Source organism: Marmota monax, unplaced genomic scaffold, assembly GCF_021218885.2.
Source record: "Marmota monax isolate L192 unplaced genomic scaffold, Marmota_monax_Labrador192_F-V1.1 WCK01_AAM20220418_F8-fsc00132, whole genome shotgun sequence".
Classification (NCBI taxonomy): domain Eukaryota; kingdom Metazoa; phylum Chordata; class Mammalia; order Rodentia; family Sciuridae; genus Marmota; species Marmota monax.
The window spans coordinates 5435570-5507658 of record NW_026695199.1 but is presented as its reverse complement, the minus strand read 5'-3'; the positions used below and the strand labels follow the sequence as shown (position 1 = coordinate 5507658).

At 36.3% G+C, this 72089-nt stretch overlaps 1 protein-coding gene across 1 annotated transcript; it reads right to left on the bottom strand.

The window, feature by feature from the left end:
- Window positions 1–15540: 15540 nt before the first annotated feature.
- On the bottom strand, window positions 15541–47473 carry LOC124082291 (UDP-glucuronosyltransferase 2B15). Its single transcript, XM_058574053.1, has 6 exons — window positions 46706–47473; window positions 45254–45402; window positions 25778–25909; window positions 23814–23900; window positions 22521–22741; window positions 15541–16108 (listed from the first exon to the last, which is right to left on the bottom strand). The coding sequence occupies exons 1-6, from the start codon at window positions 47427–47429 to the stop codon at window positions 15829–15831; spliced, it is 1593 nt and encodes a 530-aa protein (XP_058430036.1). The 5' UTR covers window positions 47430–47473; the 3' UTR covers window positions 15541–15828.
- Between the last annotated feature and the right edge of the window lie 24616 nt (window positions 47474–72089).

Sequence of the window (72089 nt, the reverse complement as noted above, 5' to 3'; positions counted from 1 at the left end):
ATGTTTAATTAGTGACATTGCCAGAGTTATCAGGAACATAAACACACACTAAGTTTTATAAGGTCACAGATGCCTCCATAAGATATAAAGATATCTAAAATCATCTGATTTTTGTAAACTGGCATAAATACCTCTGTGTTTATTACAGAGATCTTTATTTCTGTCACTTAGGGCTAGATAATTGTACTAGCAAACAGATCAAGTCTGTCCATGTAGGAGTTTAGGAAGATTTTAGGTCTTAATTTAAAAAAAAAAAAGCTTTTGACTCTGATAGTCTCTTTTAGTAGTTTTAGGCACTCCTAAGAATCTTTCTTTCATAGGCTTCAGCTTTACATACTCTTGGTGGGGTTTTAACAAGTTTATGTCATAAGTCACATTAAAAGAACTATTATTTTCCCTTTTAAATGTCCTGGTATGGCTGTACTGTATTTATAACTTTCTTCGCTAGGTGTTAAAGACCAAGCTGGTCAAATTGACCTTGTTCCTATCTATTACTAAGAGTCAACTGAGTTTCCACAGGGGGGTCACTCCTGGGAAGTTTTGAAAACTGTCTTAGCTTCTTTATTGCATTATGCCAGGATGGGTCAGAGTCTTGTTGACCATGTGTGGCTTCCCTTGGAAGTATTAGGACATTTCCCTCTCCAGTGACCCTCGTCTTTGTAGCATTTGCACCTTTTGGCTTTCTGGTCTCCATGTTCTCATTGATCCTATGATCAAGAGGTCATGTGGCCCAGAGTTGCAAAGCCCTTGGGGAAGTTTCCCTATGCCCTGGGTTGAAGCTGACCTCAGAGGGCAACAGAATATTACTGGATATTTTCTTTTTGGCCCTTTTGTTTCCTTAACTTTAGGCTCTAAGTTTTGGTCTTAAACATCTAGCAAGTCATTTTCACCAGTCTTGATATAGGAATACTGAATTTTATCTTTAATGTTTATTATTTTATAGTAATTTATTTTTTCATTTAATTGAGGTCAGTATTAGTATTAGAAGTTAGCCTTACATCCTGTATGTGATATGGATGATGGCCTGTTATCTCAATTTAACTTTGGTTATTGTATTAGAAGTTGTATTTTTGTAAGGCACTAACATAGGATAGTTATGAAGTTTACAAGAATGAAATTAACAAGAATAATTAGGTAACCTTTATAATGGAAAGCTATCTTTTGAACTTAACTTTAAATGAACTTAAGTAGTTATCTTAACACAGACTAAGTTGAGAGGAAGAGTCCTAGCTCAGGTGAGGTGGTCTCTTTGTACAGTGTTTTATTTTTAAAGCTGATTTTTGTCACTTTTAGAATATCATTTTATAAAGCCCTTATGTATTATTGCCTGGATTTATGAGAACATCAGTTAACATAATACACTATTGCATCAAAAAACAAAATCAAACAAGCTAAGAAAGCTTTTGTAAGGTCAGGCAGTGGTGACAAAAAGGAGGCAGATTTAAGTAGGCTGCTGAATGAGGCTTTATTGAGATTTTATTGCTGGGTGGGACTCTCAGACCAACAGGGTAAGAAGAAAGTCTGAGGAGAAATGCATGGGACTCAACCAGAGTGGAAATTTACTGGGCTTAGGGCAGGAAGGGAGGGCTTGGGACAGAAAAGGGGGTTTTTAGAGTTTCTTGTCCTACTGGGCTTGGTCAGGGGAGCTGGCTAAGATTCAGAGTTGGTCAGGAGACCCCACTGATTGGCGTTCCATCAGTGCTTAATTGTTTTTTTTTGCACATGCAGGTTGCTTGGTGCTTTGTTCCTTAGCCACCTCAATCCCCCTGATATCCTAGTCTTTTTCATTAATTTCATTTGGTTACTTTCTGCTGGTTAGGGGTTTTGGGGGGAAAGGGGTGGATTGGGTGTCGGTTCAGTGGGGAGGTGACTGTAGGGGTATAGGAGCATCTGGTTGTAGGTCACGCTGGCAATTACACCTACATGCTTTCAGGAATCAAGATTCCTCAGTTTGGTCTGATATGAAGCATAGCATTACTGAACATAGGCAGGAGTACATGGCCTGGTTGAATCCAGTAATGTTAAGGGTGACCATCCCATTGCAGCCAGTGGAAAGGCAATTGCCTTGTTCCATAAACCGAGAGCAGGTTGTGCCATCCTGCTTCCATGTTGCTTGGATGTAGAAGCATCATCTGTGGGTTGGGATAGAAGCATGATAGAGATTAATTATCAGTAAAAGAAGAGGATTGATAAAAATCTTGAGTTTGGTGGGCCCCAGCATGGTGGAAGTCCAGGACTGGACATTTGAACATGCAGATTTTTAAGGTGAGAGACATGGTACCAGAGGTAGTGGCCCAAAGCTTGGTCGCTCTTGGGGTCCCATCCAGTGAGTTTCCAATGATTGAGAATGTAGCATTTTAAGTAAGACTGCATTACCTAGTTGAAGAGGGCTCGATTCAGTTCGTAGTTTGCTAAGATTAAGGCAATGAATGGTGGAGGAAGGCATTGGTCTGCATATTCCCTTAGAAGTTTGTGTAGAAGTGTGAGATAGGAAAGGTAGGACATGAGGGGAGGAAGAGTAACTAGAAAGTTTTGGTTGATTAAGAAAGGGTGCCCATAGAGTAGCTCAAATGGGCTAAGGCCTGATCTAGAGGCTGTCTGAATTTGGGTGATGGCCAAGGGCAGGAGATTGGGCCAGGACAGCCTGAGTTCTATAGCAAGTTTAGTAAGATGATCCTTGAGAATGCTGTTAGCCCTGTCAAACTTACTCAAGGATTGGGGCTGGTAGGAAATGTGGAGCCTCCAAGTGATGTTAAGGTCTTTGGAGACTAGTTGAACAACCTCAGAAGTGAAGGCTAGACCATTATCTGGTTGGATGGAAGTGAGAAGGCCAAACCTGGAAATGATCTGCTCAATGAGAATTTAGACAACAGTGTCAGCAGTTTCCCTGGAGGTAAGGAAGGTTTCTATCCAACTGTAGGAGAGTGCTATTCCCCAAGTCACAAGCAGTTAGATCCTGTGCCAAGACTTGCCCAAGGAGGTGGGAACTATCCCTGAAACCTTGGGGTAGGACTGTCCATATCAGCTGTTGAGACCTAAAGGATGGAGGGTCTTCCCAAGTGAAGGCAAAGAGGTAATGAGAGTCAGGATGGAGAGGCACTGTAAAGAAGGCATCTTTAAGATCCAGGAAAGCTAAGTGAGTGGTCAAAGGGGGATATGAGAAAGAAGAAAGTAAGGGTTGGAAACCACCAGGAGGATGGTAATGATGGGAATAACCACTTTATTAATTAAGTGGAAGTCCTGGACCAAGTGATAGACTCCTGAGGGTTTGCATACCAGCAATATGGGAGTATTGCATGGGGAGTCAGGAAGGATGAGTAGTCGCTGGGCAAGTAAACAGTCAATGATGGGATTAAGTCCCTCCCCATGGGATTTAGAGATGGGAAATTGGGGATGAGAAGGAAATTTAGTTTGGGGTTTTAGCCTGATATGGACTGGCTTGTGGTGGGAGACTATGTTGGATTTGGGGGTATCCCAGACCTGGGGATCAACTAGGTCAAGTGGCAATGGCACAGTAGTTACTGTCAGGTTGTTAGAGTAAGAATTAGAGGCAGAAGAGGATATGTAGTAGTAGGAGTGGCCTAGTAATTGGAGAACATCTCTGCCTAAGAGAGGAACTGGACAGGATGAGATGTTGAGAAAAGAGTGTGTGAAAGGGTGTTCCTCCAGGGCATAGGCCACCTTAGCAGTTCAGTTTGGGGAGGAGGGTTGCCATCAATCTACATAACCACTGAGGTCTGGGAAGGAAACAGAGGCCCAGAGTTGGTAGGCAAGACAGAATAGGTAGCCCTCTGTTGACAATGAAGATTATAGACTTATCCACTCCCTGGAGCATTACCCTGAGCTCATGGAGTGTGGTGGGCATCCTTGAGTCTGGGCTTCTTCAGTCTTCTATCAAGACAAGGGACTGCCTGGCTGGTCATACCCCCACATGGAGGCACTGAGGAAGGGCCAGCCATGGGGCAGTTGCTCTTCCTATGTCCTGTGTGCTTACAGATGGGACATGGTCTGGGGTGGCGCCATAGGTTTGGGCATTGGTGAGCCAGTGACCTTCACATCCATATTTGAAGCAAGCCCCTGGTGGAGAGGGATGCTGGTTTCCATGTGAAGATTTTGCTGGAGCAGTAGGCCTCAGGGCTGCTGCCAAGCCTTAGGTTTGGAGTGCTACCTTTTTCTTCAATTGAGCCTGCTTTAAAGGCCATTTCCACCAGATCTTGGATAGGGGTCTGAGGGTTCTCCTCACCTTGTTTGAGCTTTGAGTTAGCAGTAAGAAGGCCTGGTGGGACTGGGTGTGGGCACTGATAGGAGAAGAGATGAGTGAGTAGGTGGAGAAATCCATTGCAGGAGGAGAGGGAAGGACTTATCAGTAGAAGAAGTAGGGGGAGGAATCATGGCTGCAGAAGAGGAGAATGGAGGTTTCTAAGAGGGTCCTGGATTGGGGGAGGATGTGCTGTGACCTCCTTATGTAAGGGAATTCTGCCCACTTCCCTGTCTGGCAACAGAAATTGCCCAATTCAATGAAAGTTTAAAGTCAAAATTTCCTCATGTGGGCCATTGTGACCCATTGTCTAAGTCACACTAGGGCCAGGCCACAGTGGAGTAAAAGACCAGGCAGTTATGACATTGGTCTGAGTCCAAATTTGGCAAATATTGAACATAGACATTCAAAAGACTTTTGGTGTCTAAGGAGGATTTGATGTTTCCAATGACCTTCTGGCACCCTCAGGTGTAGGGGGTATCAGAAAAAGGCATCCCAAATTCTGATCGCACTCACCTGAGGAATGGATAAGAGCCAGGCGGGGGTTGAGGTATCCCTGCAACCCACTGGGGGCCCAAATGGATTGGAGTGGCTAGCCGGAGTACTGGGACATTTCCAAATTTCCTAGGGCCTTAAACAGAATGGGTGAGGTTCTATGGCACATGCATGACTTATGGATAGACCCCCTGTGGGCCGAGAGGGGCTGGAAAGTCAGGGGAAACCAGGGAAATTACCCCACTCCTGGCAGCCCAGATGAAGGGAGAGGGAAAGAAGGAGCAGCTTAGGAATTTCCTGGTTTGTTTGAAGGGGGAGAGGGTGGACCTCATTCCCCAGATGTAAGGTATGGAAGAGGCCTGAAAAGCTCTCCTGGGTTTCAGCACCAGATGTAAGGTCAGGCAGCAGCCACCTAAAGGAGGCAGATTTAAAAGGGCTGCTGAATGAAGCTTTATTGAGATTTTTCTCCTGGGCAAGACCCTCAGACCGATAGGGTAAGAAGAGGATCTAAGGAGAAACGCATGGGGCTCAACTGGACTGGAATTTTCATTGAGTTTAGGGCAGGAAGAGAGGGCTTGGGAGAGGAAAAGGGGTTTTTTAGAGTCCCTTGTCCTACTGGGGTTGGTTGGGGAAGCTGGGTAAGATTCAGGATTGGCCAGGAGACCCCTCTGATTGACAGTTGTTTCCATCAGTGCCTGATTGGTGGATTTCCCGCCACACACACACACACACACACACACACACAGCTTGCTTGGTGCTTTGTTCCTGAGCCACCTCAGTTGATCTGACAGATTTTAGGTCCCTTTGGTGAGAAAGTGACAAAATGTTTTTGTTCCACATGTTTAACTTGTAAATAAACCATGCCTTCCTATTGACTTATAAAATACATTTAAATTGCTAGTCCACTGTAAAGAGTCACATGAAATGTTACACATAACTTATTGATAGCAGGTTATTTTTTTCTAATTACAAATTAAATAATATAAATAAGCCTCCAGCTAAATTTGTTATATTATTATTATTATTATTATTATTATTATTATTATTATTATTATTATTTTGTGGGTGGTGCTGAGAATTGAACCCAGGTCTTGTTCATTAAAGGCAAGCACTCAACCAACTGAGCTATATCCCCATCCCACAATCCATTATTTTTATATAAGTCTGAAAGTGACTATTGTTATAGAAAAATTTAGTTTGAAGAATATGAACTCAGTAAATTGTTTTTCTGTACTTTATATTTTAAAGATTTTTATACTTGGAAGATATGAATACATCAAGTATACAAAAAAGCAAGTAACATGCCACAATTACACTGATGTTCTTATATTAACAAAGTTTATCTTTTAAAGGTAAATTCAGAATTTGTTGTATAGTGTATTACTCTAAAATAACAGCTGTTGTTTACCCAGAGTTGTACAAACCCTAATTCCTTTAAGACTAGTTTCTCTAAACAATAATATTAACTAGACATGAGATTTTATCTTGTTGGATAAGAGCAATTTAATGTTTTAAGAAATCCTTTTTACTTTAATACATAGAGGATTAAACTTTGGTTTACATAAGTGCATTAATATTTAGCCTTAGGAAAAAAACCTTGAATAACTTTAACTAATAGTGTTAAGTAGCTAACTTAGTTATACAAATACTTTTTGAATTTCACCCTCCATAAACCTTATGTAATTTACTTAGACATTCTACAACTTTTTATATTGTCACACAATTCTTTCTCATCCAGAAACATTTCTTTTTCCTTCTACTTTTTATATTAAAAGGCACTTCCTTACTTACAACTTTCTTATATCTCTTTTGTTGTTGTTCACCCCTTTTTAAAAAATTACATTCTGGGGCCTCGGGTTGTGGCTCAGTGGTAGAGTGCTTGGCTCACCTGTGTGAGGTACTGGGTTTGATTCTCAGCACCACATATAAATAAATGAATAAAATAAAGGTCCATCAACAACTAAAAAATAAAATTAAAAAATTTACATTCTGAAACATCCTTAAGAAATTTCTGAATTTAAACAAATTACTCCACTTTATTAAGATGAAATACTTCATATATTATAGTCCTTTAATTTAAACCCAATTGAAAACTTTTGTACTCTTTTTACATAAAATTATACCTGATAGAATATTAACTCTTAGTAAACTTTTTTTTTATAAAGACACAGAGACAAAGAAATCTTAAACTTTTTTATTTGCCAATTTATGAAAACACACTTTATGTTTGAATATATTACATTATGGAATCTAAGAAGTCAAGAGTTCTTGATTTTTATATTAGCGGGTAATGTTTTAGCATTTTAACTTTGCAAATTAATCAGGTGTCTCCTCTGGCAAGCACATTTATGATTAATCCCATTGAGGTTAAATCTAATTTATTTTTTTAACTGTAAAATCTAAGATCTCAGACAATTGTTGTTAATAGTAATAGTTATTACTTTGTCATTGAAGAAAAATCCTAGAAACAATGGATATTACATTTTAGATATTTTATAGAAACCAACACTCTATCTGACCACCTAGAAAAACTTGTGAGTTAGTAATTTTAAAGACATCTTTATTCTCATCTGTTTAACTAATTCAAAATGAAACTTTTTCAAAAGTCATGTGAACTAAATGCTATTTGGCATCCATTTCTCATTTAAATTTTTATTTATGAGTGCTCATTTATCTATGCCAATTTTGATACCATGTACATAATACATGTAATGCATATGTAGACATAATAGTACAATACACAGGTGTGCACATATACATAGAACAGATAGGAAAGAAAGATCTTGCAGCTATTTGTAGGTAGATCTCCACAGTTATGAGACAACACTACAGAAGTTTTTTGTTTGTTTGTTTGTTTGTTTGGTTTTTTTTAAGAGAGAGAGAGAGAGAGAGAGAGAGAGAGAGAGAGAGAGAGAATTTTTTTTAATATATATATATATTTTTTTTAGTTTTCGGTGGACACAACATCTTTGTTTATATGTAGTGCTAAGGATGGAGCCACATCCCCAGCCCTACAAAAGTTTTTTAAAACCTCTAATTAATTTAATCTGATAAAAATTAAAATAGAGCCTATCACAACTTTACATTATGACATAAATATAGGCAGGCCTATGTATTTGGTATGTTAGGTGTGAAGTCTGATCGCCATTCTGGATACTGAAATCAAAGGTCCAGCTGGCCCGTTTCCTTGAAGACTATGAGATTTATTCCCTAGATCACCATGTCTATATCTTCCTTAGGACTCTCTAAAAGAGGATTTTTTCCAATGTACTTGAGAGCTAATCTTTAAAAAATTGGTCTTTGAATAAAGATAGTATAAAAACCTGTACTTAGATAAAATGAGGTAGTTCAGAAATATATTTATTTAGATATGCAGGATCCATGAGTTCAAGAATATAGAAAGTTTTAATTAAATAGAAGTTCAAAAAAGAATGACATGGCCATAATTACTCTAGTACAGGAAAAAGCAGAACTTTTATCAGGTCAGATTGAACTTCTGGATTAAATTAGAGTCAGATTTTCAAGAATGTGAGAGTCCTGAAATCCTTGGGTAAAATTTTAAGGTAAAGAAGTCTTATATATATGAGATTATTTCATTTTCCTTCCCTGTGCTGTAGCATTTAGGAAGGAACTTGTTAAGAAAGTAGGTGGTAGTATGTAGATAAACCAGCTGGCCATTTAGGCCCCACAGGGGCTTGAATTTAAAAGTTTTATATACCCTTTTTTCTTTTGTCTCAGATCAGTTTTGGATAATCATTTCTGCAAACCTTCTAAGTCTTGCAAGTTCTGAAAGCTCTGTAAACTTCTGAAATTTACATTTCAAATTCAGGCCTTGGAGAGAGAGATCTGGCAGAATTTTTGTAAGGGAAGATGCTATTTTGAGTTTAAGAGGCAAAAACTCATTTATAGGGCATTTTAACCACTTTTTTTTTCTTTTGTAAAATCAGCTCTTAAGGTGCAGTGCTATAGTTTGATGAGCATTTTTATTCCCCCCAGTTGGTACTCAGGATAGTTTTGGATGCAGAATACTATAAAACATTTTGTTTCTTTGTGCTGTGCCTAAGTCAATTCCCAGGCCTGGTTAAAAGAGGAAAATGAGTATCTGTAGGTCAAACTTATTCCAATATTTAAGGATACAGGCTAGGGGTAAACCTGGCATAACTTTTGAGAAAGAAGCTCCCATTTGAGTACAAGAAAACAGAACTCAGGTGCCCTTGCCTGAGAAAAATCTATTTTTTTCTTTTTAAATGAACATGTTCCTATGAGCTTCTGATGTCCAGAAAACCCATTTTTCATCATGATTCTGCCAAATTAATTTCTGGTGTCATTGGCCAAATAAACAAGGTCTCTGTTTAAAGCTTGACCATGACACTAAAGATTTAGTCTCAGGGGCATAACTGAGCTCTATAAACTTTCAAATGTGATGACCCAGAAAAAAACAAACAAAAAAACCTAAGGTGAAGTATATCCCTCTGCTCTGTGGCTAAAGGAATCTCCAGAGTGTAAGGAGGACATCTAGTGGTTGTTAAGATACTTAACACCCTTGTTTTCAAAGATTATGGAAGGGGTGATTGAAAATGTCTCCCATTTGCAGCCAAAGAGACTCACAGACCACAGAAAAAAACAACAGGAAAAAAACCTGGAGGCTTATAGCAGCTTAATGTGTGAACAAAGGGAATCCAGGCATTTCCTTATGAATCACTCTCAATGGCTAGAGACTTATTGGTGAAAGGAGGGGAGTGCTCTGGAGGAGTGAGCACAGGAAAGTGTCCTATGGGCTCATCTGGAGGTGTGTGTCATTGGGGCCTTCATTCAGTGCCTTGTGATCCACCAGTTGCCACAGGATACCCCTTAAAGGCAGTTGGGAGAGGAGTTCATGGGGAGAACTTTTGAGATTCACTAGGAGGTGGCCCCAGATAGAATCTTGCAGTTGTTACAACTCTTTATCAATCTTCCAGCATTCAAAGGCAAACTGGATTAGGAACACTGTTTCCTAATGCCAAATACCCTCTGAGCTTGGGTAGGATAGTGAAAAATGGCTTTGGCAGAACCCAACATGGCTGACCCATAGGACAGGTGATTAGGAGCCACCTAGGCTGTGAGTAAATCCTGTCACCTGAGGATTGTAAAATGGCAGTTTGTACTAACTGCATTTAATTAGGCAACAGGTTACCATTATGTGCTCTGGAAAGAAGAAAGAGGCAGAAAGATATACTTCAGAAAGATGTTGGGTGCACAGCAGCTTACACCAGTGAGGATCCCCAATGAGCCCATATCTGAAACCAGTCTTGAAAATCAGGTTTGGATTCTTGTTCTCCTGGTGTTGAAGATTATATACCCAATAAACACTGAGGCAAAAAAAAAAAAAAAACAAGTTTTATTTAAAGGATAGAACAGAGAGAAAGAAAAAGAGAGTCCTCTGGAGAGAAGTCCTGACCTGATGCCACAGGGAATGGTGGTGTTCTTCTCATGCTTTTCCCTCCTCTTATCTTACCTAAGTGGTGACCAAAATGTGGGAATGAGCAGAGGCAGGAAAAAAGCCACCCAGGGGGTACTCAAAAAAACCCCTTGCTGGGAAAATTCATTCTATGGAGACTAGGTACCCTTGATAACAAGTAGTGAGGAGGGGGAAGTTCTCTGGAGATATTGGCATTTTATATCCTTTTGAATTAGCCCCCATTCTCCTGACCCAAACATTCATTATCTATACTATCTGTCCTTTGCTTCATCTCACTTTTGTCTACTTTCTATTTCTAAAGCCTCTAATACCATAAGAAATAAAGTGAATTCACTCTGTCTGCATTAATTATAACATACCCTTTAGAATTTTAATAGATGTCTTTTATCAGCTTGAGAAAACACTCTATTTGTTGTTTTTTGAGTATTTTTGAACTGCTGCTTGTAGAATTTTTAAAAATATTTTTGTCTACAATTATTGAGAGGATAACTCAGCATTTGTCCTTGAATCTGTTGATAATTTATTATAACTATTTTTTAGATGGAAAATCGTAATGCATTCCTGGGATGTTTCCTATGTTCTCTGCATGTAAAATATTTTATATACTTTTGGATTTAGTTCTCTACTCTTTCCTTGAAATTCACATGCATATATTAATCAAGCATTTTGGTCTTGATATTTCTGTGTTGCAATGTCTTTGAGAGGTTTAAATAACAGCATCTTACTGCATGTGATGGTGTTTCTCCCTCCTCCCCCCCCCCCTTGTCTGTTTTTAGGAGGATATTTTTGAAATACATGTTAATCCTTCTTTAAAGGAATCAATAAGTCTCTCTACTCCAAGAACTTTCTTTCTATGTCATTATTTATTACAAATCTAGCCTCTTTTTGTATAGGTTTGTTTGTTCTTAGTATATATCACAGAATGGTTTTTTTAGAGATTTTCAAATTTAATCTTATCTTCAATCTTGATGGCATAAAACATTCATAGTATTTTCTTCTAATTAATTTTAATTTCTGTATGTCTGGCAGTTATATCTCCACACTCAAATGTGTCTTTATGAATGTGAATCTTTCTTTTGGGGTCATTCCCTCTAAAGATCTTTTAATTTTGATTTTATTTGAAAGAATTCTTTTTTCTTTTCACAAGGAGTTTAATGATTTAAATTAGGATTTGTCTCCTTTTAAATTATAAAGTTATTAATGAATGCATTCTGGGCTGCTTCATCCTTCCCTCCCTCCCTCAGCCCACCTGTTTTCCACCTTTTGGCCCTCCAACCTAGCTTTTCCTGGGCCTACTCACAGACATACCCAGGAAGGAGAAAGATAAGGGGAAGAGAGCAGGAGAACAAAGGAAGCCTAAACATTTCCTTCCTGCTAGATTTGAATTTATTATTAAATATATGAATATACCTTTTTGAAGGTATATTCATGTATTCAATAATATATATTAAATTTGAATATACCTTTCAAATCTTTCTTCATTACTTCAATTTTTCTACTTGGAAATGATATAACCCTTCTTTAGTTTTTCCCTTTTTGTTTTTGTTGTGGTTGCTAATTATGTGATGTACCATTCTTTTATATTAGGCATTTTGGGGAAATTCAAAAGCACAGGAAGGATTTTCCCAAAACACTAACAAACATTGGAAAGAAAAAGAAAAGCTGTAAAAGGAAAACACAACTTTAAATTTGATGTAAATAGGTAGTTTGAATTTGTTGTACCCATAACAAAATTTGGAGTGATTGATAGGAATGAGGTCAGTGGGAAGATCATGGTGCACAGGGTTAAAACTTTAGCATCTCCAGGCCTTTATTGAACAAGTACTACATAAGACCACAAGACTTGGGGCTGTGCATTGGGATGAAACCTGGATTAGCTTTCAGTGAAGCAACCTAAATTGTGGCAAGAAGGGACTTAAGTAACACATATCTAGCCTTTTAAAAATAGATCTGATGTCCAAGGCCACAAAATGGAGAGACTTGTCCAATTCCAAAGAAGGAGAATTTGACTTTTCTTCCTTTAAATGTATGAATTTTAAGGTATAAGTTTCCCTTGAGGAAGAGGAATACCTTTTAATATAGTCATTTAAAGGTATAGACTTCCTTCCAAATAATAAAACCAGAATTGGTCAGGCAGTCAGTATAGATAGGTAAATTGAGTCAGGTCAAATCAGGAGGCCAATTTTGAGTGTGTCTGGGAAGTTGGAGACGACCCCCTGAGTGCTTGAAAGTTAATTCCTTCAGAAACCTTCCTCCATTCCTATTAAGAACCTGATCCTGTTCCAACATGTTGCTAAGGTAACCTGTCCTATGAATTGCCCCTCCCTACAGGGAGTTATAAAGTTGTTAAATTAATGTGTTCTGGGCTGCTCCATCCTGCCCTTCCTCCCTCAGCCCACCTGTTTCCCACCTTTTGGCCATCCCACCTAGCCTTTCCTGGGCCTAGTCACAGACATACCCAGGAAGGAGAAAGATAAGGGGAAGAGAGCAGGAGAAAAAGGAAGCCTAAGACATACAAAAAAATATTTCAGCATGTGAGAAAGCAGAACTTGTCACTGGTATCCAGCAGTATCGTAAAAAACCCAGCCTATCTTAAGATTGGGAGCCATCTCATCAGAAAGTCATGAAAGGTAATTTCTGTTTTACTATAAATTACTGTGATTTCTAAACTTGCTTGAAATGCCTGCCTGTGTCTTGAACTCACCCATGCCTGGCTTTCCTTGACCAGATAACAACCCTTTCTGAAACTTAGTGGTACCTCATAAATTCTGGTTTTCCCTGACCAGATAACAACCCTCTTTGAAACCTTAGGGGTGCCTCATAAATTCTGGTGTTGGGATCTAAATTTGCTCCCTAACTTGAAATGTTGAGCTATTTAGATCATTATCCTACTATCTGCCTTTGTATTATGCTTGTCAAAATCCTGTTATCTGTAAGTTCTCAAGACACCCCCCCTTTTGCAACTTTTGTGTTATAAAACCATGCTCCTAGAGAGCTGGTGTACTGTCCTCTAACCCACGGATTTCAGGAGAGACAGTCCCGGCCAGTCGGAATTACAAGCTTGCTTTAATTTGATTTAAAATTGGAGTCAGTGGCCTTTTCCTTGCATTGTGGTTTAACAATCAATACTGTTTTCTATTAGTTGAAGTATGATCTAAAACTATCCAATTATTTTAATAATTTTAAATTATTTTTTAATCATCCTTTTGACTAATTTTTTACCCATTTGCCACTCAGAGGTGTTTTTGTGGACTTTTTGATTTTGAATTTTTCAAATTTCTTTTCACATTCATTGTCAATTTTATTTTATGCTTTGTATAATTTCAGTTCACTTACTTTAATAGATACTTTAATGATACTTCTTGGGAGAGGTTACTATGCACTGAAAAATATCATAGATTTTTTTTTTTTTGTATATAACATCATGGAAATACCTCTTAGATATCAACTGGGGTGATGTTCTAGTCTTCTTTTTCCTTGTAATATTCTTCTGAGAATCCTTTCATTTGAAACTGCACTAATGATGTTTCAAACTGCTATCATTATTATCTTGTTGCTTCAAAACTTTCTGTTTTATCTTTCAGCCTCTGATGTGGCTGTGTTTGGATCCTCCTTGGATTTGAGGGATTTCTGAGTTTTTCCCAGAGACTATAATTTGTCATTCCTTATCTTATAAACATAACCCCTCATATTTAAAATATAATGTATTTTTATCATCAATATTTCAACCATGTTCCATTTAGAATGTATTTTGTAGTTACACGAAGGTTAAAATAATGATGGAAATTTTCTAGTCACTTAATGATGCAAGTTAATTTTGTTGTGCACAACAATTATTTTTAGGAGTATAGCAAGTTAATAAACAGATTCTTCACAATTCCATGACATAGGTTATACCATAATATTGACATCTATTTCACTGGTGAGGAAACTGAGTCACAGATAATTTAAACAACCAGCTCAACCCCACATACCTTTGTAGTACTTGTAGGGACTAGTGTCAATGCTATCTGGAATCAGAGTATAAACTCTTTACCAAATGCTATACTGATTGTCCTTCCTGGGTAATAGCTGTTTTCAAAATTTTATATTAAGTCTCTCATTTATGTACATATATCTATATGTTAATATAAATAGAATCATATAGTGTATGAAAAAATAAATGACATTATATATTTATCTATCACTACACAAAAACTAACCCTCAAATATAGGGGCTTAGAATATCCATGTTTTTTTTTAATATTATCTTTTACTGTTCTGGGTGTTGGCTCACTTGAACATGGTGGTTCTTGAATGGAATTTTTCCAGTACTTACAGATCTGTGATAGTTGATGTTGAATAAGTTGAAGGTTATTTCCTCACATGTCTGGTGATTGGGAGTCCATCTACTTGATGCCTGAAATAATGGGGACTTCTTGTGCTTATCTTTGTATCCTCCACAAAATGCTCATTTATCATGAAGACTACAATTCTGACTCAGGGCTCCAACATGAGTAGAGGAAGAAAGAGAAAAAGTCACAAAGAAAATCAAGGGGGAGGGAGAATTCAGTGCCTTGATTAACTAAGTCATGGAAGAAAACTGCATGACTTCCAGTGCAATCTCCATGATGAGACTGTCAAAGTGCAATGAGAGGGGCCATGGCTCAATGGGACCATTGTTCAAGTGTTTGTAGTCTTTTCTCAAATTGCTGCAGATGTAGACTTTTGAAGTAGCTATCAGAAAGTTCTGTGCTACTATGAAATGTATTAAAATGTTGGTATTAAATCCAAATTTATATCATAAAAAATTGTGTGAATCTAGAATGCTCAGTGATGGAAATTTAATAACTTAAGTCATATATTTTATCATAGATATTGAATTTTGCAGTATAATATTTATGTTTCAGAAAAGGGAAACAAAGCAGATAACATATAATTGTGATGAATATCACAGTTGCCACACAGGCAAGCAGGAACCCAACCACATCCAAAAACATGTACAGGAACCAGAAGAGGTTCTGGATGGGATGGGGGAGAGTGAAAATTGAAAAACTGAGACTATGTATATGTATAATCAAAGCAGGAATGAAACTGAGACCATCTAGGTGAAACTTTTTAAAGGATTAAGAGCAAAAGTGAGTGATCTCTTAAAACCAAAGTTTTCCAATTTGATAATAGAAAGCAGGTAGGCATCATTACATTTCTAAAGCCACTGAGAAATGACTTTCCCTTCATACATCTTTTAGGAAAGAAGGGACGCTGAGGCTGGATGTACAGTGAAGGACAAACAACATTACCAGTCTCAAAAAAAAAAAAAAATGGAAGAGCAAATCTCGTCACAACACTCTAATTAGTGAAGGCTTTATTCAGAGAAGTTAAAGCTACAAAACTAGAATCATAAATAGCAACATAAACTTTTGGTTTAATTTTATTTCCTCTAATAGTTGTTCCTTGAACTGAAATACTTCTGTATTTTACACAGGGAGTGAATTTTATGGAGACAAAATTTGACTTGACAAAGTGATATGTGAAAAGTTGTTAGCAAAAGTAAGAAACCTAGCGATACAGCCTCCTCTTGTGGAAGTTAACAGGAGGAGCCATTTATCAGGATTCCCAGCTTCAGGCCTAGGTACAATTACTTCCTTTTTTTCTTCTTTCCCGATTTAAAAAACATCTGGAAACAAAACAGACAGCATTTACTGATGATGAATATCCCAGTTTCCACACAGGCCAGAAGGAACCCAATCACATCCAAAGAGTAGTACTGGAACCAGGAGAGGTCATGGACAGCAACCCGGAGGTGTTTAGCTCCTTTGTGGCACATGACATACTCAATCCAGAAGACAGCTGGATCCAGAGGCTTCACTGGCTGATCATGTTGAATTCTTGATAACTTCATAGCATTCTCTTTATATCTAAAGGTGAAACATAAAAGGATCAACATTGAAAGTAAGTTAATCTGTCTAAGCACATGAAGCCAATGAAAGTTTTTCATAGGAAAGTGCTATATGGATGATTTAAAATAAATATTATAGACTTGCCCTGTATATGGTATATTTTTGCTTTTATTACCATATTATGTTTGGTTTAAATTGGAATGTTCTGATGTATAAATATCTCAAAAGTTCCTATGGAATTTCAGAGAGGTGAGTAAAATTCTTTCCATCAGAGGAAATAATTATGAGTAATTCTGAGTCTAATAAGTGAGAGAGAAGGCATACACTTTGTGAAAGATTACCTTGAAGCTTTTAAAGAGGAATCATATCATGTTGCTCCAATGCTTCCTAACCATTCTCTGTTTCTCCTCTTCATTTCTACCTTCTATTGTCTCTTTTCCAACTGGTAGCTAGAATGATATTTTTTAAAATATACACATCTAATTATGAAGTTGTATGCTCAAAATTTTCATTTGATTTCTCTTCACAAGTGGAATAAAATCCAAATCTGTTCTTGTACTAGTATATTCAAATGGGTTAGACACTGGCCATGTTTTCTGATATCATTTCCCCTTGCTTATTCTGTCTAGGCATATGTATCTGCATAGTATTCTGTCTAGGCATATTACTTCTGCATAGTAAATAAAATAATCATCACAATGAAGAGGCACACTACAGAATAGGATAAACATTTGCCCTCTCCTCTTTGGATAGGACTAATATTCAAAATGTATAAGGAAATCAAAAGGCAGGAACTCAAAAGGCTTAATACCATAATATTCTCCAAGTAAACCAATCAATAAATAGGCAAATGAGCTGAACAGACATGTTACGGTTTGAATATAGATAACCCCCCCCCCCCATAGCTCATGTGACATCACAGGAATGTTCAAAGTGAGATAATTAGATGATGAGAGGTATAGTCTCATCAGTGGACTAATGCATTTGAATGGAAGTGAATGCATTACTTAGTGATAACTGTAGCCAGGATGTAGCTGGAAGAAGTAGATCACTGGGAGTGTAAACTTGGGGAATATATTTTGTCCCTGAATCCCTGTCACTCCCTCTCTCTGATTTCTGATTGCCATGAGCTGAGCAGCTTTCCTCTGCCATGCTGTTCTGCTGTGATTTTCAACCTCATCTCAGGCCTACAGTAATGAAGTTGGCTGATGGTGGACTGAACCTCTAAAACCATGATTAATAATAAAGTTTTCCTTGTCTAAGTTAAGTTCTTCCTGTCAGGTATTTTTGTCACAACAACAAAATCTGACTAATACAATATATTTAAAAAAATGTTAAACATCTTTAACCAATGCAAAATAATACTACACTAAGATTCCATCTCAGCCCAGTCAGAATGACTATCATCAGGAATCCAAGTAACAATAATAGCTGGCAAAGGATGCAGGGAAAAAGGAACATTTATACACTATTGGTGCAAATGGAAAGCAATGTATTCAATGAGGGTGGAATTTCCTCAAAAAACTAAACATAGAACTACCATACAAGGAAGGTATACTATGTTGGGTATATGCTGAAAAGAATCAAAATTATCATACTAGAGTGATGCCTGCATACTTACACTCTTCATGGCACAATTCACAGTGGCCAAATTATAGAATCAGCCCAGGTTTCCATCAACAAATGAGTGGAAAAAGAAAATGTGTTATATATCACAGACACATACACACACACACACACACAGACACAGTATTATTGAGCCATAAAGAATGAAATTAGATCATTTGTAGGAAAATAGATAAAAATAGAAATTCTAATATTAAATGAAATAAATTTAAAAAATCAGAAAAATATTGCATATTTTCCCTGATATGTGGAATCTGACAGGGAGATGTAATATAAAAGTAACAGGAAGACTATTATATAAGAGGAAGAGGATCAGGAGAGGAGGAGAAGAGATTGTTAAGGTACTGTAAAGTTTTCTAGGACATAATGTATTAACTTCATATTAAATTAAATTCATAATAAATTAATTAAGTTCATATTTAATTCTGCCTTTTTAATCTGTATTTTCTTTTCTATGTGCACATTCTGTTTTACTTCTCTTTTTATTCTTTCTTAACTACATTCAGAGCATTTTTATTATTCATTGTCGTACTATTTTCTTTTTGGAAATGTAATTTTGAACTTGTTCTTTAAGTGATACCTTCCTAAACAATTATACTTGTTCTTTAAGTGATACCTTCCTAAACAATTATACTATGAAAAATGAGAGCTGAATTGAAGATAGTCATTCTACAGAGAAACAACTTCACATGATTTCACCTTGCAGTATGGAAAAGGTTGATTATTGAAGTTCAGTTTGATCAAATGTAGAAAATTTTATTGTGCTTCAAAAGTTACCACAGATTAAAAAAATCAACCACATGGAATGTTATAAAAATATCTGCAACTCATATATCTGATGAGATTTATATCCATAAAATATGGTGAAATATTATCATCAATAATTAAAATATAAATAAACTGATTAAAAATGAACAAAGGATTGGAACCGACAGTTCTCTCAAAAAGATAAGTGAATGACCAATAAGCACATAAAGTAATGTTCTTTAGCTATAATGGGAATGCAAGTCATGACCATAGTGAGCTACAATCCTATTCACTAGGATGGCTATAATAAAAGAAACAGGTGATAACAAATTCTGGTAATGATATTGAGAGACTGGATCTCTTATGTTGCTTGGATGCTGCAAAAAATTTTGCAACTAGTTTGTAAAACAGTTTGGAAGATCTTAATACATATAAAATTACCATATGACCCAGTAGTTCTAGTATGAATTACCAGAAGAAATGAATACTTATTTTCATATAAAATTGTACACATTTTTCATAATAATCAAAATTGAAAGCAACAAAAATGTCCATAAACCGATTAATTGATAAATTACTGTGAATATGACATACTTATATCTGAAGTTGTATACAACTCGGAAATAGTACTGATTAAACTGGTTAGAAATACATAAGATTTAACGTGGATTAAATCTTTTAAATTCTTTCAAAAATACTGTCCTCAAAACGGGATAAAACTTATACTCATTTGTCGCGACCCCTTGCCCGCAAGGAAGACGCAACTCGGGAATCTTCTTTCAACAGTTTATTCAGGCCCTTGATATTTCTTCTTCTCTCTCTCTGATGCCCCTCCCAGCCTTAATAAAGCATCCCAAGCCCCAATGCAAAGCTGCCGCGTGGAGCTTTCTCACAGGGTGGTGAAAAATCATGTGCCAACTCTCCCAGATAAGGAGTTGTTTGTCACAGACCACAGCGGAGCCAGCGTCATCTTGTAATGGCGACCATAATCTGCAGAAACGGCAGAAGCGGCTCACCACAGTTCCCCCTTTTCTGTTTTCTTAAAACAATACAGGCGAGAGTAGAGGTCCTATCCCACTGTGCAGAAGTGGCTGCATAGTATGACTCAGTCCTAAGGAGGCGCCTTCCCCAGATCTGAAGCCATATCAGCCGACGCCTTTTTTCGTGGGGCGGGGCGTGAACGCGTCTAACCCGCATGCAATAGGACATGCTCTCCTTGAGGTCCACGTCAAGGATCACTCAAGTGCAGTGCCTTGCCTCGCATCCTGTATCGTGACGATGGTGGACGAAGGGGGATAGCTGAGGCTGAACTGTGGCTGTTTATAATGACAAACAAGTTGACAGCACCCTGAAAGAAAGGCACGAACTTCAAGGCGATAGAAAAGTACTAGTGTGGAAACCCATCTGCGTGCAATGGCAGTAAGACCGGCAGAGTGCAAGGGCTTTCCAACACTAAGAGAATAACAAGGAAAGTCATGTCGATCCCAGTGCAATGTTATAATAACTTGGGGTGTAACGACCATGACAAAGGTTTACTGCTTAAGATGTGCAAGCCAGACTTGAGGCGAGTTGCCATTTTCTAAAGCTGCAAGAGCTTGTATGATCATAGCCTTTTCTTGTGCATGGCGAGTTTTAAGGCGACAGAGAAGCCACAAACAGAGTACAACACTGAAGCAACACATTGCACCAAAAATGCCCACTCCCACCCATTCCTTAAAAAAGGAAAAGGCAGAGGATAGCCAACTGGTGAATTGACCCAAAGTCACTGGTTCGACACGGGTGCTATTCAAAACAGCAATCTGAGTTAGTTGAGACTGGATCAAGTTTTCTGCTTCCATGGACCAGGTTCCGGATAAATATTCCCCGATGATGCGGGAGGCATTTCTGGAATCATAAAATCTGACAGAGGTTATACATAAATGTGCACGTTGATCAATACAACCCAAATGTACTAGGTCAGACAATTCCTCAACTTGAGCTTGAAGCAGAGCTATCCTTTGATTAGCAGCTAGAATCCCAGATAAATTGTGTTGATTAATTTTACTTTGAGACTCAAGTATGGTGGATGTTTGTTGAATAACCTGATTAATAGTGGCAGCAGTTTGTACCTGGCTGGCCATGGCTACTCCAGCTATAACTGCTGCAGCAGCAGATACCACCACAGCTGTCACTATGGCTGCCGTAATTCCAAAATCTCTACGGGCTCTAATCAGTTCAACAATAGGAAATGACTCTGGATCTGCAGTAACCGGGATCGGGACAAAAGTTGGAATTTTCATAACCATTGCCGTAGTCCAGGAGCCATTCCAACACTCAGACAAATAACAGGTAATATTAGAACAATTAAGCATCCCCTGTGATGTAACATTAGCCAAAAGAAACAGGAACGGAGATTGGAGGCAGACTGCTGCGGAGGGTAATGTAGCATTAGATAATTGTGAATTATTTGCAGAAATTTTAAGTCTCCTACCTCGCTCCGAGTCTTGGGTACTTCCAGAAACATTAAACAGCCAACTTTGGACTCCTAATATTTCCCTGGGGAAACACAAGCGCGGACTAGACTAGCCCAATCTGAGGGAGTCATGCAAAATCTAGTAAGTCCCTCCACCTGAGTGAGAGTGAAAGCGGCATCTATGCCATAAGTGCGGACAGATTCTGCCAAGGTTTTAATTATCTTAAAGTCTAAAGGCTCATGATATCTTCCCCTGTTATTGTCCTGAAATACAGGGTATGCAAGTCCCATATCTGTATTAACTGTCCTCCAAACTTGTGCATGAAAAGATCTCCCGGAACCTTGGCTCCCGCCCACATACGGAGGTGGGGCAATCGGCACCATATCTTCTTCTAGATATTCTACCTCCTCCTCCTCAGAGTTTTGTTGACCAATGTTAACTCCCTTCCCCTTCTTACAGTAGGCCTGCGTGCCCTGTGTCTCCTTTTTCTTCTTTTTCATTTTTATCTTATGTAGTTGTTGTAACAATATATCAAGGTCCTCAGAACTCTCTGAGTTGCTTGTGTTCTCAGGCGTTTTTAATTCGGTCAAATCTGGGTAGAGCCTTCTCCTATTTTTATCTTCAGGCTCTTTTGCCTTCTCACTACTGTTACTTTTAATACTCTCTGCCACTTCACTACATGATCCTTCAGATTTTTCCTCATGCAGTTGCTCAAGAATAGCTTGACCCTCACTCACAGCTTCCTGGCATTTACCATCTGTAAGGCAACCACGGACCATTTTCCAAAGGGGTATCACCCCACCCTCTAATATGCCCTGCTCAGAAGCAAAGTCAAGATCTTTGCCTAATTTATCCCAACTAGGCACAGTAAGGCTGCCCGAAAATGCAAACCACGGTGCAGCGATATCTATCTTCTGTAAAAATCTCTGTAAAGTACTATGTTTCACTTCCAGTCCCTTGGAACGCAACAGGCCATCTAGGGCCAGGAGAAGCGGACTTGAAGATGTGGCACCCATGACACAACAACAAAGGAAGCACAAAAAAAAGAAAGCGAAAGTAGGAGCGAAAGTACACAGTGCAGCTGCAATAAAATGTAAGGCTCTCTCTTTCATTACAGAGGAGCTGTCCCGCTTTGGTCGCGGATCCCACTTACTAGGGACTAACCCCGCTTTGATCGCGGATCCCACTTACCTGGGACTAACCGGTGCACCACCCCTGACTGCTGAAAGTTCTGGTTCCCGGGTTTCGGCACCACTTGTCGCGACCCCTTGCCCGCAAGGAAGACGCAACTCGGGAATCTTCTTTCAACAGTTTATTCAGGCCCTTGATATTTCTTCTTCTCTCTCTCTGATGCCCCTCCCAGCCTTAATAAAGCATCCCAAGCCCCAATGCAAAGCTGCCGCGTGGAGCTTTCTCACAGGGTGGTGAAAAATCATGTGCCAACTCTCCCAGATAAGGAGTTGTTTGTCACAGACCACAGCGGAGCCAGCGTCATCTTGTAATGGCGACCATAATCTGCAGAAACGGCAGAAGCGGCTCACCACACTCATTGATGAGAAGACAATCCTTCCATGAATACTACCCAATGTCAAAGTTGTACTTACAAAGGGTCATTAATAACCATCCTCAAGGCCTTGAGAAGATCTGCACTTGTCAGTGTTCTGTAGTCCAATCTAATAGCTGCTCCCTTGGCCTTCACATGAGCAATGTTATCAGGTTGATCTGCAAACAAAGGAATGCCCACCATAGGGATCCCATGGTAGATTGCCTCATAGATGCCATTGGTTCCACCATGAGTTATAAAAGCTTTTGTTTTTGGATGACCTAGGATTGAGTCAATGTCAGCAAAATTATTAATTAAAAATATTAGAAATGAAATGAGAAATGTGTATTATAAGACATTAGAGGGAGCAGTGTATTTTAGATAACAGATTATTGTAACCATGAATTATTAACCTGCACTGAATTATTTTTTTCATGTCTTGGAGGAACAAGCACCTATGTCCACTGGAGTACTAAGTGAAAACTACAGGAAAGAGGGAGTATATGACTTGAGACTTGATAACTGAACACAAGATTGATAGGTGGTAAAAAAAATAGAACATTTTTTTGAGTAAAGGAATCAACATGTACTAATGAAAAATACAGTCATGAAGGACATGTTAGCACATTTTCTCATTAAGAAAAAAAACAAAAACTGAAGTCACTAAGTTTGCCATGTAGCATGTCCAAAGCAGCAGGAAGTAGAATGGTGATGGTACTGAAATCAGAGAACAGAGAGACCACACTTCATTATCAAATGTGTCATTACTTCATAATGAAGATTGTGCTTTCATTTCTATAGAAAATAAAAGAATAGCTGTTAATTAAAACAACAACAACAAAAACAACCTGGTGGTTACATTCAAGTAGTATTTGAGATATTCCTGCACAAAGGGAAAGAATGAGTGAAAGATGTAAAATAAGGGACTGGGGTTGTGACTCAGTTGTAGAGTGCTCACCTTGTAAATGTGAACCACTGGGTTCAATCCTCAGCATAAAAAAATAAGTAAATGTATTGTGTCCATCTACAACTAAAAAAATTATTTTAAAAATAGATGTAAAACAAGACAGAGAGACAATCCAGAAACTGACTGAAAAATTCTTGCAAAGGTAATTGCACCAGAAATAATAAGATAACTTGGATTTTGTATATAATGACTGTGAATAATAAAACTGCAGCTTTTTATTTTGCATTTCCAAACCATCCATGGGTCTGGAAAATAATTTTAAAACAATTTGAACATTGTGTTCAATTTTTTTTACAGTAACAAGTATTCAATAAATGTTTTCTGTTGAACTGTAATCATCCAGATTGACTGTACTCATGTTTTTAGGAGTTATCCCAGAGTCTTAAGAAGAAGGTCATTCTGGGGGATCCATTCGTATATCTGAGTGTTGGGTCCTAATTTATCTGGCTTCTTGCCATTAAATCTCCATATGACCTGTTTGGTAAAGAAAATACCTTATTCTATGATTTAAAGATTAGAGTATGTTTGAATTATAAAAATTTAAGAGATCATCTGGTTCAATATTTTACACATAATAAAATGAATACAAACAATTTTAAACAATGAGAATTCTTAAAATCTAAACTTAAATTCCATATTTATTTTGTTTAATATATTTTACCCTAGCTTTCATTTTTGAAAATTAATATCATCATGTTTACTTCTTTTAATTGACATAGATTGGATATTACATATATTCATTAGTTCTTTAAGGTACTTATTTCAGTTTAGCATTTTTTTATACACAAAAGCAAAACAATACAGTCAGCTACTTGTGAGAAATAAATGAATTCTAACTAGGGATTACAGGTAACTTGTTTTAGATGGCATTTTACTAAGCACTAACTACAAGAATCATTTCACTGGCACGTGTGAACTGTCACCCACACTTTATCAATTTAACCCACACTTTTATTAATGTTGGTGGATTTGGAAATTCTTTTAAGTTTTAAAAGGAAGAGCTTATTAGCAACTTGTAAATAATTGCATGGATTTTGAAATAAAGGGCAAAATTTTGAGGTTGCTAGATTTTTAAAAAGGTTTTGTGGTTATTTAATGATGCACTACAAAGTCTTATTGGTAGTTTCATATAGATTCAAGATATTTTTATGCCTAGAATCAAAACAAGGAGCTGACTTTGGAAATTGAAAGCAGACTTCATGAACTGGAGTATAATTTCTAAGTGCTTAGCTTCTATATGTAATGTGAATAGCAAAGTAACTTTAGTTCTGCAGAAAAGAAAAACACTTGAGTGATTAGGAGAAGACTATATCAGATAGAAAACTACAAAGTATATGGCAAGCACACAAAGATCACAAGAGTATTCTGTATGTAGAAAACGTGGTATTAAAGCATTTCATGGAGCTGCATCTCCTGAATTTCAGCCCATGCTAGGCTTGCTTCTGTTTGACTCTTCCTGATATTGTTAACTCTGAATGTGTTAATCTGATATTTTAGAAGCAATGTCCTTTGGGGCACATTTCATAATAGACAGGGTCCACTTTGAGGGAAGGACTAATCTCTACACATTCTTTAATATTTTCCTTCTTCAGAAATTATCAGGATCCTGTCCATTAGTGCAAGCTGTTTATTTTTTTCTTTTTCTACAAATACATGTGACTTAGTATGAATTTGGAGTCAGGGTTTCAGGCTTGTTCAACTCTGGGTAGCATTTCTCCTCAAAACTCCAGGAACAATTCATTAAAAAAACTTATGCTTTTTTATGGGGGTATTTTGAACTCATAGTTTCAGAGGTTCAGCACATGTTTGGCAGACTCCAATGCTCTGAGCCAGAGATGAGGTAGAATAGGATTTCAAGAAGCTTCTTCTTAAATAAGGGTAAGCAAGGAACAAGGTACTGCATAGGATATCTAAAATCATGATAAAATTTAGCCTTTTTCAATACCTGCTTACTATTATTGTGGTGGTCCAGTTATGAGTTAACTTTTTGTAGCTTTCTGATAACATTTGCTTTGTATATGGTACCCTCAGGAATCCTGCAGGGAAAAGGAAGAAGTGGCAGGGAAGAATGTGGTATCTGTGTAAATGGTGTGATAACCTTAGAGTTAAATTTTCACAATAGACCTGTAAAATATATTCTTTATAATCATAATGTTAATGTTAACATGAATTAAACACTCTCTACTGTTTAGAAATACCACACATATTTTTGTTTAAAGCATGATTTCTGAGATGATTTATATGTATCATGATAGGTTTATGTTTCACAAAGGATGCTTCATTAATCAAACCCTTTATAAAGTTTAACAGACTTTTACATACTTGTTCACTAAACGGTCACTTTTTCTTACCTTTTGTGGAATCTGTGCAAGGGCAAATGCAATTATATTGGCTTTCTCTTCTGGCGTGTTAGGGACCATTGACCCCAGAGAAAACACCACAATACCATTTTCTCCAGAACTCTGTACAAATTCTTCCATTTCCTGTGAAGAAAACATTTGCTCCATCAAAAAAGTTCAACAGGGAGGGGATTCAAGATGTCAGATTAGAGGAAGGCTGCCTTCTTAATTCCTCCAAGGTTCAAAATACAAGCAGTGAGAATACTGCTTCTTAGTGAGGTAGGTGAAAGAATGATTTCACTAAAATTTAAGATTGTACAATCAGAGTATCTCAGAGACTCAGAAGTTTGTATTCATTAAACAAAGAATACTACATTGGAACCAAAGTATTTGTGGAAGTGGCTGTAGTAGTAGTAATGGTGCTGTCTACCACAAAGAAAGAAAATTACAGAGAGAAATACAGTGGACATGTTTGATATAAAAAAAACCTGAGGTCAGAAAAGCAGCCTGAAATTAGCTGATCCAGAGGCTGCACTGTGCACTGATAATTGAAAAAATGATGTTTCTTTACTTGTTGGGGAGAGATGTGGTGCAGTGATCTTGAAGTGGCCGTACTTCAGCTGCTGCTAGAACTGGGAGATCAGAGTGAACACTGCTGCAATGCCTACTGTGTGGCCTAGTGTATACCTAGCTAAATGGGAGTAAAAAGGCACAGAGAAGATTTTACTCCAGGGGAATCAAGTCAAAAAAGCAAAGTGGGAACACAACTTCCTTCTCCTTTGAGACTGGTGGTTCATATGACCAGGTACAGTGGGTAGAGAATCTGACAATATAGGCGTGGAAACACTCAGGGACTATGCCTGGGAAAACTGTGCCGGGGGGCCTCAGAATGTGTGGAGGATCACCTCCCCTTCTGTTATGGGCTAATTTGAAAATTAAGTCAGGCTGAGTATATTTTGCTCAGACAAATCATCCTGTGCAGACTTGGTCCCCCTTTCTGCATGAGCCCACTCACACAGAGCTGAAATCTCTACCCTCACCCACTTGCACACCGACCACAATGTATTTAAACTTTGGAACTAATGCAAGCTTGCTTCCTGATTATGTATAAAAAGGTGCCAATTCTGAGAACTTGGTGCTTTCCACTTTATGAATTGTGTCCTATGATTGTACTTGCCTCTCCCACCCCCATTCTTTGTGGTTTTTCTGTTTTTAAGATGCCTCCCCACCAGTGTTCAGTGTCTTGGGCTGTAGGACTGTCTGCTTTCTTCTCCCTTGGCCCTGACCAGAATAAATCCTGTGTCTTTTCTTCAAAAACACACAGAATTTTATTTGGGATTTTGAAATAGCACCTTAATATGGCCAAATGAATAGAATTCTTGGGAGGCTACTGAGATTTAGACTTCTTACAGAGATCAGCAACTGCCAGGCCCTAGGTGTGTGTCCATCTACTCTCTTCAGAGCAGACACCCAACAAAGGTGATTAGACCTAAGCCTCATCCATCAGAATCCCCCTCATAGAACACTGAAGCAACCCATCCTGGTGTGCATAGATCTGTCTGTGCAGGCAAAGCTCCAATTGATAGTTCTTCCTATTTCATCCTATGTCATACCAGTAAGAAGGGAAGCTGAGACTTATGTAAAACAGCTTTAGTCTTAGGCCACTCCAACTGCTCAGAAAGAAACACAAGGATAAAGGGGATAACAAAACCCATTCTTTGCTCTGGCTCTCCATACATAGCTTAAGAAGAAATGGAAAGAAAGACAGTTGGGTGATCAGCCATTGTGTTGGTGATCATTCATTTTGCTGACTGTTTTGAACACTTCAGTGAAAATGATTCTTTCTTTCTTTTTTTTCACTTTTTATATTTACTTTATTTATTTTTATGTGGTGCTGAGGATCAAACCCAGTTCCTCTCATGTGAGGGGACAAGCGCTCTATCACTGAGCCATAACCCCAGCTCCTCATTCTTTTTTAAAAAATATTTTTTTAGTTGTAGATGGACACAATATCTTTATTTTATTTATTTATTTTTATGTGGTGCTGAGGATCAAACCAGTGCTTCACGTATGTGAGGCCAGTGTTCTACCACTGAGCCACAACCCCAGCCCTAGTAATTTTATTCTTACTGCTTTTGTGACAAATATTGGTGGGGCTTCTCCTAAACCAAACTCCCAGATGGAAGTGAATGTGCAACCCCTAGGGGTCAGTGACTGACAACTGCCTTTTTTAATCTCCCTGTAGCCAGTTGTGCCTAAGGGAATGGTCAGAATAGGAGGTGTCAAGTGCTGCTATTACTCTTGAGGACTGGAAACAGCATACAGGGTAGAGTAGAAAATACAAGAGAGAATGAGCTACATCTAAGAGAAGAAGGAATATTTAGGTTAGGATTCTTAACCAGGGCTTCATATTGGAATCTTTCATTTATCATTAATAATATTTTTACTTTTTCTTATTCTGTGTGTGTGTGTGTGTGTGTGTGTGTTCTTTCAGGGCTCTTTGGTTCATGGACATATATCCACATTTTTTTTTCTTAGCATTTTTTTAAATGTAGTTATTTTCCTTGTCTTGTCTTTTGAGGGTTAGGATTTTTGATCTGTATATTTTTGTTCATTTTGTATTGTTTTCATTTGTTTATTTCTCTTTCTCTCTTTTACTGCTGATAGCCAAAATCTATTTTTTCTTTCTCTCCTCCTTTACTTTTTTCCTCCTATTTTCTCCTCTAACCTCATAACTGTCACCTGCAACATTTCTATGGCATTCTCTGTGTTCACTTTTGAAAATTGCAAACCCTTTTCTACCTTCCTATCACACTTCATTCCTCTTAGTTTACTGTATTTTTACCATCTTTTGGAACTAACTGGTTTATATATCTCCTGCTCCTACCATTAACACTTTTGCAATTATTACTTATGTGGATGACATCCTTGACACCTGTTTCTTGATTTAATGCCAGATCTACACCTTGTTGTTGTTATTAAAAATTGCTGACCCCACCATTTCTTTTTTTTTTCTCTCTTTCTTTTTTTTTTTTTAGTAATTGACGTTGTAGAAGCCATAATAGAATCCAAGTATTTATTTATTTTAATGCTGTATATTGCTTGTTTTGTTTTTATCATTTGTTTCCCCCTATTCTGTGACTAAGTGGAAATCTATAGTGTCACTACAAGTTCACAGGGTAGAGAAGTCTCCAGCTAAAATAAATTCAAACAAAATACAGTTCACCTTGCTCCACATAAAAATTAATGACACTCAATCTCTGCTTATACTTTAATACAAAGATTAAAAAACACACTATTGATAAGACCTTAATTAGAAACAGCTGGGGGTGAGCTTGTAGCTTCTACTTATGGAAATCCCTTGCCAGAGCCAAAACAGAGAGAATTAATGCAAAGCTGTGAATACCACACCTACAAGGGTGTCGAAATCAAGATCATTCTAGGACACTTTGGACAGTAAAGACAATGCTCTATATAGAGTGGAAGAGATATTCACCCCTAATAGATGTGTAAAATCCAACACAGGTCTACAAGAAATATGTAAAAACAAGATAATATTAAACCACATAGAGTTCATAATTCACCAACAAATGACCCCAAAGAAATTGTACTATATAAAATATCAGATAAAGAATTCAAAAACTCATTATAAAAATGATCAATGAATTCCTAGAGAACATAGAAAAACAATTGAATGAACTAAGGAAGTTACTATAGAATACAAATTAAAAATGAAATGAGGTAGAAATATTGAAAGAGAACCAAACATGAATCTTGGAAATGAAAGACAAAATAAATCAAAGAAAATGTCCAGTTGAAAGTCTCTATAAAACAGTAGATAATTCTGAGAACAAAATCTCAGATATAAAAGAAAAAGTGGTCATCCTTGAACATTCAGACAGTTTTAAAGTAAAGAAAATAAGTAACCATGATCAGAATATAGATGTTAGGACAACATTAAGAGATTAAATGTAAGAACCATTGGAATTGAGGAGGGTTGTGAGAGGCAGGCTAAGAGAAATTATTTCCTTTTAAGGGAAATAATAATAAAAAAATTTCCAAACCTTGAGAATGAGACAGCTATCCAGATTCAGAGGGATATATCCAGATATGGGACCCCAAATACACAGGATCAAAAAAGAACCTTTCTAGAGTACATTAAAATTAAAATGCCTAACATACAGAACTAAAATAGAATTTTAAAATCCTTAAGAGAAAATTGTCAGGTCAGGTTTAGAGGCAAGACAATCAGAATCACTTCTCATATCTTAGCACAAACTCTAAAAACCAGGAGATCTTGGAACAATAAGTTCAAAGTCCTAAAAGAAAATAACTGTCAACCAAGACTGCTATATACAGCAAAGCTATTCTTCAAAATCAAGTTGAAATAAAAACTTCCCTAGATAAGCAAAAAGTAAAAGAATTCATAACAACTAAACCAGCAAAACAGAACTTATTTAAAAAAATGATTCCTATGGAAGAAATAAAAAACAAGCCCCAGAGTTCAAAAATGAACAAATCTGATTTGAAGAGTAACTAAACAAATGAGAACTGGAACAAATAAACATAAATAAATCAAAATGACAGAAATTAATAAATATCCCTTTGTTATTATATTGAATATAAATGGTCTCAATTCTCCAATTTAAACATATAGTCTGTCAGAATGGATTATAAAAAAAAGAGCCAATGATATGTTGTTTGCAAAATATGCACCTTACAGATAAAAGCAGCCACAGTCTGAAGCAAAAGGATAAAAATGATACATAATGCAAAGAGAAACACAAAATAAGCAGGATTAACTAATATCATATCTGACAAAGCAGACTTCAAATCAAAATTAATCAGAAGAGATGAATATAGTCACTTCCTACTGGTAAATTCAATAATTTAACAAGAAGATATAACAATTATAAATATTTAAGTCACAAACATGGGTCTAACTAATGAAATAAAGGAGACACTACTCAAATTGAAGCCTCAGATAGACATAAGTACAATAATACTGGGTGATTTTCAATAGTTTGTTTATCAAGGTCATTGAAACATAAAGTCAGTAAAGACTCTTTGAACCTGAAAAATATTATGAGTCCAATGGACTTAAAGATGTTTATAGAATATTTCATTCAACATAATATTAATACAATTTCTTCTTAGCTTCTCATGGAACCATCTCCAAAACAGGCCATATTTAAGATGACAAAGCAACTCTCCTCAAATGCAGAACAATTGATATAATTTATTATGTCCTATCAGAACATAATGGAATGAAATGGGAAATCAACATGACAAAACCATACTAAACCTATGTAAATATATGGATATTGAAATGACTGTCTTGAATGAAACAAATAAACAACCAAAACAATTGAATTATAGAAGAAATCAGGAGAGAAATTTAAATATTCTTAGACTCAAATGAGAATAGTAATACAAGATATAAGAACCTCTGGATTAGTATGAAGGGAGTTTAAAGAGGAAAGTTATAGCTGAGTGCCTGTATAAAAAAATCATAATGATTCCACATAAAAAAGGTATTCATTTCAAGGTTCTTTAAAAAGAAGAACAAACCAATTCCAAAACCAGTAGAAGAGAAATTAGGAAAGAGAAAGAGATATGAGAGAGAAAAGTAGGAAAGAAATAAGTGAATTAATAAATATCTCTTTGTAATTATATTGAATAGTTACATTAATATAACTATAATTAAATTGAATAGTTTGTAATTGATATAATTCTATACATAGAAGATCCAAAGGACTTCAACAAAAGACTGCTAGAACTAATAAACAAATTTGACAAAATAGCTGATTACAAATAAACATACAAAAATCAATAGCTTTCCTATAAACCAACAATGAATCTTCAGAGAAAAAAATCAGAAGAATAATTCCATTTACAATATCCTCAAAACAAAACAAACACACTAAAAATCCCTGGGAATAAATCTAACAAAAAAGTTGAAAGACATCTACAATTAAAGAAAGAAATTTAAGAAGACACACAAGAATATGAAAAGGCCTCCCATGTTCATGGATATGTAGAATTAATATTGTTAAAATTTCCAACTATTCAAAACAATATACAGCTTCAATGCAATCCAAATGAAAATACCAATGATGTCCTTCACAGAATTAAAATAAACACTCCTAAAATTAATTTGGAAAACTCAAATACCCAGAATAGTGAATGCAAATCTAAATTCAAAAAGCAATCCTGGAGGCCTCATAATATCTGTCTTCAAATTATACTACAGAGCATGGAACCATCATATCACCCAGGCATACCACTTTTATAGTAACAAAAACTGCTTGTTACTGGCATAAAAACAGACACATTGATTTGTAGTACAGAATAGAAGACAGAGAAAACCCCACACATGTACAGTCATCTGATCCTTGACTATGGTGCCAAAAACATACATTGGAGTAAAGATTGCCTTTTTAATAAATGATGATGGGAAAACTGCAGAAGAATTAATCTAGTCCCTTATCTCTCATCCTGCACAAAAATCAACTTAAAATTAATCAAAAACCTAGAAATACAATTAGAGTAAATACAACTCCTAGAAGAAAACATAGGGTCAACTTTCCAGCATATAGGCACATACAATGACTTTCTCAAATAAGACCCCTAAAGGTCAGAAAACAATACCAAGAGTTAATAAGTGGGAAGGCATCAAATTAAATAGCTTCTGCACACCAAAGGAAACAATAAGAATTGTGAAGAGAGAACTTATGGAATAAAAGAAAATCTTTGCTATCTACCTTCTGACAAAAGATTAATATCTAGAATATATGAAGAATTAAATAAACTTTACACTAAAAAATCAAACAACCCAATTAATAAGTGGGAAAAGAAATTAAGCAGATGCTTCTCAGAAGAATAAATATGAATAGCCAACAAAAATATGATAAAATATTTAATATCATTAGCAATTAGAAAAATCTAACTATACTGAGACTTCAATATATCCTAGTCAAAATAGTAGTCATCAAGAATAAAAAGAATAATAAATGCTGGAGAGAATATGGAGAAAAATGAGTAGTTTTTCACAGTTGGAGGAGGCATTGTAAATTACTACAAACACTATGGAAATCAGAATGGAGAGATTCATCAAAATTAAGCATGGAACCATCATATCACCCAGGTATACTACTTCTCAGTGTTTATCCTAAAGAATTAAAATCATCTTATTACAGTGATACATGCATACCCATTTTCTAACAGTATAATTCATAATGGGCAAACTATGGAACTAGCCTAGGTGTCTGCCAAAGGATGACTGAATAAAGAAAATGTGGTATATATATATACAATGGAGTTTTATTCAGCAAAAAGAACTAAAGACCATTACATTAAGTGAAATAAGTCAAACTCATAAGCTCAAAGTTGTATGTTTTCTCTCATATGTGAAAACTAGAGAGGAAAAAAGAAAAAAAAGATGGGATGAATCTTATGAAAATCAAAGGGAGATCAGTTGAGAAAGGGACCAATGGGACGGAGGTGGGGGAAAATGGAGAATTTCTGGGAAGTTATATTGGCCAAATTGTATTATTATATTGTGTAAATGTATGAATATGTAACATAAAATCCCATCATTAGGTACAACTATAATACACCAATAAAAATGTTGCAAAAAAAGACAAACAGAAAACACTATAAATGATTGATATGTAAATTAAGAAGAGAAAAATCATGTATTATTAGGAATTTGATGTCAATGCTATTCTTAAATTGACCCAAACACTCATTTTCTTTGGAAAGAGATGTGCATTATGACCTAAAAGTTTGACTAGGCTTACTTGTATAATATGTCTCCCTGTGTGTGCTTATATCTGTGTGTCAGGAAGAAATGACCTAGAGCCATTAAACAGTAATTTGAGAGATGATGTTAGAAATTATTATATGTTGATTCTTAATTCATAACTTCATTCATTACTAAGATCAATTTTTTGGTTAGACACTATAGCTAGTACTTGTCTTCAATTCTCATTGTTACATTTCTAGTAAATCACTTAGGTGTATTTTAGGCAGGTTATCTGGATAACTTTTTAATTTGAAATTATTAGTACTTATTTCCTCCTAGTGAGCACTGAACAAAAGTTACTTATAACTGGGATTGTTTTACATGTTTATATTTATTATGTCTATAATACTTCATTTCTCACTTTATAATTTGTGAGAGTTTCCCAATGCTTTCCTCTGTAACATCCCATAAAAACTGAAGGTTAAAAATCACTGACATTCAGAAGATAAATAGTGTGGTTTGGAGTTTTTTCTACATAATCCTAAAAATCCTAACAGTTCTCTACTTGTTCATTTCAGAACTATATTGACCCACAATCAGCATTTTCACTGCATTAGAATGATACATATATCTGAGTGATCATATATTTGGGTTGTTTATAAATATCATGTTTTGCCCTGAAATTTGTTAATGATATTAAAGTTTCACAAGAATGAACTGTGTGTAAGTGGCTGTGAAGAACCCTTTATCACCACCTCATATGACCAATGGGAATTGTTGCACCCTGGTGGGTGTTCCTCTGGACCTTTTATTGAACTGGCTAAGTTGTTGAGTAGTTCACTCACATTATGAAAAATTTGTAGAAAACATATGTTTGTCTAGAATGTTTAAGAAGTAGCGTTTGATGGTTCCTACTCCATAACAAGTTATGCAATTAATTTCTTTATACATAGGAATACTGTCCCATCAAAAGTTTTTTGAATACCTTGTTCAAACCATAATCATAAACTCATCCTTTTTCATTCCATTTTAAATATATTATTTTCATGATTCTCTCAGTAAAAGAATGACCAAATTCTTCCAAACTAAAAACACATGTTCTATTCCTAATCTTGTTTTGCAACAACTCTTCTGGAAAAAGAAAAAAAAAGAAATTTTCAAAAGCACTGATATAGATAAATTGATAAAATGAGTTTTAATGTAGCAGTCACTGCACTACTCCTTGGACCTTGTGACATATGCAATTATTTTGGGATTGCAATAAGATAGAACAACATGTAAAGCAATATATTCAATATAATTTCTCACATCTCAAATGTTCTTCATATCTGTGCTGTACAAAAATTTTCTACTACTGTTTTATAAATATACCCTTTAAAAAATAGTTAAGCCCTGAAAAAGACAGGTGCCTGTCATTCTGCAACATTAGTTATAAGGAAAAAAATGTTTATCATATAAAAATTTGGAAAAACATGAAAGTGTATGTAAAAAGATTCTTCTAGGTGATCTTTGGTTGATACGCAGATTTAGATTTGAATGCTTTTTAAAATTTGAATGCTTTAAAATTTGAATGCTTTCATTATGGTCTCTCTCTCTTTTTCATTTGTTTTTTATTATATTTTTTCTCTGGTGCTAGGGATTGAACCCAGGGCTTTATGCATCATTGTTTCCTTTTTTTTCTGTTCATGTAACTACATGAACAGATACATGTAGTATCTGCTCTCTCTCATGTAGTAACTGCTCTCTTTCTCTTGTTATTGACACAGTAACATATAAAATATAAGTGGAAAATTGAAAATTTTTGTATATTTTTTTTCTTCTCACAAAAATAGTGACATTATTATATTCAATATTTTGCCTTTTGGTCTCCAGCTAAACTTATGTTGTGAATTAATGTAGTTAAGCATTAACAGGTGTGGTGGTGCATGCCTGTAATCTCAGCAGCTCAGGAGGCTGAGGCAGGAGGATCCCAAGTTCAAAGACAACCTCAGCAATGGTAAGGCACTAAGCAACTCCACAAGACCCTGTCTCTCAATAAAATACAAAATAGGGTTGGGGATGTGGCTCAGTGGTTGAGTGCCCCTGAGTTCACTCCCTGGTATCAAAATGAAGAAATAAAAATAAAATGCAATAAATAAATAAAGTAATTGTAATGGTGTGATATGTACTGGAATAAGTTTTAAAATCTTTCCTTAATATGTGACATTCAACTTTTTTCCAATATGTATTCTATAAGTAACTGTGATGAACACACATGACATTCATTTGACTTTTTTGTTTGAATAATTTCCATTGATATACTATGAGGCCTGTGACTATTTGCATTTTTAAGAGTATTGATATATTTGGCTTTTTGTCATTTGACAAAAGTGTTATACCTGCTTAAACAATACAGAAATTGTCTGAGAATATAATCATTGCTGGAGAAGCAGTCATTTGAGGGGGCATTGTTTTATATAATAAAGATAAAGAAGACAGTGTTTCTGATATTGACCAGTGTTCCAATCTTTTTTATGTAATTAATAACACCTGCTACTATTACTACCTTTCATAATCACACTGCTATCTCTCTTCTCATTGCCCTCCTCTTGTTTATGCTCTTTCTCTTGTTATTGACACAGTCACTCTCTCTTGAATGGGGGAATCTTTCATGATCAAGGGTTCATTGATTAACACTTACAGTACTCTGTCTCAGTGTTTATTCAGAACTTTCACTAATTTTTATTTTCTTTTTGAACTGTGTGGAACTTACCATAAGCAACAATGTAATTCTATTGAATATAAAGCTTGAGGAAGATCTCAATATATTGATGCCTTTAAGAATGTAGGAAAAAGGGCACTCTTGAGAGATCACATAACAGTATGGCAAGCGATGTTTGCTTTCTAAGCATGGTATTTATTTAAAGTATTTTAGACTACTCTGTTTCTTCCTATGAATTTTTATCCTATTTGTGGACAGAACTTTTTTTTTTTTTTTTTTTTTTTGCAATTGTAAACTAAAGGGCTGTACTCAGAAATAAATGACAAGAAAATTTAGGTCATCATTACATTGCAGTACCTAATTTCTGTGTTTATTCTGTTGGGAAGATATGATGTTGAGACCCAAGTCTCCCAAGGGAGTTTTCCTGAGGTGTCCTCTAAGTTTGGAATATGGAAGAAAGCTCTCTGAAGCTAAACATCCCTATCATGGTCTGGGATATAGTAGTCTGAGTTCTCAGGGGAGTAATTGTTCAAATGCTGGAGTGAAGAAAAGTAAGGGCCACAAATTTATACCACTGAGAAAAGCAATTTCTTTTAAGCAAGATGGTTGTGAAGATCTTAAACCATTACAATACAATTTTAGTAATTCCACTTGCTCATTTGATTGCCAAAACACATACATTTGCTGTTAAGCCAATTGAATATCTGTTCTCTAGGACTTTGGTTGAGAATAATATGTTGATCTTTCAGAAAACTAGTTTCTGGAGAGGGGATCCAAGATGGCAGGCCAGAGGGAGGCAGCATTCTGTGTTGCTCCATGACCTGGGACTCAAGTAGTTGGAATACTGCTCCTCTGCATGAGATAGAGTCCCTCTACATACAGCTGCTCATGTGCAGGAATCACAGCTGCTGTGCCCTCTCAGGGATCCAGGCCTTAGCATCAGAGCAGAAACTCTGACTACTTACCCACGCAGGACTTCCAAGTGCCAGAACAGGACAACTGGTATTAGCACTCATGCAGAACTCTGGGCCACCCACTCACGCAGAATTCCAGGATGCCATTCCCAGAAGGACACCAGCTGCTACCCACACACAGGAACTCTGGCAGCCACTCCTCTGTGGACCACCATCTACCAATGCAGGGCTCCCCCGTCGCCTCCATCTTGGGACTCTGCAGCCACTGCCTTAGCCCCTCACATGCGGTAGCCTGCCTGAACCTGGGGACATTACACAGGCTCTGAAAACAGTTGACAGTCACAACACTGCATGACACAGAGCTCATCTCTGCACACATTGCCCAATGCCATTGCCTGGCTCCTGCCACCCAACCCAACACCCCATCGCTGAAGGCAACCACCTCTATCTTGGGTCAACTTCATCACTATCTTTGGTTCAGAAAACTCCCAGTTCAGAACATGAGCTAGCCAAGTACCCATACTTTCTAATACCAACACCACCCTATACTGGCAGCCACTAACCTGGCACAGTGACTTCTCAGTACAAAATAGCTCTCTGTGACAGGTATGCATCCTGCAGAGCACAACACACAAGACCTCTGAAGAGAAAGGTCCCTGATTAGGAAGTAGTAAGGGAGAGGGTGTGTGAGATACAGTTTAGAGACTGATTTAGGTTCCAGGAACTGTGAGGTCTACAAGTGAGATAAGGAGATAAGACCAGGTGCCCACATCACACAGGTGGGCCCCAAAAGAGATCCTTGAAGTGCAGTTTCCCATCAGGGACTGGCAGGTATTGTATGCTACTTCCAAGTGGCCTGTACCCAAGAACAACCTTTCCACCTTGATAACCCTCACCATCAAGAGGGCAGAGATTCTAGCTAACAACAGACAACCCCACCTATTGGATGAGAAGTGAAGCAGAGAATATACTGATCTCCAATTAAAACAATTCCTGTTTCTTACTTTGAGGGCTTTTTTTTCTCTCCTCCTTCTCTATCCTACCACCCACACATCCCCAACATATGTGAAACCAAGTACTTTGTATGAATTAGAATACTGAGGACTAGGATGTCTGAATAGTATACCACAGTTGTGTCATATATCCTTTTTTCTCCTATTTTTATAATTTTTGCATTTTTTATTTTTCTTAATATTCATATGTTTGTTTTATGTACTCCTCTGTGTTCCCCCTCACTTGTATACCCCAAATCACTTCTTCTTTATTCTCCCGTTATTAACCTTTTTCTTAAGATTCCTCTTTGACACTTCTTATGATACAATAACTCTATATCCTCACCTCCTTTCTCCTCAACATATCATCCTACACCTCATCCCTGGTTCTTTGTCTACAATCAGAAAATCCTTTTGCAAACCCGATGTTTATATTGTAGATAATAATTGAATTCACCATTTCTGTATATTGTAACCAAACTGTAAATATCTTAATAGCAACTATTTGGTGTAATGTTGTATGAATATTGTATGTATTGGGATTTGTTAACATTGTTCTTCCCCTCAAAGGAGAGGTATTTGAACTCTGCAGGGGCACTATAAGCCTATAGAATAAAATAGTAATGCCTCAGATTCGCAGTGCTAACAACATGAAAAAACAAGGGAAGAAAGTGCCCCAAAACAAATCAAGATACTACATTATTAGAATCCATGGCCAGCACAGCAGAAGAAATTACAGAGAAGGAGTCAGGATATACATAATGAAAATGTTCTGTAAAATAAAGAATAATATAAGAGAGGAAATACAGGCAGCAAAAGATCATTTAGATAAAGAGCTGCATAAGCAAGTACAAGAAGCAAATGATTATTTCAATAGGGAGATAGAGGATACACACACACACACAGACACACAACACAGTGAAGATGGTAAGAAATAATGAGCAGAACATTCAAGATAAACAGGATAGCATAAAAAGACTAAAATTTAAGAGTTGTTGGGATACAGGAAAGCATAGAGTTCAAAATCAAAGGCATGAACAATCTGTTCAATGAAATAATATCAGAAAATTTTCCAAACATGAAGAATGAATTGGAAAACCAAATAAAAGAGGCTTACAGAATGCCAAATGTACAAAATCACAACAAATCCACATCAAGTTACGTTATAACAAAAATGCTTAGCACAGAGAATAAGGAGAGAATTTTAAAAGCCACAAGAGAAAGGAATCAGTTATTTATAGGGGGAAATGAATTAGGATATCTGCACAGCTTTCAACCCAGACCCTGAAAGCTAGAAGATCCTAGAACAGCGTAAACCCAGCTATGGGGGAAAAAAAAAAAAGATGCCAATCATGAATCTTGTATCCAAAAAAAAAAAAAAAAAAAAAAAATTAAGCTTTAGATTCAAAACTTCCATGATAAATAAAAGTTAAAAGAATTTACAAGTAGAAAGTCTGCACTACAGAACATCCTTGGCCAAATATTCCATGAGGAGGAAATGAAAATCAGCAGAGGAAGGTATTACACTCAAAGAAAAAAAAACTAATCAAAGGTGAAACCAAGTTAAATACCAAAAATAAACAAAAATGGCTGGAAATGCAAATGATGTCATAATAATAACCGTGAATGTTAATGATCTAGATTCACCAATTCAAAGATATAGACTGGCAGATTCAATTTTTTAAAAAGACCCAACAATACACTGCCTCCAAGAGACTCATCTCATAGGAAAAGACATCCACAGACTGAAGGTGAAAGGTTGGGAAAAATTATACCCCTCACATGGACTGTGGAAGCAAGCAGGGGATTTTATCCTTATATTAAATAAAATAGACTTCAAGGTAATCAAAAGGGACAAGAGAGGACATTTCATGCTGCTCAACAGAATAATACACCAACAAGACATAACAATTATAAGTATATATGCCCCATACAATGAAGCATCTATGTTCATCAAACAAATTCTTTTCAAGATCAAGAGTCAAATAGATCACAACACAATAATTCTGGGTGACTTTAACACACCCCTTTCATCACTGGATAGATCTTCCAAATGAAAGCTGAACAAAGAATCTCTAGAACTCAATAATACAATCAATAACTTAGACTTAACTGACATATGTAGAATATTTCATCCTTCAACAAGCCCATACACTTTCTTCTCAGCAGCACATGTATCCTTCTCTAAAACAGACCATATATTATGCCACAAAGCAACTGTTAGCAAATACAAAGGAGTAGAAATACTAACCTGCATTCTATCAGATCATAATGGAATGAAAATACAAATCAATGCTAAAATAATATATAATAGCTACTCCAATACCTGGAGACTAAATATGCTCCTGAATGAATAACAGGTTGCAAAAGATATCAAGGAGGAGATTAAAAAATTCTTAGAGACAGATGAGATAACTGATACAACATATCAAAATCTCTGGGACACTATGAAACCAGTACTAAGAGGAAAATTCATTGCATGGAGTTCATTACTTAAAAGAAGAAAAAGCCAACAAATAAAGGACTTAACATTACATCCCAAAGCCCTAGAAAAAGAAGAAGAAACCAACATCAAAAGCAGTAGAAGTCAGGAAATAATTAAAATTTGAGCTGAAATCAATGAAATTGAGACAAAAGAAATAATTTGAAAAATTGACATAACAAAATGTTGGTTCTTTGAAAAAATAAATAAAATTGACAAATCCTTAGCCATACTAAAGGAGAGAGAAAACTCAAATAACTAACATATGTGATAAAAATAAAATATCACAACAGACACTACAAAAAAACAGAAGATAATTAGAAATTATTTTGAAAACTTGTATTTCAATAAAATAGAAAATATCAAAGGCATTGACAAATTACTTGATTTCTATGATTTGTCCAAATTAAATCAGAATGCTATATACAATTTAAACAGATCAGTTTCAAGCAGTGAAATAGAAGACATCATCATAAGCCTATCAACCAAGAAAACCCCAGGACCAGATGGACACATATCTGAGTTCTACAAAACCTTCAGAGAAGAAGTAATATCAATACACTTCAAGTTATTTCATGAAATAGCAAAAGAGAAAGCATTTCCAAACTCATTCTATGACGTCAATATCATCCTGATTCCAAAACCAGGCAAAGACCCATCAAAGAAAGAAAACTTTAGACCAATATCTTAAATGAAAAGATGTGCAAAAATTATCAATAAAATTCTGGCAAATTGAATTTAAAAATATAATCAAAACGATACTGCACAATGATCAAGTGGGGTTCATTTTAGGGATGCAAGGTTGATTCAACATATGAAAATCAATAAATGTAATTCATCAAATCAATATACTTTAATATAAGAACCATATGATCATCTCAATAGATGCAGAAAAAGCATTTAACAAAATATAGCACCCCTCATGTTCAAAACACTAGAAATACTGGGAATAACAGGAACATATCTCAATGTTGTAAAAGCTATCTATGCTAAGCCCAAGGTCAACATCATTCTAAATGGAGAAAAATTGAAATCATTTTCTCTTAAAACTGGAACAAGACAGGGATGCCCTCTTTCACCACTTCTATTTACCATAGTTCTTGAAACACTGGCCAGAGCAATTAGACAGATAAAAGAAATTAAAGGGATAGAGATAAGAAAATAACTCAAATTAGCACTATTTCCCAACAATATGATTCTATACTTAGAAGACCCCCCAAAAAAATTCCACCAGAAAACTTCTAGAACTGGTAAATGAAATCAGCAAAGTAGCAGTATATAAAATCAACACCCATAAATCAAATGCATTTCTGTATATCGGTGACAAATCCTCTAAAAGGGAAATAAGGAAAAGTACCCCATTAACAATAGCTTCAAAAAAATAAAATAAAATACTTGGGAATCAATTTTCATTGACATGAAAGACCTCTACAACAAAAACTACAGCACACTAAAGAAAAAAATGAAAGAAGACATTAGAAGCTGGAAAGATCTCCCCTGTTCTTGGATAGGCAGAATTAATATTGCCAAAATGCCATACTACCAAAGCATTATACTGATTTAATTCAATTTCAATCAAAATCCCAATGACATCTCTCATAGAAATAGAACAAGCTGTCATGAAATTCATCTGGAAAAATAAGAGACCCTGAATAGCTAAAGCAATCCTTAGCAAGTAGAGTGAAGCAGGTGGCATCATTATAACAGATCTTACACTAGACTACAGAGCAATAGTAACAAAAACAGCATGGTATTGGCACCAAAATAGACTTGTAGACCAATGGTATAGAATAGATAACACAGATTCAAACCCACAGAATTACAGTTATCTTATATTAGACAAAAGTGCCAAAGACATACGTTGGAAGAACCATACTTTTTCAACAAGTGATGCTGGGAAAACTGGAAATTTATATGCAATAAAATGTAATTAAACCCATATCTCTCACCAGGCACAAAACTCAACTCAAAGTGGGTTAGGAACATAGGAATTAAACCACAGACAGTGCACCTATTAGAAGAAAAAGTAGGCCCAAATCTCCATCATGTTGGATAAGGCCTGACTTCCTTATAAGACTCTGATAGCACAAGAATTGAAATCAAGAATCAATAAATGCAATGAATTCAAATGAAAAGGCTTCTTCTCAGCAAAAGACAACCAGTGAGGTAAACAGAGGGCTTACATTTTGGGAGCAAATTTATACCATATGCACATCAGACAGAGCACTGATCTCTAGGATATATAAGGAACTCAAAAATCTAAACACCAAAAAAAAAAAAAAAATCAATAACTGGGCCAAGGAACTGAATGCACACTTCTCAGAATATTATACATAATCAATCAGCAAATATATGAAAAACTGTTTGGCATCTCTAGCAATTAGAGAAATGCAAATCAAAATTCCTCTAAGGTTTCATCTCATTCCAGTCAGAATGGCAGCTATTTAAACTACAAACAACAATAAGTGTTGGTGATGATGTGGGGAAAAAGACACACTCATACACTGCTGATGGGACTTCAGATTGGTGCAGCTAATATGGAAAGCAGTATCGAGATTCCTTGGAAAATAGGGAATGGAACTACCATTTAACCCACCTATCCCACTCCTCAGTCTATAACCAAAGGACTTAAAAACAGCATACTGCAGGCACTCAGCCACATCAGTGTTTATGGTAGCACAATTTACAATAGCTAAAGTGTGGAACCAACCTATATGCGTGTTAATAGATGAATGGATGAAAAAAATGTGGCATATATACACAATGGAATATTACTCAGCAATAGAAGAGAATAAAATCATGGCATTTGCAGGTAAATGGATGGCATTGGAGAAGATAATGGTAAGTGAAAAAACAAATGCTGAATATTTTCTCTGATATAAGGGGGCTGATTCATAATGGAGACTGTGGGGGGCATGAGAGGAATACATCAATTGTAGATAGGACAAAGGGGTGGGAGGGCAAGGGAGTGTGTGTAGAAAGACAGTGGAACAAGATGGCCATCATTATTCTAAGTACAAGTGTGAAGCCATGAGGGGCTAGGGATATAACTCAGTTGGTAGAGTGCTTGCCTTACGTGCACAAAGCCCTGGGTTCAATCCACAGCACCAAATAAATAAACAAATAAATAAATAAACAAACAAACAAACAAATAAATAAATAAAAAGACATGAATAGTGTGACTCTTCTTTTTGTACAACCAGATATATGAAAAATTTTGCTCTGTGTAATATGTATTTTAAAGCATTCTGATGTTATATATAACAAATTAGAATTAAAAAATAAAACTAGTTTATGTTGTGTGTAATTATATTCACTGTACTTGTCACATATTAGCTAATTGATATTATTAGTAATAGAGTTACCACAAGAAATCTGGACTGGCTACATTTACAAGAGAAAATCTGTGGTAGTTTGTTTCAGTCATATTTTGAGTTTCTATTTCTCAATTTGAATATAATCCAAACTCATATACACAGCAGTGTTTAGGGTATGCTAAAATAAATTAAATGTAAAAATACCCAAATATTACTATTTCTAAGTATTTACCTTTTTGGTATAGTTCGGGTCTTTAAAAGTAAAATACAAAGTTCAGTTATTCAGAAGGAAAATTGTTTTATAAAAACAAAAAAGGAATAATTACAATAGCAAATATTGCTATGGATCCTATGTTTGTACCAGGGACATTGTGTATCAGTATTATCTACTTTTTCCAGGTAACACAAATGAAGTTTGACTATTAATAGATAAATAAGCATAGTCACATGTAAGAACAACCTCATCCATGTTTACATCATTTGTTATCTGCAGTCTTGCAACAACTTCCTGAGTGGTTCCTCTGCATTGTCTTTCCCTCTAAAATCCAACTTGGTGACTGCATTTTGAGATTTTTCAAAACTGAAACTTTATTCACATTTCTCTTATGCTTAACTCTTTTCATTGGCTACCCAATGTACTTCACAGATATTTTAAACTCCTACTAATTATCTGGCTTTCACTTACCTCTCTAGCATCATCTGCTCTTTGCTGAGCCTTCTCCTGCTGAACTACTCTTGAAGTTCTTGGGAGTTTCCCTTACTATTTATTGTATGTGCTTTTCCTTTTGTGTCTCCCTCTCTCCCTCAACCTCTTTTCTATCCTGTGGATTCTTTAGAATTCACCTTAGTTATCAAGGATTTAAGGATTTATTTTATGATCTTTGCTGGAGGTTTCATTAGTATTGTATGATTTCCTTATGATAACACACACAAATTTATTACTTGTTACAGACGGAATATAAGGTCTGGTTGATGCAGAAACTGTGTCAACTTTATATCTCTCTATATCCAGCACTTATCTCTGGTATATGACAGTCACTTAATAAATATTCTTTGTATTTATTAGAATAAATGATTGATTCTTTATTATGTATTACATAATTAAAGCCTTTTTTCCTGATTATTCTCAAAGGATGCCTGATATCCTACTTTCTTCTGTGACAATAATAAAATGCCATTACATGTGATGACATAGAAATGCCTGGGCCTCTAAATGGCAGAACTCTTTATCTTGCATTTCATATCTCTGAGTTAAACACTCTGAATTAAGAATGCAGAGTCATTTCTACGAAAAATGTTAATCAAACAGAACAAAACAAACAGGAGAAGATTTACTTTAGGGAGGGGTTTGGCAGGTTTACAATGGAGTCCTCCAACAAAGTCAAAATTTGGTAAGAGTGGACTAGGAAATTCTAAATCCCAATAGGTTCCAATAAGCCAAAAGTCAGCTTTCCCTATTGTATTATATATTGTAGTGGGTCTCCCTGAATGCATAAAAGAAAAGAAGAAAAGATAATGAGAGACTTGTGTCTGGAATGCTTCATATAATTTCCATGAAATTAACAGGATTAGGGTAGGCAAGATGATTAAAGTGCATGTGTGTACATGTGTGTGTGTTTGCATCCTGCATTTGATATGTTTTATAGTGTATGTTTTTGCATACTATGATTGGTATGTTTTAGCTGTTAATATGTACATAAACTAATTGTGTGGGTACTTTCTAATGTTCCATCAGTGTATATACAATCACAAATAATTACTAACATAAGCCAGCATAGAAGTCAACATGAAGTTCATTCTCTCTCGAAAACTGCAAAAGTAACCTAAATTTTTAAAATCTTGGTGAGCTCCACAACCAATCAGTGCTCCCATAACTGTTAAGACATCTTTTCTAGGAGTACTCAGTCTAATTCTTACAATTGAGCAAACCATTCCCTTGATCCTTGATTGTACAAGTGGATTGCAATGGTTAGTGAATATGCCTGAATTCTTAGTGACCACTACTGCAATTACCTCATATTAAGAGATTAATAATATTAACTTGGTAAAATTTATATATCTGAAAATAACAGCCAGAAAGTTTTTACAAATCATTACAATAGAGATTTGTTTTCATGCTTACTTTAGTTCATATTGTCTTAAATGGTAAATATTAGGCTTTAAAAATATAGACTAATAAGGTGTGGTTCCACTTTGCATAAAAGTTTTAGGCCTTAAGACATGATTTGTTTGTTTTTATTAAAAGAATGTGAAGTATGAGATAGGTCAATTTATACCTCTCTGTATCTGAGATAGAGACACTATTTACTTAACTGTGAAGGATTATTTAAGGTAATTCAGATAAATATTTTAATTTCTAACTGAGGAAACAAAACTATACAAAAATAAACAATTTTCTCCATGGTACATACATATGGTTGTGCTAGTAATATTTGTGTATGTTATTAATTGCATGTCTATCATCATTAAACCATTTAGTGAAATTAATAATGACTGTCCTTAAAGATGAAAAGAATAGTTAAATGCAGAGAAATCTTTCATGATAAAATTTGCAAGTTATTGTTTCCTAGAGCATTCTGTATGAGTGATTGCCACTGGTTTCTAATTGGCCCTACAATGTAAAAGCCCCCCCTTTTTTATTGGTGAGACTATTTGTACATCTTATATTTTCATTCCATCCTTTTACTTACAGAAAATAAAATTCTTCTGATTTTATATTTATGAAAGCTCAGCTTCAAAGTCACAGGAAAATTAGGATTTCAAGTAATAATTAAAGAATCAACTTACCTAGAGCTTCACTATAAAACTGATTCCATTTCTTCACATCAAATGTCTGGAACCAAAAATCAAAATAAAGCACATACATTGTGTTTTTAATCCTCTCCCTGAATGTCATATGATCACTTAATTCTGACATAATAATAGGCACATAGGAGGGAGGGACTGTAAGTTCCCCACTGTACTTTTCATATGTGTAGCCAAAAGTGCAGCGGAGAGTGTATATAAATGGTATTTTAAGTAGCTCAGCCAGCAGCTCACCACAGGGACCAATAGCATCCGCAAGAACAACATCAAATTTTGATTTGTGTAGTTTCATCATAAGTTTCTTGTTGAAAACTACATTTCTGCAGAGTTGTTCAATTGTATTGGAATATTCCTTGAAAATTTTTTGCACTAATGAATAAAATTCCCAAAAGTCATCTTTTGAAATATCATAAATCCATTCATGGATCCATTTGGAGAAACTTTCTTCCAAATGTTGTTCTCTTGAAGGTGCAGGATAAACCTCAAAATTAATAGCCGATGTTGTGTTCAGATTAATAAGAATGGAAGCTGTGGATGTCAGAACAGTCACCTCATGACCTCTCTGGAGAAGTTCATCCAGGATGGTCTTTATGTTGATCCAATGGCTGTATTCTGTGGGCCACACCAGCACTTTTCCACAGCTTCCAGAACTAAAGTAACACATCAGTTGTATCAGCAGAAGAACCAAGTTCCTTTTCACAGACATCTTAGTGCAATGTAATGCTTCTTTCACATTAGCAGCTCTTCTTTTCTTCAATTTCTCAGGCTTATATCTCAGGACAGATCAATCCAAAGTTAAAGTATAACTCCTGCACTTCAAAGTACAATCATAGTGTTAACAGATTGATCAATAGGAAAACAAACACAAGATAGAGTACCTAAAGGTTATAAAAACTTGTTTTATAACTCCTTTATTTTTCTAAGTGCTATTTTCCAGCTAAGATTTAATGATCTCTCATATATACATTACCTGTTTTATGTATTGTGTTTTAGAGTGATATCAAAAACAGTGGCAACTGAGAGGATCTCTTGTATGTATCAAATAATCATACAACTGACACAGCATTTCTTCGATTACCTGATTCAAAGGTAATTTTTAAATATTCTTGATATTAATGAATACTATACAATTGACCAATTTAAAGTGTACAATTCACTGTTTCCTAATATATGCACAGAATTGTGAAATCTTATTATATATGAATTTAAATCCAATTTTTCTTCTTGGTTTATTCCATTGTATATTCCTATAACAAAATACTTAAATCAGGGTATAAGTAAAAGATTCATTTTGCCCATAATTCTACTGCCTCTATTGGTATCTGATTAGGACACTGTTTAGCACACTCTGGCTATGTCACAGCATGGCAGAAAAATAAAATGGGACTTGGGTATGTGCCCAAGAAGTCAAGCACTTGGAGTGACCCTGTTTTATAGCAACTGTCTTTTGCAGCAACTAATCCAGTCCTGACAGATCTAACCTACTCACATAGACATGTTAATCCTTATTAAAGTCTTAATGATTGCTATGGTCTGAAAATAAGTTTTCCCCCCAGAACTTTTGTTGATGCAGGAAGATTCAGAGGTAAAATCATTAGATTATGAGAACTAAAACCTAATTATTCCAAACTAGAGTTCACTGAGTGGGTATAACTCTAGGCAGGTGGAGCTTGGCTGGTTGAAGTGGATTGTCGTGGGTATGCCTTAGAAGGGTGCATTTGCCCTGTGGAGTGTCTCTCTCTCTCTCTCTCTCTCTCTCTCTCTCTCTCTCTCTTCACTTGTTGACATGAGCTGAACATCTTTTCTTTGCTATGTCCTTCCCCCATGATGTACTAGTTCATCTTGAGCCCAGAGCAATTGGGTTGGCCATTAGTGGACAGAGACCTCTGAAACCACAAGCCCCCAATAAATATTTTCTCCTTTAAGTTGTTCTTAGGTATTTTGGTCAGAGTGATGATAAAGTTGACTAAAATAATCACCTTTTAAGGTCACCATACCTCTCAATACTGTCACCTTAGCAAAGGTGGGTAGTGACAAGCTCTATTCAAACACATAAATTCCCTACTAAAAAGGGAACACAACAAACCTCAACACAAAGGTGGGTAGTGACAAGCTCTATTCAAACACATAAATTCCCTACTAAAAAGGGAACACAACAAACCTCAACACAAAGGTGGGTAGTGACAAGCTCTATTCAAACACATAAATTCCCTACTAAAAAGATATATTCAGTGATGCAGACACTGCTTGTGATGTCTTGAATGAAGTCTACCTTACTGTTATTAAGAGGTATTGTTAATATTTTGCTTTAACAGTAGTGGGAAAACATTTTCTTCAGGTTTATCACTTATGATGTTATTATTTTTAATATGTTCTTAGAAGAAGACCATCCACAGGAACTTAAGTCATATTTAGCTACTTATTATTATTGTTTTACTGAAAAAGGTGTTCCGTGCAAGTTATCTGGAGAATCATTTTAGTTTAGTTATTTTGTCTTTCAATTTAAGGGTAGTAAAAGGTAGTTAGTTATAGATGAAAGTACTTTATTTCACTTTCAGTCAGCTCTGTGTTCCTGTGTAGCTTATCTTAAAGTTTATTGGATTTTCCAAACACTCCCCCTTAAATAAATTTTATAATAAGTTTAAGAAATACTGATTTTTTGGGGTCATGGTGCATGGTTTAGAATTTCAATGAAACTGTTCCAAGAGTCCTATTTATAATCTAGGTGTATAAAGGTATAGTTATATGTTTAAGTTATCATATTTCTTAGGTCATTCTTTCTATATGACAGATGTTGTTCTGTTATCAAGTTGATACTATGGTAGAATTTGCTATGTATAACTGGGTATGAGGGGCCCTCCTCACCTTTCTGTATCCTACAGGGAGAACTTGTACCACAAAGAGGTTCAGCAGGCATTTCTCCAGTGGAGATCTGGTCAAACTTTTGATCAAATCACTTCAACTTTTAGAAAGCTCCTGGTAAAGACATGTTTGGTTGGAATTGTTTCAGAATTATTCTTACTTAAGATCACCAATACATACCCACAGCTAACTTACTATCTAAAAAAAAAATATCAATCCCATATCATTCAATTTACTCTCACCTGTGTGTTGTGTGTTAGTCAACTTTGTGTTATGCTAAAAAAAAATTACCTGAGATAATGAACTGATAAGGAAGTAAATTTTGTTTTGGCTCACAGTTTTGGAGGCTAATGGTAAGGGGGGACATCATGGTAGGATCCTGTGACAGAGAAATTGGCTGGGATTTAAAAAAGAGAGAGAGAAGAAGAGAAGGGGGTCGAAATCCCAATTTAGAACTTTCAAGGGCATACCCTTAATTACATGAATTTCTTCCACTAGGCCTTTATCTAAAAATTCTACCACCTCTCAGTGTTGCCTTGGACCATGAACCAATCCTTCAACACATGGACCATTGGGACATATTCAAGAACCAAAGTATAAACTCCTCTCCCCCCAAAAGTAAGAAAATGTAAAGGAGACAAAATTTCACTACCTGTGTATTTAAAACCATATACTTGCTTTTTTTCTTTCATTCAATTAAAAAAATGTTATTTTAGATATTGATGGACCTTTTTGTTTTATTCCTTTATTTACATGTGGTACTGAGAATAAAACCCAGGGCCCCACACATGCTAGTCAAGTGCTCTACCACAGAGTCATATCCCAAGCCCTCCTTCATTGAATTTTTTCATGAATAATTTTTTCTTTTCCCACTGTATAATAATGACAAACTTTTGAATATATATTTTCTAATATATATAATTTGTAATATATAAAGCATATATTTAAAATAATTTTTAAAGAAGAGATAAACAAGATAAAAAATTTTCTAAATATTAACCATGCAGACTGTACATTGTCCAGAGCATTCTTCAATTATAATTTTTAACTGAATGATACTGGTTTCTGTAGGGAGAGTCTGTAGGTTTCTGTAGGGAGAGTTATCTCTGTGATTCACATGTGACATCAAGGTACTCTGTGTATCCAATAATTGTTAACTTATGTTCATTCTTTGTGTCACCAATTTGTAGTCCAAAGCTATCCATGCTGTAGATAATATTACATGAAATAGGTAGAATAGTATAACCTATGTTGGTGAACTAATTATAAACATGCATTTATTCTAATTCTGTGACATCCTTATGAAAATAGTATAAGCTCAATTTGAGAAAATTTAGAAAAATTGTGGAAAAGTATAAAAAATGAAATGGGGGATTCCACCTTTTGGGTCCCCTTCTTCCTCCGGGAGAAGTCTTTTCTGCTGTCCTTTAATAAACTTCTAATTTCTACTCTGACCTTGCCTCGGCGTGCTTCTTTGGTGTTATTCTTCAACACTGGGCAAGAACTCGTCACCGGTCAACAGCGGTAACATATTGGAGGTCCCAGACCGAGATTCTACACTGAGGTAAGTGCACGCACCCCATGTCTGTTTGAGGTGCATCTTTCTCTCTCTTTCTTTCTGGAGGGTAAGGTGGGCACCTGAAGGCTACTTAAACGCAATTAGTGCAGCTGCCACTCTTCAAGACTCGGGTGAGAGGTTTCCCAGCCTAGGCAGCTCTCAATCACCACCTGTTCAATACAGAGCAGGCATGTTGGGTTCTGCCAAAGCCGCTTCCAACTTTTCTGTCTGGGCCTGGAGAGCAATTGGCATGAGTACACAGTGTCCCGAATCCCGATCTGCCTCGGATGCGTGGAGGTGGAGGAAGGAGTTTGGAACAACTGCGGAATTCCAGTCTGGGCTACACTAAGACGATTCCTAAGGTTCCTTTCTCTTGAGCCCCCTTCCGATGGCCCTCAGGGGGTATCTAGGGTGATAGGTAGATGAATGGCACTGAGGGAAAGCCCCAATCACATTTGCCTCCGTATGGGCCATGCAACACTCCCAACCTCGCATCCATTCCTCCTGGATGCTCCCCTTCCTTTGCAGGTCAGAAATGTTAGCAATTCAGGTTGTAGGACTGAGAAAGGCATGAGATAATTAGTAAAATCTGCCCAGGTTCTCTAAGATGCATAGGTAAATTTCACTAGTCTGTTTTACTCCCCCAATGTTTAAAATGAGCTGTGTTCTCTTTAAGCTACTAGAGAGGCATTTTTAGAATCAACTCCTCTGGTAATCTGCTACCTTACAACCAGTAGATATCCCTTAACACTTAGGTGGCTCCTTCAGTCTACAGAGCAAAGGCAACAAAAGAGCACGTTTTCTCTTTTGCAATGGGTTTTTAGTGGCCGGGAAGATAAGCAGTAATGCCCTTAAGTCTGAATCCTCCCAGGGTCTCTGGCACAGGGCAAACTGAGACCCTAGCACTTTGCTAAAGGGGACCAGAAACCCCTTGGCAAAGCAAGGTGAGAGACGGGTTTTCTGGACCATTTAGGAAGCTCAAGCTTAGGGAGACGTCCCTAATGAGAACAGTTTTCTCTGTCACGGCATGGGCGCCTGAGTCCTGTTTTCTTCTCACTCAGACGGGAGCTTCTCTCTCTCCAATGCACCAGGTGCACCACTAGCCTGCGTATTGAAAAATTGGGATAAATTTGAACTTCAGACGCTCAAGAAAAAGCACCTCATTTTCTTGGCCTGGCCTCAATACAAACTCTCTGATGAAGAAACCTGGCCACCAGAGGGAAATATCAATTTTAATACAATTTTACAGTTTGATAAAATTTACAAAAAAGGAAATGGTGTGAGGTGCTGTATGTTCAGATTTTCTTTGCTCTAAGGGAAAATCCTAAATTATGCCAACAGTCTAAAGTAGACTTAGCTATGATGTCTGCCATGAAGAGAAAAAATCTTGGGGACTCACTGAGGAAAAAGAATCAAGAGAAAAATTTGGGTCGATCAAAGTACATACCCCCTTCCCCCTTCAAGACCTAAGGCAGATAAAAACTGACTCTACTGGAAAGCTAGGAGATATGCCAGATTGCCTGGGATTGGATCTATCCAAAGGAGCTAATCCTGTAAGTAAAAGGGAAACTGAGGATTCCCAGCAGCTGCCAGAGCCATTTTTGCTTTGGGGAATTTCCTCATTCTTCCCTGCACTGTAAGGATTGCTCCATCTCTGTCCACTTAAAAAGAAGGGACACTGAATGCAGTAAAGTCAGTCACACTGAGACCCTTGATTTTACACCTATAGTTGCCCCTCTGTGAAAACATCTGGTCCACTCATGGGTAAATCTATGGTGCTATTGATAGGAGTCATAATTAAATGGAAGTTAAAAACCTGGAGAGATTTTTCTCTTATCTGGTCTCTCTATTTTAAAGGTTATTATAGATTGTTTCTTGGGGATGATCTTGGCTAAATGTGTGTCTAAAAGATGATTTTTTATTGTAACAATCTGGTATCTAAATGAGTTTGAAGCATTGCATAATCTTGCAGTTAAAAGTTGGGGTTAGGTAATTGTTTAGTTTGTGATTTCAGATAATTAATGCCAGAGAACTTAAATAGTTAGGATAGAAAATTAAAAGAATTCTACTTCCAAGTTGGCAAGTAACTCCCAATCATTTAGTTTTATTTTGAACTGGGTAGCCTGAGAAGATTTCACTAGGTGTACCAGTGCATTAACTTGGGCAAGGATAGTAAATTATGATATGGTATCTGTTCCCCTCAATGTGTAAGATTTAGGAAAAAAAATGTTGAATTGGAACGTTGGTCTGGCTTATTGAAATAACATTGAATAGCAACAGTCTTAAATTTTTAAAGCTTAATTTTGGATATACATGGTAGTGTGTGGTTCTCTTTTAAGATTTTTTTTTCAGGTGATTTAATGTAACTTAATCCTACTTTAGGAACTTCAGAACAAAGGAAGTAGCTTAATGATCCTGAAGGAATTTCTTCTGATGGTGGCTTTTATATTATCAAGAAAGATCCTATTTTCAGTTTTGTGTGAGCAAGTTTTTCTAGTGTAGGAAAATGTAAAGGTATGAAATTTTGTAAATTGTATCTTAAACTTGTATCATAATTTTCAACATCCAAACCTGAAAATTGTGACTTATGGTTAAAATGCCTTAGGCATGAGGTTTCTGCTCAGAATTCCAGTTTTCCCAGTTCCTTCCAGACCTCAGCCAGGACTTAAGTTGATATGCAAATAGAAGAAGCCTAGAGCACTCAGTAGGAGACAGATCTAAGGCCCAAGAAAAAAAAAAGAGTAAAAGTGTCTTTTTATGGGAACTCAAACTAGATTAAACCAAAGAGTAAATTGTATGGCATTTACTAATTACTGGCCGGTCAATTTTTTCTAGGACTTTTGCTTTTTTCTTAGATTCTATATTTTTTTTTTGAGCTCATGATTTTGATCCTACAGACAAGTTAATGTTTTTCTGATAAGTTCTATTTTTGATCAACTGGAGTTTTTTTTTAAACATTGCAATGAGATTTCACCTGAAAAAGCTACAAGGCCTTTACTATTGTGTTGTGTTACACTTGTGTTACGCGTTGCATGTCGGTATGTCTGTGTGTATGTCCATATATCACGCAGGGATATGACAATTGACAGATGAGGAGCGCTCATGAAAAATTTTTAAAAAAATGGATCCAAATATCTTTGATTCACGTGATTCAAATGGCTCAATTTAAATTTGGTAAATAGATGAAAAAATATGTCTATAAAATTTACAAGTATTGTTTCAAAATGTGAACAGAAGGAGGTTAACAGATGAAAAAGAAAAACTAGAAGGTTCTAGGTATGGATTTAATAGAGGGAAAATGTGTTTCTGGATAAGAGTCTATATGATTAAGTAATTAAGAGGGTTTAAGTAAATGATATAAAGAAGGTCTGTGTAAGTTGCTTATAAGTGTAAGTTTTTGAGCAAGTAATCTTAAAGAAATTAAACAGCTGGTCAAACAAGTGCTCTTGTTTTAGAGAATTGTGCTATGTTATTTCTTTAAAAGCTAAACTTGGTTAATATAAAAACATCAATGTAATTGTGGTTTTAATGTGTCCATATCTTCCAGGTATACAAGTCTGTAAGGTAGAAGCTTTAGAGCATTATATCAAGCTGATGTTCTAAAATTGTATGGTAATTTTAGATTTAAAAAGAAAAACATGTTGATTTATTTATATCATTTGTGTTCTATAACTGGACTTGTTATCCATAAGATATGTAAAGTTCTATGTTACTTTTTACACTGAGATACAATTTAAATGTATTTTTAAGTTAATGAGAGCCTAATCTGTGTGAAGGTTTTATTGCAAAACACAAAAGTACATTACTACTTTTCTACAAAAGGTTAAAAGCTTTCAGCTTTTCTTTAATTCATGTTTTAGGTGTGATATTATATTGTGTTAGCTAATATTCATGTGAACTTGAGCAACAATTTATGTAGGCTTTGTAAAATGATGTTTGAAAAGCAAAGATCAGTTTCAGAACTACAGTACTTAAGATTTATGAAGAGCCCTGCCTTACTTGAGATAAGGCTCTATCCCATATCACTACATGTGAAAGTGACTATGGAAGAAGTAGGCCAGATTTCAGTACATTTAAAGTTGTGTCCAAAAGTTGGTTTTTGTCATGATTACCAGGATCTCAAACAGGGAATTATGATGTATAACCCTGCCAGAATTCAAGGTAGCTATTATATAAGCTAAATATGTTTTTACTCTTGATAATTTTATTTTGTAGTTTTCTTATAAATGATTTAGGATTGCCTGTTAATGTTTTAAAGAGGTACTGCTTTAAGAACACAACCTGGGTCAACATAAGATAAGGAGTTATCACCTACAGGATAGAGAGATAGACATTAAAGCCCAGTGCTCTTAATATAAGGCTGTTAACTTATTTGCTGGATGTTTAAGATTAAGTTTTAAAATTAAAAATTTGGCTCTTGCCCTCTGAGTCAGTCTGAATCAGGGAATAGGGGACTTCTCCAAAGGGCTCTGCAACTCTAGGCCACATAACCTCCTGAGCAGGGAGATTAATGAGACCAGTGGAGGACAGAAAGCCAATCAGTGCATTTGCTGTGAAGAGGAGGGTCATCAGAAAAGGGAGACATCCCTGATGCTTCCAAGGGAAGCCACATGGTCAAGCAAGGCCTGGACCCATCCTAGCGCAAATGGCACTAGCGGAACTGAGAAGCTGCTGTAAGTTCCCCGAGGACTCCCAGGGAAGCTCAGCTGACTGTTAACAATAGATAGAAACAAAAGTCAGTTTGACTTGCTTCATCTTAAACACTTAGCAAAGACAGTCAAAGCCAAAACACAGCTATTCCTGGGCATTTTAAATGATAATAATAGTTATTCCATAAATAAGTAAACTGGAGGCTGAAAAGGAGATTCTCAGACAGGAATGCCTGATAACTATCAAAAGGAACTGCCAGAGTAGTTTTTAGTTTAAGCCTACCTGGCTTAGTGTTTGCTAGTATGGTTATCCAGCTCTCAGTAACAGAATTAAAGATTTCTCTATTAGACACAGACGTCATACTAGTAAAAGGATTTTACAAGACCAGATGACATTAAATTATTAAAGTGTATCTTAAGGAAAAGGACATCTGTAACCCTAAAAGTTAAATGTTGTGTTTACATCCCTGACATTTCTCACAATGTGACAAATATCCTTAAAGATTTACATGCTCAGATAGAAGCCATGTCCTCAGCAACTTTGTCATGGAAACAATATCTTAGCTCCTGGTTCTTGGTACTTCCTGGTGGAAAACATTGTTAGTCTTTGTCTTTGCCATCATACTCATTGGCATATTTCTGTGCTATGGCATTTATTGCTGCATCAATATGGTTCCAGTACTAATGAATTCTTGTTTCTCTTATAGACCATCCATCACTCAAATGGCCCTCCAGACTATTACTTCTCAATTGGACTTCTATCATAGACCACTCGATAGACCCGATTTTTAAAGGGGGACTCCAAACTGCTTGCCCCACACCGTCCCTTTTCAGCCTGGAGAAGCCAGAAAGATCTTCTTTGCCCCCCTTCCTTATAGCAGTAAGGAGTTCCCAACTTAGAGGGGGGAATGAAGCCAGATTTAAAGTTAGGTAGTCAGTGTAGCTAGGTAAATCGGGTCTAATATCAAGTGAAATCTAAAATGGAGGCCGTGCAGAGAATGACTCAGGGAAAACACAGGACAACTCATGGAATGTTAATGAAGTCCCAAAAAGGCCCTAGGCCAAAGTCCACCTCAAAGAAATGTTAATGAACAGCCCCCAGCAAAAAGGTGCTGACTCAGAAGTCCTTCCTGACCAGATTACTTCTTTGGCCCACTGACAGGAGTAAACATCAAGGATGAATAAACAACATGAATCAGCAAAAGGACTTGTTTTGGACTTGTTTTGGACTTTGCAGTAACTAAGTGACTTTTTAGTTGTAAACATGTTTTGGTTATAGGATGACTAGATAGTATGCCCATGTTAGATAAGTTGATGATGTAACTAGGTAGTGTGCTTATGTTAGATAAGTTAGACATAAACAAGTTTGTTGTAAACATATAGAGTATATAAGCGCGAGGGAAACTCCATGTATTTGCTCACAATCAACTCTCATGGCCTGAGAGTAAGATCGTGCAGTGTGAGCCAGTCACCTCGTGTATTGCTTTGTGTGGTGTGCGAATAAACCAGCATTTCAAAAGGCAATCGAGTTCGTGCTTGGTGTTCGCGTACGTCGCGGTCCGGGGTCCAGTGCAGATATCCGGAAGGGAACTCCTGGTAACCAGACAAGGCTGAGAAGCTGCTCGTGACACCCACCTGTGTCCCACCCTTCGGGCCTTCCCACCTACATTCCATCACTGAAAGAACTATAAAAAGGGGAGACAACATCCCTTCCACGGATTCCACCTTTTGGGTCCCCTTCTTCCTCCGGGAGAAGTCTTTTCTGCTGTCCTTTAATAAACTTCTAATTTCTACTCAAAAAAAAAAAAAAAAAAGAAATGGGATTCATTTATACTCCCCATCCTACTTTGAAATTTGTGTATTTGAATCCTAGTTTTTATTCTATGGAGTGCCTCTCTTGGTATGAAAAACATGAAGTGTTTTTCTCTTGCTACTTCACAATTTTCTCTCTTTACTCATTACCTTTTACTTTGATGTGTCTGTGATTGGACCTCTGTGTGTATCTTACTTGGAATTCATAGTACTTCTGGATTTTATAAATCAGTGTCTTTTATCATACATTGAAAGTTTTCAAGTATTTTTTAAAAAGTATTTTTTCAGATCATTCTCTTTTCTTCTTATACCCCCACTTCACACATGTTGGTGTGTTTAAGTGTGTTCCATAATTCTGTAGGGCTCACTCATTTTTTCTTCATGTTTTTAATCTCTCTGTTCTTTGGGTCATATAATCACTGTTTACCAACCTGTCATGTTGACTGACTCTTATCAGCTGCTGTTTCAGGTCTACAGTTGGGTCCCTTATGATGAACTTTGTGATTTCAATATAGTAATTTTCAATTTTAATATGTTCTTTTGATTCTTTTTAAGGAATAGAATAACTATCACTATTTGTATCTTCAATATTAGATATTAGATTCTTATTACAACTTCTTTTATTCTTGGGAGCTGGTCCAGGGAGCTCCTCCTTGTGCTCCACAAGAAAAATGTCTGGTGAAAAGTTTTCCTGTAAAATATCTCTAATTCCCTCAGATATTGAAGAAAAGAAAAACAATTAGGGAGTTAAGAGTAAAATTTTAAATATCAGGAAGTTGCAATTTAAGAAAAAAGAGGACATGCGAAAATTAAAAGAAGAAATCATTAGAAGTCACAGCTTTGTATAACTGATTTTGGTGGATTTTGTTTGCTTAATTACTTACTAAGCAGTAGAATGACTCCAGTGGATAATCCATGGCTGGAAGCTAGGGAATGGGAAGGTACTGAATAGACATCTTTGTGATGATGCAAATGCTTTTGATCCAGAATGTAGTAATAATTGCACAACACTGTGAATTATTAAATACACTTATTTAATTTAAAATGCTTACAAAGTAAAATGTTAATTTTTACTTCATTATTAAAAAAACAAATGACTGGCCAAATTTGGCCCAGAGGCCCCAATTTGTTATTTATACTTGTACCATAAATTAATTCCTACATATTCAAAATAGCAAATACTTTCATTTTTATCATTTACATCTTAAACATCATATATTTATTATTATTATTATTATTATTATTATTATTATTATTATTATTATTATTATTTACTGTGGATTGAACTCAGGGGTGCTTAACCACTGAGTCATATCCCCAGTTTTTTTTTTTTTTTTTTTTTTTTTTTTTGCATTTTACTGAAAGATATGGTCTCACTGAGTTACTTAGGACTTGCTAAGTAGCTGAGGCTGGGTTTTAACTCAAGATCCTCCTGCCTCATCCTTCAAGCCACTGGGGTTACAGATGTGCACTGCTGCAAATGGATTAAACATGTTGTTTTTCATAACATTTTAAGTAAATTAGGTGAGAACTACAAACATTTTGGAAATTTTCTATCCACTTAATACTGATTACAGCTAATGAATATTTAATTTGCTATGTTGAAGGACTGTTCTTAAGGTTTTACCAAGTTAAGACATCTGTCACTCATTTTCTTAAACCATTGAGATAGGCAATGAAGTTACCTCAATCTCCATTTCACTGGTGGAAAAGCTGACACATAGAGGATAGGTTGCTGAACCTCACATGACTCTGTAGTGTAACTGCAAGGATGTTAATCCAAGGTATGTGCTCCAGGCTTAACCACCATACTTTCTAGGTCCTAGTTATTTTCAAAATATAGAATATATAGTTTCCATTTTTGTAGGTCTCTATCCATTTTATATTATCACAAATGCATACTTCAAAAAGCTTTAAATATTGTTTTAGTTATATAAATATTGAAAATATTGTTTTAGATATACATTATAACAAGCTGTCTTCAACTATGCTTAAGACATCAATAATCATTTAATCATAACTCTTGAAATCTAGGTGTGGGCTAGGGTCAGTGATGTGGTTTTTGTATAGGGTTTCTTAGGTCGTTTCAGTCCTATGGTTGCTGGGACTGTTATCATCTGAGAGTCATTCACTCATATACCTGGTGAATGGCATCTACTGGCTGAATAACTGTGACTTTTCAGGCATATTTTTGTATCTCTCCATCAAATCATCATTGATCAGCAGGACTTTGAGTGATATCAGGGCTCCAAAATGTCTCAAGAGAGAGTGAGAGAGACAGAGACAGATTTAAACAAAGTGGAAGGGAAAATAGCTTTTTCTTATTGAGCTTTGGAAGTTAAGCTGTGTTATAATCAGATGTTGTATTGATTAAGAGAGCCACACAACTCTACCAAGTGGAAGAGTAGAGAACACATATGATAGAAAGACTATAAATGAATGTATATTCCCATCTCAAGACCCCTAACAAATAGGAAGCTCTCTTAGATTTTATAACATGAAGTCAATAATGTTGTCTCTTGATTCAAATGTGGGTACACAAATGCATTTACTTTATGAAAATGTCATCAATTTGTACACTTAATGTTTGTGTACTTTTTATATGCATGTTATATTGCAATAGAAAGTTTACATTTTTAAAAATCCACAAATATTATTGTGGGGTGGCCAGCACCTTGCCAGAGAATTCTTGCCTGCTTAGAGGGATAATCCTCCTAAGAAATTAAAGTTTTTAATAATTAGTGAATAACAAAAGACAAATTTGGAAAGATAGTTTCAAAATGTTGGAGCCCCTGATAGGTCCAGTCTACAGAGGAGCTGGAACTAGACAATTATAAAATGGCTACTGTGGTTTTATTTAAGGGGATACACTAAAACAGGGATAAGGTTACAGGTAAGGAGTCTTTCTTTGTGATATTTTTGATTGGCATCTTGTCAGGTCACACCCAACTCAGAGAGGCTGTGCAGCTGAAGCAGGTCATGCCATCTTCAATGCTGTGTGGGACCTGGGAAGAGCTGAATAGGGCTCACAGTGTGTCTGGGCAGTCAACCAAAGGAAGTTCCAAGACACCTGATTCTCCTATTCATTAGGCATCCAATGGGACACTCCACACACAGCCCACGGATAGCTCTCAACAAAATATAAACTGTTGAATTATTCAGTGGAAGTCATTAAGCAGCTGTAAATATTGACATTAAAACAATAAAATCAATAAAGTAATTTGAACTCAGGTGTTGTATTGATTAAGAGAGCAGAGACAGATTTAAACAAAGTGGAAGAGATTCATAAATATCACACTTTTTAATAAACATTGTAATGAATTTATTCATATATATTTTAAATATGAAATGAGTGTGTTAAAAACAAGCCCTTAATGGATCAAATATTTATGTGCCAGATTCTTGGTCAATTGAAATATTCTAAATAACACTAAAGAATTGACAATATATCATTTCTTGGAACTTGGTATCATTAATCAATTTGCTTATTTCACCAATTAATTTTTCAACTTACATAATATATTAAAAAATTATTGTGAAAAGTTTATCACTGTAAAAGTACATAGGGAAATATTTAAAATTCCAGTCCTTGAAATTTTGTGTATTCATCAGGACTGACTCCCCTGTTTTTCCACAGTTTTCATATATTCTATTTATTTCTAAAGATATATATACTGGGGATTTAACCAGGGGAACTTTACTACTGAGCCTTTTATAGTCTTTTTCTTCTAAGTTTTTAGGGCATTGAACTTGCAATCCTCCTGACTCCTGAGCCTCTGTGATTACAGAAATTCATCACAGCTTATTTTTATTTTACTGGAAGTTGACAAGTTGGTACTAATTTGACAAGAAGAACTTTCAATGATATCACCTCTAATCTATTAATTCCTGATAATTGCTGTATTTTCTGTATCATGTAGCTATAAGTTCATTGACTTGAAGCCATTTGTGCAGTTGGAAATGTCCATCCATACAAATGCTTTTGTGCAAGTACTTTTTCCATGACAAATGTTTAAATGTAGAATTCTAGTGTTGAGAGCCACAGCCAGAGGGGCCCCAGCAAACTTTCAGACTGCCAGCTGATGATTGGCTCACAGCAGCCCCAGCAACATCTAGCTGATTGGCTCCTCTGCGGTGATGCTCATTGGGCTGTTTCCCCGCCCTTTCAGACTACGGAGCTGCTCATTGGGGGACTTTTTTGGTTCCGCCCACATGACCCAGCCAATCGGCCTCAAGAGCAGGAGGAGTGGGGGAGGTTGAGAGGCTTGTGGGAAGCCGGTGGTGGCAGTTGGGCTCTGAGGGTTTTTCCTGAGGAGCTGTTTTGTTTGGCGTGTGTGGTTCTAAAAATAAAGTTCGTTTCTTTTGACAAGTAGCTCCTGAATTGTGCCCAGCCAGACTGCGGCATTTGGTGGCTTGCACAGGGAGCCACTGAGGGTAAGTGATAAGGTAAACTGCTCACCCCTGAGGGCAGGGCGAGAGGATGGGTAGCCATTTTAAGATTCCTCTTTTGTTTTGCTTCACTTTTGTTTTAAGTTGCCTGTCCCTGGAGATGAGTGAGACGAAAGAAAAACCGCTCACATCTTAGGAAAAACTATTTACGTCTTAGGAACAGATAGGGAGAAAGGACAGATGCACATGTCAGGAGCATAGAAAGGCTATAATGATTTTTTGTTGTTCCCTTTTTATTTCATTCTGTCTCGGTTTTTTTTGGCGTCATCTTGTTGGGTTGTATTATAGTAGAAATACGGGATCAGAAATTAGTAAAAAACAAACTGAAAGAGTGTTAAGTAAATTGTTAGAGGAAGGAGGCATCTCAGTAAAATCAAGAACAGTCAGGGCATACGTTGATACAATACAAAAATGTAGCCCATGGCTTTTTAAGGAGGAGTTGTTAAATATATCACAATGGAACCATCATGGTGAAGATTTAAAAAGAATAGAAAATAAAAGCCCAGGAACTCTGCCAGTTGGCACATTGACATTGTTGGCGTTGGTATCTGGTTTGCTTAGTCCAAAGCCTTTAGTTCAGACAAAGATAGAGGAAGAAAGCTTAGAGCAGAAAAAACCATTAGGGGGAAAGTTACAAAAGGAGACTACTACTCACAACTTTCTATCACCAGAGGGCGTAAGTGTCCAACCAACAGCGCCACCTCTACAGGAGACTGCTACTAACACCTTTCTATCACCAGAGGAAGTAAATGTCCAACTAACAAGGCCACCTCCATATGCTGGGAGGCCCCCAACCCCCGCAGTTGATAGTTGGGATCCTGAGACAGGATCTCAAATATTAACATGCCCTGTATTTGAGGTAGGAGGGCAGCAAATTCACCATGCTTTAAATTTCAAAATAGTGAAGCAGCTAAAAGAGGCTGTAACAACCTATGGTCCTCAAGAACCCTTCACTGTAAGCTTGGTCGAATCCATTAACAACTTGAACATGACGCCAGCAGATTGGGCTAATATGTGTAAAGCTGTGCTAAATGGAGGTGAATACCTGTTATGGAAGGTTGCCAATGAGGAATTTTGCAAGGAGATGGCTAGGTAAAATGCAGCAGCTGGTTATCCTCAGAGAATTCTAGATATGATGTTAGGAAAGGGACCTTATGAGGATCAGCAGCAACAAATTGCATATGATCCTGGCGTATACGCACAAATTGCTGTAGAGGTGGTTAGGGCATGGAAGACATTACAAGGACATGGAGGTTTACAAGGTCAATTATCTAAGGTAATACAAGGAGCTAATGAATCTTACGCTGAATTTGTAGATAGGCTTATTCAAACAGCTACCAGAGTTTTTGGGAATACAGAACAAACAATGCCATCAATAAAACAACTGGCTTATGACCAAGAGAATCGGTGCAGAGATGTCATTAGACAATGGAAACATGAAGATTTAAACATATATATTAAATTATGTAGAGACATTAATGAACAAGAGCAAGTCGTGGCAGCTGCAGTAAAACAGGCTTTAGATGCCAGAGACATTAATGAACAAGGGCAAATTGTGGCAGCTGCAGTAAAACAGGCTTTAGATGCCAGGCCAAGAACATGCTACAATTGTGAACAAACAGGACATTTTAAAAGGAATTGCCCCATTGGAGGAGGGTTTAACAAAACTAGGTATCAAAGGAGTAGAATACCGGGTATTTGCCCACGATGCTGTAGAGGGAGACATTGGGCTTATGAATGCCGTTCTCAAACCACCATAGAGGGTAATCCATTATCAAAAAACGAACAAGGACCAGGTGTTTATCCACGATATCATGGAGAAAGGCATCGGGCTCCATTGCCAAAAACTGGACGGGGGCCCAATGCTCCAGGGACCAAAACCACAAATATACGGAGCACTGGAGGAACCCAGCAACCCCATCAGGGTAGTGCCCAGGACACATTGTCCATCAGATCCCTCATCAGACAAACCAGAGGGAGCGCAGGGTTGGACATCTGCGCCTCCGCCAGAGCAGTACTAACTCCAGAGATGGGAGTTCAAATCATTCCCACAGGGGTAAAAGGACCTCTTCCCAAAGGAAAAGTAGGCTTATTATTGGGATGCAGCTCTTCTACTCTAAAAGGACTTATGATAAATCCTGGGGTGATTGATCCTGATTATGAAGGTGAAATAAAAATTATAGCTAGTTCTCCAAAGGGTATATCAGTAATTTCACCAGGAGATAGAATAGCACAGTTACTAATAATACCCAGCCTACATGATAAATTTTCCAGTCATACTGTAGAAAGAGGTTCCAAGGGATTAGGCTCCACAGGTGTAGATTGGGCTATGCTTTCTTTAAATTTAGATTCTCTCCCCATGCTAAAACTAAATATTCAAGGACATGAATTTAATGGGCTACTGGATACAGGTGCACACCTTAGCATCATCTCTCATCAAGAATGGCCAAAACATTGGCCATTACAACAAGCCACTCAAATGCTTCGAGGCCTAGGAGTGGTGACTAATCCCCATAGAAGTGCAATGGTATTAGATTGGAAGGATCCTGAAGGATGTGAATGAACTATACAGCCATATGTATTGGATCATCTTCCCGTAAATTTATGGGGACGAGATGTCCTAGATCAATTAGGTTTGACATTAACAAATAACATCAATCAAAATGCACCCACTATTATGGCTAGACAAGGTTTTAGGAAAGGAAAAAGATTAGAAAAACAAGAACAAGGTATAGCAGCACCAATACAAATAGATCAAGGAACAGACAGACATGGGTTGGATTTTCAGAAAGGGCCACTGAATATGCATTTAATAAAAATTACTTGGAAATCAGAAAGACCAGTATGGGTTCCTGAGTGGCCCCTGACTAAAGAAAAGATACAAGCAGCCCATGACCTGGTCAAACAACAATTAGCGGAAGGACATATACAACCTTCTGTATCTCCCCACAATACTCCCATTTTTGTCATCAAAAAGAAATCTGGTAAATGGAGATTATTGCCAGATTTAAGAGCCATTAATAATGAGATGGTTATTATGGGACCTGCTCAATTGGGGATTCCTCAATTGTCTGCTTTGCCAAAAACTTGGTATGTTTTAGTTATAAATATTAAAGATTGTTTTTTTTCAATTCCAATTCATCCTGAGGATAGTCCACGTTTTGCATTTACTATCCCTGCACTGAATCATGAAGGTCCTGATCAGAGATATGAATGGAAAGTACTCCCTCAAGGGATGGCTAACAGCCCAACTATGTGTCAAATTTATGTTAACAAAGTAATCCAGCCACTTAGAAATCAAAATCCTGAACTACATATATTTCACTATATGGATGATATATTATTAGCACACAAAGCTAAAAACACATTGCTAGAATGTTATGCCACACTTACAAACTTATTAAAAATTATAATCTATAGATAGCAATAGATAAAGTACAATTAAATTTTCCAATTAATTATTTAGGAGTTCTATTATCCTCAACCATGGTCCATCCACCAAAAATTCAAATACGAGTAGATCAACTCAAATCACTTAATGACTTTTAAAAGTTATTAGGAGACATAAATTGGATAAGGCCTTATCTAGGTATACCAACAGGAGAGTTTGGACCTTTATTTGATATTCTAAAAGGTCCATCAGATCCAAATTCACCCTGAATGTTAACGCCTGAAGCAAGAAAGGCATTAAAAATCATTGAAACATATATGGAAAATATGCATTTGGATAGAATTGATATAAGTTTGCCTTTATTATTTATTGTACTACCAACAAAAAATATTCCTACAGGAGTATTTTGGCAAGAAGGTCCATTATTATGGATACATTTATCTTATTCTCTTAACACTATTCTTACCAGGTATCCTGAGGCTGTAGGACAATTAATACTCAAAGGAATAAAAGCAGCAAAGGGAGAAATTCCAATAAAATAATTTCTCCCAATAAAATTATTACTCCATATACTATGAATCAAATTGATGAGTTAGCTAATGAGTTAAATACTTGGGCAATAATCATGTGCAAATCTAATGTTTCATTTGATAACCACTTACCATCTAATCTTTTATTGTCTTTTTGGTCATTGCATCCTGTAATTTTTCCAAAAATGACAAGAAAAACACCTATCATGAATGCTCCAAATATATTCACTGATGGATCAAATAATGGTACAGCAGCAATAGTTACACCTGATCAAACTTTTACATTTTTAGTACCCAAACAATCAGCTCAAAAGGTAGAGCTTAATGCAGTATTACAAGCTTTTGTGATGTTTAAAGATTCTGTATTTAATTTATTTTCCGATAGTCAGTATATAGTTAATGCTATAGTATCCCTTGAAGATGCTGGTAGGATTTCCCCTTCCTCTACTGTTTTCTCTTTGCTTTCCACCATACAAAGTCTAATCTGGGACAGAAAGATCCGTTCTTTATAGGACATATCAGGGCACATACAGGATTGCCTGGAGCCCTTAGTTTGGGCAATGATTTAGCAGATAAAACTACACATGACATACATGTTTTCTCTACACTAGAAGAAGCTACAAATTTTCATAAAAAGTTCCATGTCAATGCTAATACTTTACAAAAGCATTTTAAAATAACTAAGAAACAAGCTAGACAAATAATAAAACAATGTCAAAATTGTGTGATCTTTTTACCACAAGTTAATCTTGGAGTCAATCCTAGAGGATTGATACCTAACCATATTTGGCAGATGAATGTCACACACTTGCCAGAATTTGGAAAATTAAAATATTTGCATGTTACAGTTGATACTTCTTCTGGATTTTTGATGGGCTCCCTTCATGCCGGAGAAAAAACTAAAGATGTTATAGCTCATTCCTTACAAAATTTTGCCACTGTGGGTGTTCCAAGACAGTTAAAAACAGATAATGCCCCTGGTTATACTTCTACCTCTTTTAAACAATCTTGCTCAACATTTGGCATTGCTCATATAACAGGAATCCCATACAATCCACAGGGACAAGGCATAGTTGAAAGAGCTCAAACCATTAAAATGTACTTATTAAAGCAAAAAGAAGGAATTGGGAAGGGGTATATATTCCCCAAAGATAAACTTAAAATAACCCTTTTACTCTAAACTTTTTAAATTTGGATTCATCAGGGCTTAGTGCTGCAGAAAGGCATATGTGTCCAAAAAATGTACATAAGCCCAAGGTACTTTGGAAGGATATTCTAACAGGACAATGGAAAGGTCCTGACCCAGTAATTGTCTGGAGTCGAAGGTCTGTTTGTGTGTTTCCACAGGGAGAACAGCAGCCGATTTGGATTCCAGAGAGATTAACTAAGGTCCTGACCCAGTGATTGCCTGGAGTCGGGGGTCTGTTTATGTGTTTCCACAGGGAGAACAGCAGCCAATTTGGATTCCAGAAAGATTAACTAAAGCGATTTCTACAGACCAAAAAGAAGATGATTTGGCTCAAATCCATAACAGCTGATATCCAGAATTCCAGTTTGGCTACCCTTACATCTGCGATAGAACCAGGATGCTTTTTTCAATATCTATTTTATTATTGCCCTTTCCCTCATCATGAAGTTCTATTTTGTTTTTTGAGCTCATACAGACCTAGGTTAATGTTTTGCTGATCAATTCTATTTTTTGACTATAGAGTTTTTAAACATTGCAATGGAGATTTCACCTGTAAAAAGTTATAAGGCCTTTACTATTATGTTATTTGTTATATGTATTATATTATGTGTGCACACTTGTGTTTTGTGTCATATGTTTGAATATACGTATGTCCATATATCATATATGATGAGTGCTCATGAAAAAATGGATCCAATTTTTTTTTTATTCACGTGATTTAAATGGTTTAATTTAAATTGGGTAAACAGCTGTTGAGGATTGTTTTAAAATGTGAACAAAAAAGGAGGTTAACAGATCTGTTTGTTTACTTTCACCTTTCCTTTTCATTATATTTAATAATTCTCTTCAAGACAATGTAAATTGTTAAGAAAATTGTTTTCTTTTAGTGCCTTCTGGAATGTTACATAATTTTTTCTTTAGCCATTATTGCCAGAATTCCTGTCTTCATCCCAGTGCTGGTGAAGACAAAGATAAAACCAATCTACAGCTTCTGCAATAGCCATCACTAAACTGCTTGCAGAACTTGCCTGGACTATGTATCACTTGTATGCATTGTGAACTCACCTGCATGCATTGTGAACTATCTGTTGGTGGTAGTATTGGGGTATTTTTGCTGATGATGTCATCGGTGGTACAATTTTTCCAAAAGGAGCCCTCAATTGGCTTGGTGTATCTTCCTCCCTTCTGCTTGTCATGGTCGTTCAGCTAAAATTTGGGGGCCAACAGAGGTGTCGCAAAGAACCTCACCCCCTCCGCTGGTACAAAGACCTCTCCACAGGTGTGGCTGTATACTGGACCGGTAGTCAGTGACGGGTAAGATCCAATTGCAATGGTACCAACCTAAGACAGGAGGCTGATGCCTTGAGGTCAGCTCATCCGATAACAGGTAAGGACCATATGTATTATTGGACAACCTAAGGCAGGCACGGTCCCTAAGCCACATGCTTGTTGTTTAAACAGAGAGGGAGAGGGGGAGATGTTGAGAGCCACAGCCGAAGGGGCCCCAGCAAACTTTCAGACTGCCAGCTGATGATTGGCTCACAGAGGCCCCAGCAACATCTAGTTGATTGGCTCCTCTGTGGTGATGCTCATTGGAGATGCTCATTGGGCTGTTTCCCCGCCCTTTCAGACTATGGAGCTGCTCATTGGGGGACTTTTTTGGCTCCGCCCATGCCACCCAGCCAATCGGCCTCAAGAGCAGGAGGAGTGGGGGAGGTTGAGAGGCTTGTGGGAAGCCGGTGGTGGCAGTTGGGCTCTGAGGGTTTTTCCTGAGGAGCTGTTTTGTTTGGCGTGTGTGGTTCTACAAATGAAGTTCGTTTCTTTTGACAAGTGCTCCTGAATTGTGCTCAGCCAGACTGCGGCATTCTAGGATGACACAGAATATTTAAATTTTACATAAAAAATTTTATCACATCACAGGGCCTCAGAAATAACTCTCATAAACTTCTAAAGTTTGAAAGTCTTCTCTGGGGAAACAATTTATTGACTCAATTTCTATTTTTCAAAGTATCAGTGACTTTTTTCATCTTACATGATATTGAGAATTTTTAGTTCTCTGAACTGCCTCTTTATATCCCTCATATATTTTCACATTGAACTACTTGTATTTTTGACTGATGATTTGCATTCATGCTCATCACACAATGAATACTATTCCTTTGATACATTTGTTATAGTATAAGTTTGATGAAAATTAATTCATATGTATGTCCATGATTTAATGTTATTATCCTAAATTGTATTAAATTGACCCAATTTTTCTTTGTAATTCTGTTAATTATTTACACAAGTTTCTTGGAAAAATCTGTTAAAAACTATTCCTATACTTTCCCTACCATTGAAGTTTTATTTTTAAAACAAAAACATGCCTTAGGCTGGAGAATATATATATATATATATATATAAAAGAGCTTCCATGATGTGCAGTATTCATGGTCTTCAGAATCCCTTTCATTTTATTTGTCAAGTTTTCATAGATTTTTGATAGTCTTGTTGTTGTTGTTGTTGCTGTTGTTGTTACTGATTATGGTAAACCAGAATATGTCCAGGTTTAAAATGAAATTGCCATTATATTATTTTCAGCCATGTAGAATATTTAATATTTCTGTTTTAGGGTTATGGGAAAATGAATCAACAGTCTTTTGAGGAAAAAGAAGGAAAGAGAAGAGGAGGAATGCTTACTAAAGCATGGCCATATAGAACAACTTATATTTTGTTAAACACTCCTCTCCAAACACATTTAACAACACAGAATATCTGTAAGGTAGCTGCATGGTACTGTGTTGTCTCCTGAAAGAAATGAACATATATGTTTACTTGTCATGGTGGGAGAATGAAAATTGACTATGTCCTATTATACTATAGGTTATATGTTATCACAACCTACAATTCAAGACCTTCTATTTACTTTTGATACTTAAATATGAGAATGAAATCAACCAGGTAAATCTTTGTAAAGTCTCAGGGGAAAAACAAATAGTTAGTGGAACCAAGACTTTTCCAGACAGCTCAAAGCTATAGAAAGCTGATTGAGGTACTTATAATTCCATGAGGTGAGCTGGTAATTTTGCCATGTCCATTAGAAGAAAATGTAGAACAGCAGGTGGATGAATATTAAAGTCAAGCAACATAATTTGCCTTCCAAAGTTGAAGAGATTTTCATGAAATTACATATATTATTTTCAAGTGCACATGAAACTTTTATAAAGGAGTTCTCAGGCAAGGTCACATGCTGGGAGCCATTAGCCAAGTAAGTATGACAATTTCCTTGCCAGCGTACCCCATGTTGCAGTGACATTGAATGTACTTAACCTTGCTCAAGGACCAAGGCAGATTAGGGTGTTCCCGGTTTTAAGATAATCTTGTTTAGGGCGTTCCCAGTTTAGGTTCCAGGTTTAAGGTTTAAGATTATTCCTGCTGGGAATAGGGCGTATCCTGCTGCCTGAGTTCCCCTTGAGTTCTCACGGGATTCAGACAGTATATTTTGGAGATAGAAGCCCAGTGGAGGTGGATTTGGGCAGAGAACGTGGATTTGGGCAGAGAACGTGGATTTGGGAAGAGAACGTGGATTTCCCCAGAACGTGATTGTAGACGGCTGGTGTGAGTTCGGGAATAAAGAGTTGCTGTTTGAATCTACAAGCTGTGTGGTGGCTCGTGATTGTGTGCCCAGCCAGACTGCGGCATTTGGTGGCCCGTACGAGGAACTTCTGAAGCTTAGAGGTAAGTGAAATTTCTCACCCCTGAAGAAGAGCGAAAGAATGGGTGACCAATTCAAAAAACAATGTGTTATTGTTTTGATTTATTTTGTTTTTATTTCAAGTTGCCTGTTCCTAGAACTTTCTCAGGCAAACTGGGGAAAATGGTTGACTCAAGGTTTGAAGTTATTCGCCTCCGAGCAAAAGAAATTGTTAGAGGAAGGAGGCACCCCAGTGAGACCAAGAACAATTAGGGCATATGTTGATACAATACAAAAATGTAGCCCATGGCTTTTTAAAGACGAGTTATTAAGTATATCAATGGGACCACCATGGTATCCTGTAGAAGGATTTTTCTTCAACAAGAGATGGCTAGTTCTGTTTGCTACACTTGTCTAAGATCTTGGTTTCTACAAAGTTCTGATTAATTTACAAAGCTAAAATGTTGAAACATCAACCACTCTTTACTTATTAAGTTCCATAAGGTAATATATTTAAACATTATGTGTGTTTTCATAAATTGGTAAATGGAAAAATGTTTAATATTGCTTTGGTCTGTGTCTTTGCTAAAACAAGGTTACTAAGTGTTAAGATTCTATCATGTGTAATTTATACACAAAGAGTAGAAAAATTTTCAGTTGGGTTTCAATTATAGTATTATAGTATCATAAAAAACATGAAAGTCTTTCATCTTATTAAAGTGGAGTAATTTGTCTAAATCAGAAATTTTATAAGAGTTGTTTCAGAATGTAAATTTATAAGAAGGGTTAACAGTTAAAAAAGAGATAAAAAGATTCAAGATGTGGGAATACATATTAATATAAAAGGTTAAAGGAAAAAGAAATGTTTCTAGATGAGATAATCTCTGTGTGGTAAAGTAAAAAGTTGTAAAATGTCATTTAAAAAAATTTTGAGGAAACTAGACTTAATTTAAAAGCTTGAGAAAGGAAAAAAGAAGAAAAAGGTATTTGTACATGGCAGATTGAGACAAAGCTTCTCAATGGAGTTTAAAAAAAAAAAAAGAAGCCTTTGGTTGAAGGGCAGCCATGTAAACTAACATTGAAGCGATTTAAACAAAATCTAACCCTCGTTTAAAAGAGTGAAGCTGTAGGTGGTGAAAAAGTACATTTAAAAGTACAGTATAGATGATAATTAAAAGGCTTTAAAAGGTTAAATTGAAGGTGGTTAAAATGCCTTCATGATGGAGGAAAGAAGCTTAATCTTAAAGGCA

Bases quoted from the DNA above. Each gene is read 5' to 3' on its own strand.
- LOC124082291 (XM_058574053.1), bottom strand. From the start codon at position 47,429: ATGTCTGTGAAAAGGAACTTGGTTCTTCTGCTGATACAACTGATGTGT. The intron at 25,910-45,253 runs GTAAATCTTCTC...TTTTCTTCACAG, and splicing joins CTGCCAAACCCCTCCCTAAA to GAAATGGAAGAATTTGTACA. The intron at 16,109-22,520 runs GTAAGTACAACT...TTTCACCTTTAG, and splicing joins ATGGTTATTAATGACCCTTT to ATATAAAGAGAATGCTATGA.